A 71,424-nucleotide genomic window follows, 5' to 3' on the forward strand; every position below is an offset into this window, starting at 1 on the left:
TTAATCTAGTTATGTTCTACTTGCATATTTCATTACTTTGATAACATATTTAAAAATAACGACTATTGCTACGATGTTATATTTTTTATTCTATTCAATTAATTTTAATTTCATGAAAATTCCCTCTTTGAAGAAGATATTTTTGCAACTCATGAGACCCATATAAAATTTTCCTCAATTTTTCATAAATTACTTCTATCAAGCATAGATATTTTGATCAAATCTCTTCTAATGCACCTCTTCCCTCAAATTTGTCTTAAATCATGTTTAAGCAAAGTGAGTTATGATGATAATATATATATATTCAATCTTTTTATCTTCAATTATTATCAATTTATATAAATTTTAATTTTATATTAGTGCAAGGTAGAAATATTATTGATCTTTAATGGTTAAATAGTTATTGTACTTAATATTCAATTATTTATTTTTTATTTATCACTTTTTATATCCCATTGATTTTTTTCACAAAATTTAATATAAAATTATACAATAAACATGATCTAAAGTTAATACAGTATAAGATCACAAGAATATCAAAATAAGAGGAAAAAATTGAAGTACAAAAATTAAAAAAAAATGCATTTATCTAAATTTAAAAATAATCGAATGAATTTTGTTTAAGAAAGTCATTCGAACTGAATTAAAAGTTATATTGAATTTGGATTAGATATATATTTTATTGGCACAAAACTGATTTAATCCGAATGGCGAGTACTCCTGCTACAAACCTTCTCAATCAGGACAATTATTTTAAAATATGGAGAGAAAACATAATTGTTTTTGATGTTATGTCTTATAAAGGAAGATGCTTAAAGTTCATTTTCTAAATATTGTAGTAATAACAATGAATAATATACTAGTAATATTTATTTTCAAGTTCAATTTACAATTTTATATATATATATATATATATAAACAGTTTTCTTAAATCTTAACTACTAAAATAATTTGTGTTGTACATTGAAAAAAAATATTTATTATATATTTGTATAAAAATGGCACCAATCATATAATGACAAATTAATGTTTATTCTCATGTTCAATTTATATATATATATATATATATATATATATATATATATAGGAGGGATCTTTTTATTCCAGGAATAAGTCTACTTAGACTTACTCCGTTCAATAACTCATATTCTACATCAAATTTCAACGATCTAACCGTTTAATTTAAAGTTCTTAATGCATAGATCAAATTTGCAAAGTTTTGGAAAATTTAAAAATCATTTGATACTTCGTTTCATTAATTCGAATCAAAATGTATAAAATGATTTGAATTATCCGTCAATTTGAATTAATGAAATGAAGTATCAAATAATTTTCAAATTTTCTAAAAATTTGCAGATTTGATCTATGCATTAAGAACTTTAAATTAAACGGTTAGATCATTGAAATTTGATGTAGAATATGAATTATTGAATGAAGTAAATCTAGGTAGACTTACTCTTGGAGTAAAATAATCCATCCTTTTATATATATATATATATATATATATCAATTTTTATTTTTTAAATATACTTTTTAAACCAAGTTTTATAAAATCTCAATTATATAAACAAAATCGTATCATATTCCGCATGAAAAAATTATGTATTTGCATAATTAGTGTAATAATTACACTAATTCTAATTTACTTATACGAATAGAAAGATAACATGTATACTTATTAATTTTCATATATTATATATTTATTTTTTATAGTTCAATAATTAAATAACAAAAACTATTTACTCATATATGTATATAAATATTTGACTTAATTGTATTTTTGATCCTTCAAGTATTGCAATTGTGCAATTTTGATCCTAAGTTTTTAATTGGGTAATTTTAGTCCCTAAATGATTGCAATTGTGCAATTTTAGTCCTTCAATTTTTAATTGAACAATTTTAGTAATCAAATATCATAATTGTGAGATTTTAGTCTCTCCCATTAAAAATTTATTAATTTTAATATATATATATACTTATATATATATATATATACACAATATTTTAAAATATATTATTTGTCTATTCAAGTTAACGTATATTATAATTTTCATTAATGTATCAAATGATATATATTTATTATTACTAAATAAATAAAATTTATATATTATTATTTTTATAATATTATTGATAAATTGTGCGATTTTAGTCTCTCTCATTAAAATTTTAATAATTTTAATATATATATATATATATACTTATATATATATATACACAATATTTTAAAATATATTATTTGTCTATTCAAGTTAACGTATATTATAATTTTTATTAATGTATCAAATGATATATATTTATTATTACTAAATAAATAAAATTTATATATTATTATTTTTATAATATTAATAATATTATTACTATATTTATAGATAAATTAATAATTTGATAAATATAGCTTATTATATATTAATATACTTTTACAAAAATATAAGTATATTAAATATAAATACATATCTTATTTAGTATATTTATATTTTTGTAAAATTATATTAATATATACTAAGTTATATTTATTAAATTATCAGTTTATCTATAAATATACTAAAAAAAATTATTGATATTAATTTATTAGTAATATTAAATTATTAATAATATATAAATTTTATTTATTTAGTAATAATAAATATATATTATTTGCTATATTAATAAAAAAATATAATATACGTTAACTTAAATAAGAAAATAATTATTTAATTTTAAAATATTATATATATATATATTAAAATTTTAAAATTATTAAATTTTTAATAGGAGAGATTAAAATCGCACAATTATGATATTTGATGGAATAAAATTGTTAAATTAAAAATTAAAGGACTAAAATTGTACAATTGTAATTCTTTAGGAACTAAAATAATTCAATTAAAACCTTAGGATTAAAATTGCACAATTACAATACTTGAAGGATCAAAAATGTAATTAAGCCAAAATATTTTATTACAAACATTAAAAGTTATATTATTTTTCTTATCATGTCTAGTTTACTTTTATATATTCAAATAATATATATTTTCCATTTCAAAATATTATATTAGTAAATATTTCAATTTTGTTTATAAAATGTTCTATAAACTAATATTTATAAAATATTGTTTAGATAAAAAAGTTCTATCCCACTGTTTTAGAAAAATATCATTCATTTATATAAATATTACATCAATAGCGGATACCATGGGAGTAATCTTCCAAGTTCCAACGTGATTAGTTGCCTGTGTTTTTATTTTCTTATGTATAAAAAAAAAAATATTACATTAATAGCATTAAATATTAATTTAATATTTCTCATGAAGTGTAACTTTTATATATATATATATATATATATATTATAAACTATTTTTTTATTATAATTTAATTAACAAGATTAAGTTAAACTATATAAAAAAAAGTTTTATTTAAATATTTCTGTAAATCTAACATTACGAAAATGAATACAACATTAATATTTAAAATTTTAAGTATATTTTATAAATACATGTTTTACTTTCTATTTTTTAAAATATATTTTATGAACCAGAATTTATAAATATTAATTAAATAGAAAAATTGTTTCATATGATATAAGAAAAACTTTTTTATATATGTATTTCTATGATTACTGCATTAATTACATTAAATTATATATTGAGAGTATTTTTAAAGTTTATTCAAGTTAATTATTCAAATATTTGTATAGATATTACATTAATAACATTGAATTTAATATATATATATATATATATATATATATATATATAACACAAGAAAATCAAATTTAAAATTAATAATTTTTTTAATAAAATTTGTAACATTATAAGTTGTAGAGTATTGTAGATATTTTAAATTATTATATGTTGTTGCATTGATTAATTATTGTATTGAGAAGTTCTAATATTTGAGAATTTCTTGTGAATTTATATAGTGTTAAAGATTTTTTTAGGCAAAAGTTCAATTTAACCTCGGAAATAAGGTATTTAAGATTTTTTGTTTAAGATTGAGTTTCATAAATTCAAGTTTTTACTCTTTAGAAACCTATAGAAATGAACTGGATAGATAAGTTTATCAACCATAAGTTCTCTTCATCTTCAAACTCTCATCTTATGAGGGAACTCCTTTCCCATATTTTAATTTCTTGTTGTTTTGTTAAGGAATTTAAGTCAGTAAGGACTTGAATCCGAATTTATGATTTTGTGTGACATGACCTCAAATTGTTTGATGTTTTTCTTCCTCATTCCTCTTGTCTTTGTGGTTTGGAGATTTTGGAGGTAAGAAAACTTAGACTATATTTTTGTCTTTATGTAAAAATAGTTGTTGTGTTACTTGGGATGAGTTTGAATGCTTGGAGGTTGAGGTTTGAGTTTTTGAAGCATGTTGAAATTAAAAATGATGATTTGGTCTATAGTTGTTGCATGTTAATTTGTGTACAATTATGTGTATATGGTTGATTGGTATCGTTGCACGCTTAGAAGTTGCTAGATTTCAGGTGAAGGGAGGCGACTTTGTGTTTTGTCTTGGTGTAGACCTTTTTCCACCCCAAACACGCCTTCAAGGCATCGGGTGCCATTTCAAAGTAAGACTCTTTGTCTCATGCACGCACGAACGCAAGATGGGTGGTGTCGGGCATGAGGATAGAAAATCATCTTGAGTTGAAATGACTTCAAGCGTGAGTTGAATGATGTTGGTCATGAGGAAAAAAAATTGTCTTAGATTGAATTGGAGTCGAATGTGGAACTCACTCACGTTGGGCCTGAGGTTCTAGGAACCTCTACCTAATCCACGCCAAGTGTGAGTTGTGTAGCGTTGGTCGTGGGCAAGACAGAGAATCCCTTGCCTATATGACATTGAACACTGGTTGTGTGGTGTCGAACATTGATTGTTGAATTAAAACTTGTTGTTTGGCTAACTAGTTGTTGAAAATAAGTAGATTTGAGTAGTTTATTACTTGTTTTGAGTTGAAAAATGTTGATTATTCTATACAAGTTAATATAAGGATATGTAGAGGTGATTAATGGTTCAAAGTTATAAGTGAGTTAAGTTACATGATGTGTGTTGTATATTGTGTGTTGGTGGTGTAGTTGTATTGAAAACACTTTAAGCATGATGTTGTTGTGTTGTTGAGACGATAAATGTTGAGAATGCTTTAAGCATTTAGACATAGTGTTGAAAGTTGTGTTGATTAACCTATGATTAAAGAAGATGTTGCTTTAAAATTGCATGTCTCATTATGTGAATATTGTAATATGATGCCTCGAGAGCCTAATTTGTTGAAATTCCTTCTTGGGAAGTTGACCCTTGAATAAGATGGCCGAGTAAAGGACCTTAGTTGGCACAATATGTGGACAAGGTCGATGCATACAGGTATAAAGTGACCACAATATAAGGGTAAGGTTGAGTTATACGAATTAGAAGTGATCAATCGAGTAAAGTACAAAGTTGATAACTCAGTTCGTAACTAAATATTAGAAAGGTGTAGTATTTGAAGACTTAATTAAGCCAACTAAAGTTGTGGTAAGCTCATACCTAACTATTTTACCTTAATAGTAGTACTAAACTTTCTGGTTTAAGTGACGACATCCGAGTAACCAAGTTTTTGTATTGTGGATTGATATTCAATTTATTGTTGATTTAACAAGCCCAAAAATATCACTCTATGTTATTGGTTCAGTATAATCAAACCACTTAAACTACTGTTATATGATATGTCCTAATTGAAATGCGTGATGATGTATACAGTTGTAATGAAAAATCTGAGTTGTTGATGTAGTCCATATTGTGCTATGGTAGATTAAGTTGTTCATGTTGATATATATATATAAACACACTCACATTAATTGTATTATGATGTTATATGTTGATAGTGTAATGAAGATGTAATCATATATTAATGTTGTTGATACTTTGTGTCGTATATGTTATTTTTTTTTAATTTTAGTTTATCTTTATATGTTTTTATGTAAATGAACTACGATGATTATATTTAATTTGTGAGCAGAGCAAAAATATGTTTCTATGAGAGTTGTTTTAGAGGTCCCAATTGAGATTGTTAATACTGTTATTTTATGCTACCTTTGTGTAATTAGTTGATAATAGAAATTGTTTGACCACCAACTTATATTTTATAATTAATTTTTATTTAATTTATATTTATATCGTATATACTTGTATAATAGTTATACTTCCATATAAATGATATATAATAAATGTTTAGATATCAATAGATATATAACTTTAATTTATTAGCCGTTTCCCACTTTTAGTTGTTAAGTATGGAAATTATGACAACTTATTACAAAAATTATAAAAATGGAATTATTAATTTGTTTTACCTATTTGATTCTGAACAATTGGGTTAAATATTTGAAAGTAAAGCTTTATTACTCGTATAAGATTTCATACACTAAAAAATATATGTGATATATATATATATATATATATATATATATATTTATTTATTTATTGGGACTCGAATCATTAAAAAAGGAATCTTCAAATTTTCTTAAAATTTCAACTTATCAGGTAGTATTATTAATTAATTAAAATTTTTAATAACGATTTGTCGCGGTCGCGGGTTCAAGTTCAACACAAAAAGTCCAAACTTTTGGCTTACGAACCTAGTCCTATATTTCTCACTCCTCAGCTTCAAGCTCACTTCACTCCTCTTTCTATCGTGTCATGCAAATCCTAGTATGGCCTTGAACTTCAACATTCATGATCCATCACACCACAACCAGGACCAAAGTAAAAAACGAAAGTTCGAAGATGTTGATGATTATTCATGCCTGGAATCACCGTTTTCCACCATGAACCCCAGAAGGTTTATTTTTTTATTTATTATTATATTTTTCCTGTGTTTTTTTTATGGCAGACACTTATTGAATTTTGTATATTTTCAATTTTTAAAAATTTTCATTTTATTGTTTGCCCCTTCTTTTTGAGTTTTGGTGTGGGTGATGTTGCAATATGCATGCCCCCAATTATGCTTTCCGTTTTTTTTGGCAAAAGGGTTTGGGAAGAATGATCATAAAAATTGCGTTTTTTCGCTTCTTCTGCTGCTGCTGCTGGTGTTTTTTTTTTTTTTTTTTTTACTTTTATTCTTACTCTTAAAGCCTTTTCTTAAAGATTGCGTTTTATTTTGTTTTGTTTTGTTATTTACTTGAATTTTCTTTTCGAGTTTGATCATAAATATTACGTTTTTGTTATTTTCTTGATCGAGTTTGATGAGGGTAATTTTGGCTTTTAGTATTCATGCTTTTTGGGTTTTCCCTACAGGTATCAGATAGAGGTGTTTGAAGTTGCAAGACAGAGGAACACAATAGCAGTGTTGGATACAGGCTCCGGCAAGACCTTGATTGCTGTGATGCTATTGAAAGAGGTTGGTCAAGAAATCAAGACTAGTGGTGTAAAGAAGCTGATTGTTTTCATGGCTCCCACAGTTCATCTTGTCAATCAGGCATGTTAATTTTTTTTTTCTTTCACAAATGTGGTTGATGAGATGTCGTGCTCTTCCTGCATAACAAAATGCGTGGCTGATTCAGTCACAGATTAAACTTATTTGGTGTTTGTGGCTAATTTGCAGCAATTCAAGAATATAAAACATCTGACAGATTTTCAAGTTGAGGAATACTATGGAGCTAAAGGAGTTGATGCATGGAATTTGAAGACGTGGGAGAAAGAGATTAGTAACAATGATGTATGTTTATACATTAACCCACTAATTGGATTGTCACAAAGATACTTTAGTTTTTTTTAGTTGAATTTACTTTCATTGAATTGTGCTGTATTGTTCTGGGCCCGACGGAATCTAGATTAAGTTCTTTTTTTGAAATTAATTTTGTATAATTATATGGCCTAAATATTTTCGTTCATTAATAATGGGACATGAGATATTACATAATTAAGAACTTGAGGCATTTTTACCGCAGCAGGACATAACCATCCATCCTTGCTCAACATTGATTGATGGTAGGGTACTATTCTATGGTTATCAAGGGTTTATAATGCTTTTACTGGTTTTTGTTTCTCCATTTTTATTTGATGCGAGATATTAACTTGAAAAATGTATGATTCATTCAATAAGTGAATTTTTAATTGTTCTAAACTCTGAGCCTTGATAGTTAGTTAGTTATGTCAACATTGTGGTTGTGGTAAAAAATTATTCAAACTTTCGTTTGATTAGTTTGTAATAACACTGTGAATCATCAATGCTTCATTTTGAACTGGATAGTGCATTGTTAATTTATTTTTAAATTTTTTGGGTTTAGGGCATTACTAACAATTGATTCCATAAATTATATAGATAAATTCATGAATACTTTTGACTTGATCAATGGTTGCTAATAATATCTTTCTGTCTTATAGGTACTGGTTATGACACCCCAGGTTCTTTTGAATGCCTTAAGAAAAGCATTCTTGCGTATAGAAATGATAAGCCTGATAATTATTGATGAATGTCATAGAGCTATTGGCAACCATCCCTATACACAAATAATGAAGGTGAGTACTGGAAAACATTCCTTGTTTTTTTTCCTTGTATTTTACTAGTTTGTATATGATTTCTACTCTTTTTGTCTATTCATTTTTTTGGGTTAGAGAATATATTTACAAATAACTATTGTCTTATGCCAATGAAGGAATTTTATCACCAAGCTGACAAAAAGCCAAAAATTTTTGCGATGACAGCATCACCGGTAGGAAAAAAAGGTAATTATTTACGTGCAAACTTTGAGAAACAACCATGGGTTGTGATATCCAATTTACTCCCAATCATATTATTTATTTTGTAGTTAGTTTTGCTCCTTCATTTTTTTTAAAAATAAAGTATTTCCATTCATCGTTGTACTGTATAAATTTAAATATCTTTTTCTACCACAAAAAAATAAATAAATGAAAATCACACTTATAGAAGAAAAAATATAGTTTAGTGAAGACAGCTATGGATACTTACCATAAAAGAAACAATGCATTAAATTTGAAGTAGAACAATCTTCTAAAATTTGTAAAGAGCTAGTACTTATTTCACTCTGTTCAACTTGTGCCCCTGAAGTGGATTGTTTTCACATGTTTTATTAGTGCCCCTCATCTTTCAATTCGTGGCGCACTATGTATCATCAATTTTTTACCTTCCCTGTCGTTATTTTTTTATATTGTATGATGTATGTAGGTTGATAGAGTTAAGTTGCATGTTGGAAAAAAATTGTGTTGTGTGATCTCTCTGCTAAAAACTTTATAGTTTTTTTTTAATTAGAAAGAATGAAAAGGCCTTTTAGGGTAAAAAGTCAATTCAATCTGCCTTGTATTTGTAGTATTTCCACTTCACAAAAAAAATAGAGCCTTTTTCTTTTGTATCAGAACATCTGTGCTGGGACCTGGGAGGACATTTGCTTCGTTCATAAGCTTTCGTGCGACCAAGATCTCCCTATTATTCTATATGATAACTTGGGCCGATGTTTATATTCTAATTACTTACTTTGGGATGATATTTGTTTACAGTCATACACTACTTTTACCTTTTTTCTTTTATCATTTTGTTATCAAATCTTCTGTTATGATCATTTCACAATTCATAAACCCTTTGTTTCATTTAATGGAAATAGAGGACAAGGAAATGGGATTAAAGTCGTCATTAAACTACCAAATTTCTACTGTATGTTTGAGAGGATAGGTAGGCGGGAATTTTTTGTGGGTCCTACACAAAAACTCCTCCCCTCAAGAAAGTGGAGGGAAGACTGGGAAGTTAATTTTGTTTTAGTTTTTTTAAAAATTTAAATGTTTTTTGTTACCTAAAAAATAAATAAGCAAAAAATAATTTTATATTAGGAAAAATAATATAGTAAAAAGTTTGAATTTTTTAGAGTTAGATTTAATTTTTTAAATTAGTATTAAAATCTTTTTAATGCAATTTATGTATTTATTTTTATCTACTCTTTCACTCATCCAAACAAACGGAGAAGGAAATTTCCTCCACTGATTTATTTTTTATTTTTTATTTTTATTTTTATGCATCCAAACAACACACCTTTTATACTCTCTTTCCTACTTCTTTCTCTCTAATTCATTACCTTTTCATTTCACTTCTAATCCAAATAGAGCAAAAAACCTTCCAAGTGGCACACCTATTAATTCATGTTTTGTGTGAAATATGACAGTTATAGCCATTGCAACAATTTCAATTTACAAAATACGGATATGCAAACTATCTCTGCTTCAAATACAACCATAAAGTTAACTTTCTCTTCATATAGAAGCTTTCCAGCTGGTGTACTTATCAAATTATTTTAAATGAAAATTAGATATATTTATGCCATGATTTGCTGTGCCCTGGCTCCTGATGAAGCTCTTCTCTGCCTTGTTTTTTAATGATTGCCTGCTGTCTTACTTAAGGAATTACTATTTTATGATGTTCAAATTACAACAAATCACTTGGAGTCCATATTGTGAATTTGAAGACTTGCTATGTATATTATTTATGTATTGTATCCTGAATCAGGTGTTACCTCTACTATGGATTGTGAGGATCAGATATCTGAACTTGAAAGCATTTTGGATTCTCAGGTAATGTTTTCTTGACGTTGAATCAAAATAATTTTTCCATGAGTTCACATGTGATAGGATCTTTATACCAATAAAAGAAGGTAAATGTCTTATTATTTTTGTTTCTGCAGAGATATACTGTTGAAGATCGGACAGAGATTGATAGATGTATCCCTTCTGCTAAAGAGAGTTGTATATATTATGACCAAGCACGATTTTCTGCTTTGAGTTTGAAACCTAAGATTGAAGCCCTGTGGGTCAAGGTATCTGCGGGTCATCTTGCTTTGGACAAAATATACTTCTCTTCTGCCCCAATTGTACACACTATTTCTTACAGTGAAGGATACTGACTGAATTTATCTGTTTGGGCAGATGGATGCATTATTATCAGAAAATCATAGTAACTATAAGGATGTGGACAATAAATTTAAGACGATGAATCAGCGGATGTCCAATGAACTTGCGAAAATTATCCATTGCCTTGAAGATCTTGGGCTCCTTTGTGCTTATGAGGTATTTTTCAAACTCATTGTGGGGAAAAAAGTTGTATAAAGAAATAGAAAGGGTTTTTTTTAATGGAATTATGATATGGGGTTATTGCTGAAAGTAAATCATTAATGTTTTGTAATTAAGAAAGAGTCACTGAAGTCTTTCTTTTTTTGAATTGGAATTATATTTTGTTAACCAATGCATTGCTTCTTATAAATCAGATGAAAATATCAACTCCCACCCACTTAAAGTTTTGGCTTTGAGGTTGGTAGCAAGTTTTCCTGATATGTAGAAATATCACCATATAGTAGCATTAAATATACACATTTATACACGCACATCAACAAGGGGTTATTGCTGAAACTAAATTCTCAACGTTCTGTAATTAAGCAAGAGTTATTGAAGTCTTTCTGTGTTTGATTGGGGTTATATTTTGTTAACCAATCCATTGCTTCTTATAAATCGAATGAAAATATCTACCCTCAACTCTAACCCTTTTAAAGTTTTGGCTCAGAGGTTTCTTTCTTTTACCTTCATCACTGATTCTGTGTAGCAAGTCTTCCTGATATGTAAAAATACCACCATATATTTGAGTTATATGGACACATTTGTGATGTATACATCAGTATGTACACATGTAAATTGACAAGCCTCCAGACTTTTTCTTAATCATAATTATCTTTTGCTCCTCATATATATTATGAATTGTCTATCTTTTTGCAGGCTGTTAAAATCTGTCATGAGAATTTCTCCAAAATTGAAGGAGAGTGTGAAATTTACCGTAAAGGTTATCTCCAGTGTATAACTATTTTTGAAGAAGTAATCAAAATAATAGAAGAATCCCTCCATCTTGGTATGCTTTATGATAGTATCTTCCCCCCTATTTGGGCTATTGATCTTTCTATGTATATTTAAAATTTGAGATTGCAAGTATAGATTGCAAGTATCAATTTATAATTTAGGCAATATAGTATATTTTTATTAGTTTATCTTCTTCACATATATTGCAAGATTTTATGCTGATGGTTTTATATGTGGCATTGTTTTATATAAACAATAAATTTTTAGTCATGTTTCTTTGTTTTAGAATGGTTAGTTTTCTCTTTGAAGGTCCATTTTGCAAACTTTTTATTTGTGCATTCTGCTTTTGACATCACAAGCAATCTGTTGCTTAGTGAAAATGTTGTTGATAAATGATTTTTGTATTGGGTTCATTATTAGCCAAATAAATTATGATAAATTTGTTCATTTATTGCACTCTGGCTTAATCTCTGCATCTAATTTAACTTCTATTTCTGCAGCTGATAAAAAGATTTTGGGGGATGACTTTGACTATTCAAAGGCAGAAGATTTGGGATTCATATCACCAAAATTACTTGAACTCATTCAACTTTTCGAGTCATTTGGGTATGGATCTATGATGTACTATTCCAGCCATACAAAGTTGAATTATATGTATCATAGCAAATTGGTAATCTATTATTCTTTGTGTTTTCAGAGAATCTAGTCAGGTTTTGTGCCTTATTTTTGTTGATAGAATCATTACAGCTAAGGTGATTGAAAGATTCATAAAGAAAGTTCCCCAGATTTCTCATCTCACAGTTTCCTATTTAACTGGAAACACTACTTCGGTGGATGCTCTGGCTCCTAAGAGGCAGAAGGAGATATTGGACTGTTTCCACTCTGGAAAGGTATAATTTATTGCATCATGTGAATTGAGTGATGTGTACAATAAAATTATCTACTGTTGGTATTGAAAATCTAGTAATAAATTATTAATACTTTTTTCAGGTCAATTTATTATTTACTACTGATGTACTTGAGGAAGGAATTCATGTGCGAAACTGCTCTTGTGTGATACGTTTTGACCTCCCCAAAACAGTTCGTAGTTATGTCCAATCACGTGGAAGATCTAGGCAGGCTAACTCGCAGTATGTTTTGATGTTGGAGAGGCAAGTTTTCTGATTGTTGCATTCTTTTTAATGTTGGAGATTTCTTTACTCCCCTGAACTGTCTTTGTGTGTTTACACATAGATTTAACACTTGTATCTTCAGGGGGAACTTGAAGCAACGAAATCAACTCTTTGACATCATTAGGAGTGAGCGATTTATGAATGATGCTTCTATTAAAAAAGACCATGAATATAGTACAAGGGCATTAATTACGGAGAAAATAGATACATACTATGTGGAATCTACTGGAGCATCTGTCACTTTAGATTCCAGTGCTAGTCTTATCATCCAATACTGTGGAAAGCTCCCACGAGATAAGTAAGATTATATTTTTTTTGCTTGTCTTCATTTTAACCATTTGAAACATACTGTTCACAAACAACTTGTGCATGTAATTTGAATTAGGTACTCCTGTGCAAAGCCCAGTTTTGAGTTTATGCCTGTGGAAGGGGGTTACAAATGTACGTTGATATTACCACCTAATGCAGCTATTCAAGCAGTAACTGGTTCTCCAGGAAAAGATATTCGTTTGGCGAGGTGTCTTGCTTGTTTTGAAGCTTGTAAGAAGCTACATCAAATTGGTGCCTTAAATGACCATCTGGTTCCATTCACTGAAGATCCTTCAGATGATGACCATATTGTGCAAAACAAAGACTCGAGTTCTGGTGCAGGTACAATTTATCTGCTATTTTTTTTATATATATTTTTCATTTTTTTTTGTATGTTGTGGCAAAACATTTTTTAATTTAAAAATTGCATTATACTTCTCACATGTCAGACTTCCCTAACAATGGTTGTGCATATTTCAAATATCATATGCAATTTTGTATTTTTTATCCTTTTTGACTGCATGCATGGCTAAGAACTTCCAAATCTGGGTGGCAAAAGATGTATAATTGATATTTTAGAATTTGACAAAAACCTTTTGTCAACTATTGTAAATTATTATTAGTTGACTATATCTGTAGTTTATTTATTTTAAATTAATTATGATAAAATTAGTTTCATGTTAAGATATATTTACTGAAAAGTGATTTCAAGTTAATATGTTTATTTGGATTGTATGAAATGATTTAAAGTCTATAGTAGCCACCCCCAAAATGCTATGTATTATTTTGTTTATTATAATATATGTTATGCATTAAATAAAATAAGAGTTTAAGAGAAGTTAAACTGGACTTAAATTGAAGCCCAACAAACCAAAGCATAAAAAGGAGAAGGAAAAAAAACTATTATAAACGTTTGGCCTACATGCCCCAGTTCTGGTGAAGAATGTTTTGAATTATTTCTATTTATTTAGTGAACTTTATAATGGTTGCTAAACTCAAGTTTTAAAATTTGCATATTTTTTAATGTATGTTCTCAAGCACATAGCATTGCTGCAAAATTTGTTTGTTTTATTTTTGTCAACCTGGGTGTCCAAACTAAAAGGTAATTAAGTTGTTATTGTTATTATTAAAGTTTAATTCTTTGGTCTAGTTTTTTGCAACTTATATTGAATGAGATTTTTTGAATTTCATAACCTAGGTAATTGAGAATGGCTGTACTATCATACTTTTATGAAGTATTTTTTATTTTATTTTTTTTATTGGGATTATATTTGGTTTGGATACTAGAATTATATGTTTTTAGATCAACTTTAAGTTTGGCAACCATGGACTGAATGAGTATTCTTGCAGGTTTTAAATGTTTAAGGTTGTTCTTTCCTTTTATATGGAATGTACAGAATGTTTGTTTGTATTGACATGCCTTTTGATTTTGCTTTGCTTTTGACATTTGAAGGAACCACAAAAAGAAAAGAGTTACATGGAATGGCCAGCATTCGTGCATTAAGTGGTGCATGGGGAGACAAACTGGATGGAGCCAAATTTCATGCCTATAAATTTGAATTCTCATGTAATATTGTTAGTGAAATATACTCCGGGTTTGTTCTTTTGATTGAGTCAAAGCTTGATGATGATGTGGGAAATGTAGAATTAGATCTTTATTTAGTCTCAAAGATAGTTAGAGCTTCCGTGTCTTCATGTGGGCAAGTTGATTTAAATGCTGAACAGGTAAAAAAATAAGGTTTTTAAGGTTTTATCCAAAGTAGTATATATAGCATTAATCTCATTTTGATATGGAAGTTAACTTGATGCTTTGTTGTTTGTTCTATGCTAGATGATGAAAGCAAAATGCTTCCATGAGCTCTTTTTCAACGGCTTGTTTGGAAGATTGGTTTCTAGGTCCAAATCAGCTGGAGGGAAAAGTGAATTTTTACTTCAGAAAGACACAAAATCACTGTGGAATTCAAAACTCTTATATTTGCTTCTACCACTTGAGAAATTGAATGATACATGTGGGGAATCTTTGCAAATAAATTGGTTTGGAATCAATTCTTGTGCTGCTGCTATTGAATTTTTAAGGAGAAAATTTTCTTTGGTCACTAAAGATTGTGGTGATAATGGCACAATCACAACTCCTCCTGATACAAGGTCATCAGAGATGGAATGTGAAGGAACAAACAGTATTCACTTTGCTAATTGTGTGCTGGGCGTTAATAATATAAAAGACACGATAGTTTTGGCCATTCACACCGGGAAAATATATTGTATTCTTGAGATTGTTCGTAACCTATCCCCTGAAAGTCCCTTCGATGGAAACAAAGAAAAATCAAAGGAATTCATAACCTTCTCGGATTATTACAGTGAAAGGTGCATAATTTATTCCTTCACCTACTTATGCTTTGTTTGCCTTGACATTACTACATTATTAATATACTATGCTAAAGAACTTAAAATTTGATTAGGTATGGGATTACACTGAAACATCCAGGACAATCTTTGTTACGTTTGAAGCAAAGTCATAATCCACACAATCTTCTTTTTAACTTCTACGGAGGTTAGTTGTACCTAATTGAAGTTTTCATCTTGTGGCTCATAAATGCTGTTTGAAATTTCCGTATTATGATTTTAGTGAAACTTTTGTTTAAAATTAAAATTTACCCTCTTCCTTGAAGTTGTCAATGGAATTACATTTTGCACCCTGACAATTTGAAGAAACTGATAGCGAATATGAGCTTCTCTGGTTCTTACTGTCTTGATAGAATTCATGTGAATCCTGCTATGAACCATGTTAAATTTTGATTTTGATTTTTTGAGTTGAGCAGATGCACGAGACAAGTCATCACAAAAGGGCCCTGCAACCTCAAAAATGCCAGCACATGTTCACATTCCACCTGAGCTTCTATATGTTCTTAATGTTAAAAGAGATGTATTGAAGTCAATGTACTTGCTGCCATCTCTGATGTACCGCATTGAATCTTTTATGTTATCCAGTCAGCTTAGAGAAGAAATAGATGGTCAAACTAGCAAGTCCAACATACCTAGCTCACTGGTTTGTCCTATATATGATTTTTTGGATAAAATACTCATTTATTGTTAATTTCTGTGTTCATTATGATAATCTTATTTTCTTTTTCTTTTTGTAAATGTTAGATTCTAGAAGCACTCACCACTTTGAGATGTAATGAAAAATTTTCAATGGAACGTCTCGAGTTGCTAGGAGATTCTGTTTTGAAGTATGTGGTTAGCTGTCACCTATTTCTAAAATATCCTAAGAAACACGAAGGACAATTATCTGCCAGACGATCATGGACTATTTGTAATTCAACCCTACATAAACTGGGGACAGATCGCAAATTACAGGTATTCTTTACTATTTTTTTTTGTTACTGTCTAGGAACCTAAAATTCCACATGTTATTTAAAGGCTCATGAAATGTGGACAAAGCATAGACCCACCACTATCCAGTACTAATAATCAATTATGAGCAGTTTTTTATTTTTATTTTTATTTTTATTTTTGACTTAGAGACAATTAAAACTGTTGACAAATGATGTAAACTTTGATACCAATTAAAAATCTATTGAATGATTCATCAGGTGCAGGCAGCGAATAGTTTTTGTTTCTACAAATACAATTTTACACAATGCATTTATCTGTGCCATTAATGTTATCTGGCTCTATTATTATGGATGTATCTATTTTGGAAAGCATATTTACATTCGGTAAGTCAGGAAAATTATAATTTTCATTATTTTGAAATAATAAAAGTATGCACAGAGAAAAATTATAAATTTGAGAAAACTCCTTTCAGTGCCTAGACCACACTGCTTTTGTAATTCCTACCTTTATTTTTGTAAGAGTACATCATAAGTTGTGGGTTTTTTTTTATACTATCATTATGGGATTTTTCATAGTGAGCAAACATTGGAATGAATTAATGGTAGGTTATTTTGTCATTTTATCTATTAGGGATATATTCGAGACTCTGCATTTGAACCACGCCGTTGGGTTGCTCCTGGACAACATTCTATATACACTTTTCATTGTGGTTGTGGGTTAGAAACCTCAGAAGTGCCTTTAGATGGAAAATTCCATACTGAAGATCCAAAAGTTGTGGTTGGGAAGTTTTGTGACAGGGGTCACCGCTGGATGTGCTCGAAGACTATTTCTGACTGTGTTGAAGCTTTGATAGGAGCATACTATGTGGGTGGTGGACTCTTTGCGTCACTTAATGTGATGAAATGGCTTGGAATTGGTGCTGAACTTGAACTATCCTTGGTTGATGAAGCAATCACTGCTGCATCTCTGCATACAAGTGTGCCAAAAGAAAGTATTGCTAGCCTTGAAAAGAAAATAGGGTATGAATTTTCTGTCAAGGGACTCTTACTGGAGGCAATCACACATTTGTCTGAGAAAGAAGTTGGGACTGGTTGTTATGAGGTAACTATGAAATTTCATATATTCTTAAGTACTTTATTGATATTTAATTTTTACAATCCATATTATTAAATTTATGGCAGCGGCTTGAATTTCTCGGAGACTCGGTGTTGGACCTGCTTATCACATGGCATCTTTATGAAAGTCACACAGTTGTTGATCCAGGGGTGTTGACTGACTTACGCTCTGCTTCTGTCAATAATGACAATTTTGCTCAAGTTGCTGTTAGACATAATCTTCACCAGCACCTTCGACATAGCTCTGGATTGTTAATGAGTCAGATATCAGAATATGTGAAGGTCAATTCTGAATCAGATCCCAAATCACTCCCAAGCGTTAGAGCTCCCAAGGTTAGTATTGGTAATCATTATGGTTCTTTCTTGTATATTTGTAGTTACTTATTTGAGTTTCTCTTGCATTATGTTCTGAATTGAAATAGATTTGATTTAGAAACCAATTCTTATGCTTGAAACTCGTTAGGAAATATTACCATTGATTTACAAATTGTTTCCCATGTTTGGAACACCAAAGAAAGATGAATGAAATTCATTTTATTTCAAAGATTTTACTTGATCATGCATACATTGATTGGGTAAACTAATGAAGGCAAACTTGATAATTATTGATTTTATTAAGAAAGATTTTATTCTACAAAATAGGAGAGAAATATCTCCTCCAAGGGTTTCCCCTTCACAAAGGATTTCTCCTTTTCACAAAGAGCCCAAGCTCAATCTACAAATGAAAATATATGAATGTCTCCCATGAGTAACCTCGTATTTATAGATGTGATGGGTCTAGCCCATGATATACTTCTAACTAATAAGTACTCTATTTCCCTTTATTCTATATCCTAACAGCATGCAACATAAATCAAGAGGATTTGCAAAATCAAACGAAGTCCTATTTTATAACTTCCCAGAAAATGATTGTTATTGATGAAGTGTTTTAAAGTTGTAACATTGTTAGTTTGTTATAAATGTCAGGCACTTGGAGATCTAGTGGAAAGTATTGCTGGGGCTATACTAATTGATTCCAAGCTCAGTCTTGATGAAGTCTGGAAGGCTTTCTATCCTTTATTGTCTCCCATTGTTACTCCTGATAAACTTGAATTGCCTCCATTTCGTGAATTAAATGAATTATGTGATTCACTTGGGTATTTTGTAAAAGTAAAAGAAAATTCTGAAAAGAAGGGAAGCACAACACATGTTGAGGTTAGTGTACAGCTGCCAAACGCCTTATTGGCTAAAGTAGCATATGGGGCTAATAAAAAAACTGCAAAAGGAGAAGCTGCTTTTCATTTACTGAAGGAACTTGAGGTTTGCTGTTCTTTTATGATTGTCTTCCTGAATTTTCTTTTCCTTTGTTAGTTTTAAGGTCTTTCTATGCACAAGTTGTGTTAATCTGAGTTGGTGAATAGTTTAGTTTGGGAGAATGTTTCTTTTCAGGACTCCCAGAGCCTTCTTTCTTTTCTACGAATAAGAAGCTATTAGGGGTGTCTAAGGAAAAAAAATTATCAAAATTGGTAGTAAATATGTACATAGTAGATTTCAAACATGGGTGGTTTTATGGTAGATAAACAATAATGCTAGTTAATACTCGAGCAGACTAAAGAAATATACTCACCTGAACACATAATGGGGAGAAATAATCTTCCCAATTTAATCACCCGTCTATTTCCATAGTTAGTTTCTAATTTGTTCTTCTCCAAGTGCTTAACTTTTGTATAGTTTAGCATTTTTAATTGATAAAAGTGGCCACGGGTAGGATTCCATACATGATAAAAATAGTGCTGTCTGCTTTTGCACTAAATACAAAGTGAACCATCACTATTTCTTAGAAAGTAAGTTATTAGCCTAACTCAACATTATAAAACCAATTTGTAAAGTGGAGGTTGTCTCCACTTATAAACTCTTTATTTTGCCTTATCTCTAGTTGCTGTGAAACTTGAGTTTTTCCCAATACACCTTCTCACGTTAAGCACTATTGGATTTGGTACATGGATAAATTATAGGCGACTCTTTTTAATGATTGAAGATAGACAGCACTTGGGTTTTTCGCAATATACTCCCTCACCCAAATACTATTGGGCTTGATGTGTGTATCAATGGTGTAGGTGAACCTTTTAGATTGGATCTATGATAACTTTGATACCATCTTAAGAAAGTGGATTAGAGCCTAATTTAACCTCACAAAACCGTCTTGTAAGTTGAGAGTTATCCCCATTTATAAACTTTTTGTTTTGCCTTGTCTCTAATTCTCTATCAATATAGGACTTGGGTTTCTCCCAATACTAGTTTTTCTTACATATTATTTGCTGTCCAGTCCACCTTACAGCACAGCTTCCACCAAAATGGAAAGAAAAAAAATTGGAAGAGATCTTAATTTTATGAGAAACTTGATTTGTTAATTTTTTGTTATCTTTTGTTCTACTTCTATCTTTATTTGTTTTGTTGACCACTAGTCTTATACTTGTAGAAGAGGGGAATCTCACATGGTAGTTTTGTGTCCAAGGGAAAAAGAGATAATCCTGACCATATCAAAGATTCATCGACTAAAAGGCCCAGCTTGGATGAAACTAACTTAACTGCAAGTAAGTTGCCTCTCAAAGATTTCCAGTGACATCTCTGATTTCAGTGCTTACTTTCCAATTTTGCACCACCAATTTTTGTCTAACTATTTTTGCACCATTCCATTCCATTTTTGGTAGCAAGTTTTGTCTTCTCTATTGGGAAAATTTTTCCTTGTGCTTTCTATGGCTTGTAAGTGTTTAGAGTTGTTGAGAAGAAACAAGCATAATAGAGCAAATTGAAGTGATGTGTTTATTTCCATCCTTTATCATGCAATTGTCTTATTCTTATGCTCCATTTTACCCATACATATAATTTTGTGGTATATTTTAAGTTACTATGAAGAACGGAAAAATATTAATTATTCAGTTTTGTGAGACATCTGAATTGATCACTCTCCTGCTGCTGTAACATTCATAAAATCTAATCATAAATAATGCTGTGGATGTCGCTAGAAGATAGATAGATAGGGTTTAGTTCCTTTCTCAATTGTTTTTTTTTTAATTCAGCTTAATGTGTAAAGAAGGGAGAGAGAGTAGAATTGATATTTCTTTGCACCTTAAGTAGGTAGATATCCAAGTTGCATATCATATATTTGTGGAATATAATTCGGGGTTGCAAGTGCAGAGGCTGGTGCTTACAGAGTTAGAGTTCTCTCTGCCTTGTTTTTTATTTTTGCTTTTTAAATCCTTAACTGTATAAACGGTTTATTTAAATACTACCTATAGATCAACTTCATTGTGGATTTATGTTATACAGTTAATATATCAATTAATATGAAGAAGGGAGGACCACGGACCACACTATTTGAAGTGTGTAAGAAACTACAGTGGCCAGTGCCTTCATTTGATTCAACAGAATATAAAGACAGGTGAGTCCACCAACTAATTTATACTCTCTGCCTTTTTATATGGAATTGTTTACACCACCTTTACACACGTTTCAACAATTGGTTTGATATGGCTAAAAAGATTTAAAATGATATTATTGTCTATATATGATGTGTGGTGTAAAACAATGTAATGTGCAAAATACGAATATTCTGTTCTAGAATGGGTAATGCTGTGGCGTACGAATCTGACAAGTTTTATGGTAGCAGATCTTTATTTAAATCCTGCGAAGCCCTGGAAGGAAGCAAGGGACTTAACTGTTTTGTGTCGAAAATTACCTTGTGCATGCCTAATTATGGTAATATAGAATGCAAAGGAGAAGCCAGAGGTGACAAGAAGAGCTCCTGCGACTCCGCTGCAGTTGAAATGCTTCTTGAGCTACAAAGACTCGGAAAAGTTTCGATTGATTCTCCACTTTCTTCTTAGGGGAAGAGAAAGCAAAGGGAAGGGAGTGAAAGGAAAAGAAAAATAAAAGAGAATGGCTAGTGCCACAGTTTAGTACACCCCAAAAAGACATGAACTGTTGTTTTGTGCCATTGATCTTTGGTAAATTGTCTTAGATTAATGGTGGAGGACCATTAGTTTAGAGTATTTTGGGGATTCAAAATTGTGGTACTAGGATCCAAAGAAAAAAAAAAAGGCTGGATTGAAAAAAAGGGCAGTGTTTGAGAAGATTTAGGAGTAAACAAACAGAAGTCCCTTTCCTTTCCTTTCCTTTCCTGGATGGGCGAAAGAGAAGAAAACTGACACCAAAGCTACCAAATGTAATAATGTAGGGTGTGTTTGGATATCCAAAAGCATTGAAATGTGTGTTTTCACTTTTCAATGCATGAAATCTAAAAGCAATAATAAGGTTGTTGCTTTGAAGTTAAAATAAGTTGAATTGAATTCAACTTTTATCCAAACACATGTAGTAGTTATTCTTAGTATTTAGTTCATAAATTTCGTTGCATAATTGTATCATGTATGTTGTCTATTATTTGTCTTTAACGCCTGTTTCGATCCCGAAGGATTTGGACACTGAAATCATAATTGGTATATTTATAACGTGTAAAATGTGTTTGGGTTATTTTGTGCCACTTTTTCCCCTTTATTTTTATAATTTTACTTGCTTTCATCTCACAATTCGTGAATATAAGTCATTAAATGTAAAACGTGTAAAATGTGTTTTGGGCATCAATTTATATCTGATTTAGAACTATAAATAAGTTGAGTAGCTAATCACTTGAATTTTAAGCTTGATTTGTAAGTAGTTAGAATTGCTCGAGTTTGTTTCATTTATTTAAACTAGGGATGGCAATGGGGCTCCATGGGGGCGGGTAATAGTAAACTTGTCCCTGCCCTGCCGAATTAAAATTGGCCCCCATACTAACTCCATATCCGCGCGAGTATCCATTAAGCGGGTATCCATGAATTTCTTAAATACTCACGGATATTCATGAATATCTATGAATATTTATAAATCTTTTAAGAAATTAAAAAGATTATATTATAAATAATTTTAAGTTTATATTTAATGTTATTAAAATATTAAAAATAAAAATTTATTGTTAATTTTAAACTTGTATTTAATGTTAATTTTGTTAAAATAATAATAAAAATGCAAGATAATTAATAACTTAAAATACATCAATCTCACAAGTTAAAGTTTCATCATAAAGTTACAATAATTCAATTTCATAATTCTAAACGAAAGTAAATAACTTAAAATACATAAATCTTATTGGTCCAATCAAAACAAGAAAATTAATCAAATTACATCCAACATAATTCTATAACATGCTTAACACATGTTAGTAACTTCATCAACCTCACTTTTGTAAAAAAATAAGATGAGAGAATATAGTTTTAGGATTATGTGGTACAAGGATAATTAAGATATTTAAGAAATATTATTAAACGAGTATCCGCGGGTATGGATATCATCATACCCGTCCCCGCCCCGTTTATAAACGGGTAAAAAATTATCTGTCCCCATTATCTGTGGGTACCTAATTATCTTATCTATTTATTATCTGTAGCAGGTTTTACCCAGATACCTGCAAGTGCGGATATTTTTGTCATCCCTAATTTAAACGGATTTAATTAAAAACTCGAGTTTAACTTGTTAAAATAAATTAAGCTTCAAATTGTCTTTTATAACATTATAACCTGTTTTTATTTCCCTTAAATTATTTTTAACTTCACCATGTTAATATTTACAATAAAAGCTTCCAAAAAAAAATTCATTTGACAATTGTTTCCAGCAAAATAGATTGTTCCCATACATTCCCATTGCTTTTCAAAACTAATTCCCGCCAGCCATATACACATAAATCAGCATATTTAAGCAATTCTGCAACATCTTTTATGTTTATCAAAGACTAATATTTTAACATATAATTGAAACTCAATTTTTGGAAACTCTTAAGCTAAAAAATACATGAATTTCTTTAATTATGTCTTTTAGCATCCGAATTTTAATTCAAACGTCTAAAATGAGAAGCTTAAGCAAGCAACACGTAATATTTTTTTAACATGATAAATACACCTTTCCCTTTAAAACAATTCAGCAGCTCTAATCTTTTAATTCGACGTGTACATTTCATACGTATTATTACTTAAAAAAAATGTATGTTCACAGTAAAAAAAACAGACAGATTCTAGCCAAACATTATAATTTAACCTATCTTGAAAAGAGTAATAAAACCATATTCCTATTTCTCATCAATTTCAATGCCCAAAGCAGAAAAATCTTTACAAGAACAGAGTATAAAACTCGTACGGTTACCAAGAATCTCTACCTTAAGCCCTAAGTAATAGTTCATAAACGTTGGAGTTGTTGTCCCCAGTTACACGCTTTAACATTTCAAAACTTGTACGACTACCCAAGAATTCAACCCGTTTGAACATTACATAGCCACGTTCTGCTGTTTCCCTACTTGAGTACACTGATCTAAGCCTATCTGCGTGTCTTGAATCGCTATGAATTGCAACTTCTATTTCCTGCCTTGGCATGTTCTCCTATTATCATCATAACATAAAGTAGATAGGAATAGAAGCCAAAAATTGTTAGAGAGCTGATAACAATGCATGCAAATTTCCAAAAGAATAAATGTTGTACCTGATAAAAAGCATGAATATGATCCAACACCTGAAGACACGTAAAACCATTATGGCTGAAAAACGTTCTTGAAGAAGGACCCATCTCGGCAAATCGGTCAACTGGGAAGAGTATGGTAAGGAAATGATTTTTAAATATCAACTCAGATTTCTCACTGCAAAAGATGTTGAGAAAATATTAGAAGACTCCCGAGTCCCAATAATTTGTTACATCTACTACGTAAAGAAAATATGTAGCGCAGGCCACAGGAAGTTAATTACAACTAGTAACCTTTCTGTTAGAGGACGAGTGGAGTTTGAAAATGAAGCTTCTGAGTCCTTGCCATCCCCTTTTGCGTCGAAAAATATTGGAGTGGTATGATTTTCACTAGGATCTTCGACACTGAAAGAGTCTGTGTAAATGGAAGCAGTTGAAGTCGGTTCTGAAATGGACCAGCTGATAGAGTCTAGAAGGTTGTTTGGTGTTATAGGACGTATTGGAGTCTGACAAGTCTGTAAAATCATGTTCAAATCAAATAAGAATTCAATTCATACTTCCAAGTATAGCAAGCAGCAGAACAAAAATATAAAATGATGCTGTCTTTTCCACATCTGTTAACTGATAAATTGATGCTTTATAGAAGAAATCATGAAATGTCAGCAAATGGGTATTCTAATTATCACATTTTATTCTGTCATACTTTTAAACACTTTACAGATCAAAATTTTCGAAGTTCATCATTTTGACGGAAAGCAATGCAATATATTTCTTCTTATACATGTTTTAAAAGGATGAGAAACTAAAGAGGAGTGGATGATCCTGCTCAGAATTATCTTCCAATGTGGTGCCCAGGTTTCATATGATAGACTTGAAATCTCTCGTGTGAATTACTTTCTAAACTCTCTAACATGTGCAAAATTATGAACTTGGTGACATGGTTAGTAAGTGACTAAAAGTGAGAAATTTAGAAGTGAGGTTCCTGGCCTCAAACATTCAATTACATTAGGGACGTGAAAAATAATAGAACAGTTTTAGTATTTTTTATTTTTCAGAGAACACAACAGGTAGGTGTTGAGGACAAGCTCCACAGAAAAAACAGAAGTGAATGAAAGACTGACCTGCATTCGACGACCACGGCGATTTCTGACTCCATTTTTTGCAGAATTCACTATCTGTTGCCTTTCTTCATAACCAAATTCACTTTCATTGTCTGGAACATTGTCACTGACTTTTCGCTTCATTACTTCCTAATATTTCAATAAAATTAATATCATAATTTCATGATAAGGGAGAACACTTGGGACTTTAACACCTTATAGAAGTGTTTTCAAAACCAGATTTTTTTTTTTACTAAGCCAGAAAGAACAAAATAAAATAAGAAAAAAAATGAATTTCAAAATTGTAAAAGAATACATCGAGAAATTACCTTCCCTGAATTTCCACTACGAATATCTTCTAGCATTAGGCCAACTTGCTTTGCCAAATCAACAGACATGTGAACAAGCCTTTGCGCATATTTCTCCTTAGCTGTTTTGAGAATCCACAGAGGCTGAGACATATCATATACAAAGAACTTCATTGTGATATAAATAATATTGTAGAGGCCTACCTAGTGTATAACAATTAATAGCATATTAATGTTTTCCAGGTGTTGTATTGGTACAGTGAAAAAAGCAAAATAGTATGACAAGCAAACAGTCTGAGCTTGAGAAAGTTGCATCCGTTCAAAAGGTCTTTCTCAATAGATAAATATTAAAACACAATGTAGGAGTACTTACAGTAATGAGGTTACTAGAGTATCCAATATATCTTTGAATTGATGTCCCTTCAGTCACTACATGACTAACATTGCAGCCAACAAACCATTGTTCCACCAAACTAGCACCTTCTCTTGAAACCGTCTCAATAACCTAACAAACAATGCAAAGCATATAAGATATAAATGTGTTGGCCAAGAGCACTTGAATCATACACTAGCTTAACCAAAACAAAAAACTGACGTTGACTGTTGTTTAACAGACTCCATGTAATGTGAAAGATGTCACATGTAACTAGTATGATTACAAATGTCTGGGTATTTGTTCTCAGAAACATAACTTTACCTTGTTCTGCAATTCGGATGAAATGCCTGGATCAACATAGATGGAGCAGCCAGACAAAGTTGAGTCAGAATTTCTGATAGACTCTCTCCCAGAGAATCTTTGAAGTTCTTCAACACTATTTGCTTGCTTGGTTTGGTGGATTCTTGCAGGAAGACAATGATTTTCAGCATTTGTATACTCAGCGAGAAGTCTAAAATTGTCAAAGTGCATGTTGTTATCCCCGTAACTCTTCACTCTATAATGTGATTCAGTCAACCTCACTGCAGCAGATACAAGAAAATGTATTCAGGTTATAAAACTACAAATATCAATATGCATGATTTAAATTCATAAATCATTCTGGCTGCTAACAGTTCAACTATGCTATTTAATTATTAAAATCAATTTAGAGAGAGCTAAAGATGATGAAAAATAAAATTATTCAGTAAAAATGAAAATCTGCATGAACTTAGAGATCACAGATGAATGGGCCATATGGGATTACCATTGACAAGACAAATCCAATGGATTCTTTGATTTAAAAAATAAAATGAAATGAAAAGTATATGTATCAATTTAAGCTTAACCACTCATCCTCTGAATGAGCAGCAGTATTTTGACAGAAAATCACCAAAAACTGCAACATTAACTGTAATCACAACAGGAATCTGTAGGTTGTTAAATACAATTAGACAAATACAGTGAGCCGTTTAACATAAGGTGAAAAGATGCAAAATATGAAAGTTGTGTCAGGTTACTGTATTGCATGACTCTATAGCACGGAGGATGAATCATAATCACCAAGAAAGCTAACCAAAATATAAAACATGTCAATTGAAAACAGACTCAATTACCATTTTTCTTGACACTATCCACAAACCAACCCAGTGTGACAACAAAGAGGCCACTTTTTGCTCCATGCTTCAATGCATGCTCAAACTTACGTCCAGCAAAACTGTACTAGATGTTAAAGATTTCATGACAACACTGAACCAATCAACATAAAATGCTGGAGCCTGGAGGCGTGTCATTGCTAGGATAATGGACCTCAAGAAATTATGATGATCATGAAACATCCAATCTAAGTACAACACAATAAGATCTTTCTGAACTAGGTACAAATAAATTTAAATATGGTAATTTTACAGAATTTTTTCCCTAAGTGTAGTTGATGTATATGACAGACAGACAGTATACGAAAATCGCATCTTCTTACTACTGTCATGCTATTGCTATCACCATGTAGGAAAATACATATATTTATGAAAGGATATCTGAACCACCAAATGGGTACATTGAGGATGCAAATTGGGGCTATATTGGCCACCTAATCTCTCTGTAGCCTCCATGACCTGATTCCTTGCTTCTGCCAAAACACAAATCCAAAGAAAACAACATAACTGTATGAAAATCTCTTTTAACTTGTCTGAGAGAAAGGGAGAGAACGAAGAGAAACAGGGATGTCACAAAATATCTACTCTCAGTTCGATTGATAACTAAAACTACAACTTTTCAGCCGCCTACATAAACAATGTTATGCCAAGAAGAAAAGACAAAATGTAACAGATGAAGATAGATTCCATAGATAATATACACTTATTACCATCAATCAAACAGATAATTCAGAATAGATCCCTCTCATTCCTCAACCCTTTCTTCTATTTGCTCACTGTTAAAGATAAATCAGAAATGGCAGGTAACAGAAGTCTAAATTCAGAACTCCAGACATGTCTCATTTGACATCTTATATTGCCAAGAAGGACAATCACCATTCCACACATACCCACGAATCATCAAAAGAGGTGAGAATAAGGTTCACTCTTTCAAATATAAAAAGTTATGAAAAACACTATGTAGAACTAAGCCAATGGTTTGAAGTAATTGATTGATTCAAACAAAAAGGTTAGTGGAGCAAATAAAAGAAAAATTAGTAGAAAGTGCCAAGCCAGGAAAAAAAATGAAACTAAATCCAAGCAACAAAAGATGAAACATTGAATACATGAATGAATCCACACCTTTAGATAAACCAGTGACGCATATAACCAGACCAGCAAAAGGAGCAGTTGATGGCACTGCCACAGAGGACGAAACAGGAGACATTGGCTCCAACGGTTGCAAACCTCTGAATGAAGGAAGTGAAGATGAAAACAGCCTCGAACACCCCTTGCCACTCACAACTTCAACTCTGCCATCACCACCCATAACAGCCACAAGATTTTTATTTATGACACACCACTTTTAAAACAAAAGCATCTAATCATCACTCAGCAATTGAAAACCCACAATTCATGGGGCAAATTCAAGGGCAATAGAAACCATGAATGGATGAATTAAAAGGGGAAAAAAAGTGTTGGGTCTGGGAAGAGCTAAACTTTATATGGAACAAACCCAGATCACGTGAAGTGAAGAAACAATTCCAAAATGGAAATTTTCAACAAGTTGGAAAGGCTGGGAGGAAAAAAACGGAATCTTGAGTAAAGGGGTTGTTGTGGAGTCGGAGACAAAGAAGGGATTTTGAAGATGTGTTTTTTTGTTTTGCAGTGTGCAGAGGAGAGGACAATAAGAAAAGGGAATTTTTTTGAATGTGGTGCTCTGACGAGGAGTCACAGTCAGAGTTTTCAATCTTCTTTTTCTGCGTGAGTAAAGAGTGCCCCCATACCATTATGGTTTCTACTAGTTATAGTGCTTTTTTTACAAAAGAAAAAAAAAAACTGCTTTTGTGAATTGCAATTGCATGTGATGTCTGATGGAGTAGTGGGATGAGAGAGAGAGAGATGGAATAAAAAGTAGTAATGGGAATCACAGAGTCTCAACCCAACTCAACTTTGCACAAATTGAATTGAAAGTAGTGAGAGAGAGAGAGAGAGGAGAACAGGCTTTTGTTTTGAAAAAGTTTGGAGGATTCCCATTTCTTAAAGTGAGCGCAAATGTGAGTTAAGGAAGGCTTTGAGAGAGTGTAGACAAAGGTCACCTGGTATGTGTAATGTGTTGCGGTTTAAGTTCAGCAACACTTTAACTCAGGGCCGTGTCGCTCGGCTTCATCAGAGTGCTGTGTGGTCTCTGTTGTCACCAACACGCCCGGTGAAACCTTCGTTTCAAATTTAATCTCCTCCACCCTTAATAGTTGAATTATATTTGTTTTACCTTATGTAATCAAAAAAATATTATGTATATGATTTTTTATAGAAATTAACAAATCTATTATCTATGAAAATGTTTGATTGAATTAAATTTTTTATATTCAGTGAATAGATGAGATATTCTTTGTTTTTTGTGAGGCACCTTAAAGGGTGGGCCCTAATATTTAACATAACTATATACACAAAGCATGATTCGAATCTTGATCTTGCTTAAGCATGGATCAACCTCTACTGCTGAACCACACGTTGGGGTTAAGATATTCTTATATTTATATACTTATTTTTATTTTCAAACTTTTTTATCATATTATTCATGATATTATTAATATTGTGTAGTTAAACTTTTTTTCTTTCGATATATGATCTTAGGTTTAATATCGGATTCTGTATGAAAAAATACTTGTCAAAAAGAGTTATCATCCAAACATGAATTTTAATACCTTATAAAATTCGTCATTATTTTTCAAATGAAAATATATTGAACTTACACTAAAAAAATATATAATATTTTCTCTATAAAGATTTTAAATTTAAAGTATGCTCAATCTTTTTTTATAAGATTTAATTTATGTCTCAGACATTAATTATTTTTTCTTTTTACAAAAATGTCTTTAATTAAAATTATTTTTCTTAAAACAAAATTATACACAGTATTAGAAGTATTATTAGTATTATTTTTCAATCAGAATTGTAATTTTACTTTAACAATATGTATGATATATAATTTTATTACTCCTTCATTTTAAAATGAGTTCGATTTTAGTATTTGAAAAAATATTTAAAATAACTTCTTGTTTTTAATATAATGTTAATTAAATTTTTTAAAAAAAATTCTTTTCATAAATACTTTAATCACCACAATTAAAAAGGATATATTTATTAATAGATTAAAATTAATTTTTATATGTATAACAATCCTAAATGACAATCTTTTTGAGACCGGGAGAGTAAAAGTCAGTATATATAGTTGAAGTATCGATTTAACTAATTTAACTAACACTCTTCAATTTTATGAACCATTTCGAAATTTTAATAAGTTAAAAGATTGATTAGTTGAAATATCGTACAATTTTGTAGGCAAAAATAGTTATTTAGTCTAATTGGACTGCCATATGTGAGTCAATGGTGCTAACAAAATATTTAGTGAGTTAACGCGGCATAGTTGACGCCATCTTATTGTAATTTAAGGGCTAATTTGACCGACGATTTTCAATTTTAGAAACTACTTTAAAAATTTAACAATTGTTTGAATTAAAATGGAAATTCCTTAAAATAGTATTTTATTTGGAAAAAAAGTTGAAATAAAAAGTATTTTAGGAATAAATGTATTTTTAATTAATATAAAATACTTTCCTTACAGTATTTGTTTTCGCTTTCTTTTCCATTTATCTGAAAGATAACTTTTTTTATTGGTTTTTTTCTTTTTCTTTTTTTAATTCATAAGAAAAATTTATAGTAATAATAAAGTGGATTGTCTCATTTAGTGTCCACGATTTTTTTTACTTATTTTATCCTTAACGATTATTAATATCAAAAAGGAAGGTGAATTTTTTATTAATATATATCTAAATGACATATCATTCTTATTATACTTGTAACACTATATTTTGATAATATTTATTGTTTTATTCAATCATATATTATGACTTATTGTTTAATCATTGAGAATTTCTAAGAATTTAGAATTTTTTAAGAGTTTTCAATTGTTGGAAGTTGTTCTTAGCAAAGATCAAGTTTGACCTATTAGGAAAGGGTATATAAGATTTTTTTTAAGAAGTAGATTTCAAAAATTCATTTTCTTAAAAAAGTCAGAGAGAAGTTAAAGAGAGGGATGAAGTCAGGGATCTTTCCTTCGCTCTTTTAAGTTTTTGTAGATAACACAAAACTCTTCCTTGGAGATTGTTGAGTAGTTGTGTTGTGATTCAAACCCATAGAACTGAGAATCAAAGACCTCAAAGGAATAGAGCGGAGTTCTTGGAGGGTCTCATTCTTTTCTTTTCCTCCGCTCTTGGAGGGTCTCATTCTTTTCTTTTCTTCCTTTTTTCTAGATTGATTCAAGGGTAAGGAAAACTAGAACTTAACTCCTTGATTATTTATGATGTTGTATGTTGAGGTTGGGGTTTTGGTGACCCTTGCAGCATGTTGAAGTGAAATTGATGATTTTGGTTAATTATTGGCTACATGTGTTTTTGGTTGGAAATGAGATGGTTATGTTGTGTAGTTGTAGAATAGGGCATTGCTTGTTGGATTTTCCTTAGTTTTAGATGTGGAAAGTCAAATTTATAATTTTGTCAAGTGCAAAAATCACCATCACGCCAAACACAACTTTAAGGCATTGGGCATAATGCAGACTAGAGACTCTCTACCTGACTCTCGTTTGACCAATGATTGGTAATGTCGAGCATGAATTAGAGAAAAGCTTTTTGATTTGGTCATGTTGGATGTGGGTTGAATTACATTCCGCATGTATGTCCTTGGAGCTCTTTGACTATGTGACATCGATCCCTGGGTGAGTGGCGCTAGACGTGATTAAGATAGAAGCTTTCTACCTTGACAACATCAAGAACCAGTATTGTGACGCCAAATGTGAGTCAGATAGAGGATCTCTACCTAAAATGAGGTAGGCGTGAGTTTAGTCACATCAAGCGTGATTGACATATTGGCTCTCTATCTCATTCATGTGGAGATCAAGTAGTTTGACATCGAGCATGACAAGCCAAAGGCTCTCTACCTTAATGATGTCGGGCACGAGATGCTAAATGAAAAATGTGTTGTTATTTAACCAAGTGTTGAACATTGTGTGTATAAGTAGGAATGTTCACATGTTGTATGTTGTAGTATATACATTGATCAAGGATGATGTATATTGATAATTAAACTATAGAAAGGTGTAAGTTATTGAATTGTGGAGAAGTTGTATGTTGGTAGTGTTGAGAATAATTGTGTTGACCATGATTAAGAAATTGACTCTTGAAGTGAAGTGTTAAGTCTCCTTTATAATCTTAATTGATGCGATATGGTGATCAGGTCGAGCTATTCTATCTATAAGTAGCTAAATGTTGATCCATTTGGGAACCAGGTCAAGTCATACGTGTATAAAACAAACAATATAAATCTTTATGGGCAAGGTCGAGGCTAAAATCCCTAACTAAGTGTTGGAAGAGGTATAATATTTAGAGGGCAATTGGTAGGCTAATTTCATAAGAGACTTACTTATGCATGTTAAAGTCGTGTTAGGCTCACACCCAAGTTATTCTACTTTGAAAGAAATACTAGACTTTTAAGTGGAGAAATTTGATAAACTTGTTGTGTTATGGATTAATATTTAAATTTGTTGTTAATCTAGCAAATCCAAAAAAAAATCATGTTAAGTTGATTCAATTGAATCAAACCACTTAAATTGTTCACATGTATTGTAAGAGATTTATTAGTTGAATACGTGACGACATATGTAATTGTTGTGTTGTACATATGATGTGTTGATATGTTGTGTTTATTCATATGCCATGTTGAGATATCGATAAGTTGTATGATGAGAAATTGGGTAGTTGTGTTGCAAGTGGAGAATGTTGCTATGTTTGTTAAGTTGTTACTAGAAGTGGTTGAAAAGTTGAGTTGTTTTAGTTGTAGTATATTAGTCCATTTCCCTATATTGTTGATTATTTTTGAATACTAGCTTACCATTCTATATTTTCTTGTGGTTGAACTACGATGAGGAGTAGGATAGTAGGTTGGAGGAGGAATATATTTTAAGAGACACGCAGGAGAATGGTAGTGTTATCTTAAGTTACTCTAATGTAGTTATCTTGTATAGATGTTACTTGATTGTCAATTAGGATTTTATGCTTCTAGTTGGATTTTGTTGTGCTTAGGCATATATGTATAGGATCTATGTTATAGTTTCATTGAGGAACTTTTATGATTTCACTCAATTAGTTTCCTACACATACACATATATATAGTTATATGTATATTCATAAATTGTTTGCATATTAGTCTTAATAATTAGATGTATATTTTTCATTACTAGTAGCAGAACTAAAATATAAGAACCTGTCAAGTCGTTATAATATTTCTCATTTATTTATATTATATCTTTTTAGGATATAATACTATAATGTGTTTTAGGTTCCTTATTATTATTTTTTTGGGTGAAAAATAGTTTAAATTCTTACATTTAAAAAAAATTGTATTTTTAATCCTTTTTTTAACATGATAAATTTATTTCGTGATCAAGTCAAAATAGAGTATAGAATCTAGAATGAAAGTCTCCATATTTTAGAAAGAAAAAAATGATACTTGTATAATAAATTATATAATAATTTGTAATTTTTTAACCACATCAATCAAGAACAAAATTGATCTCATTTTAGGAAGATAAATAATACTTATATAATAAATTGCATAGCAATTTATATATTTAAAAGAAAAAGGAGATAAAAATTGAAATATAATAAATGACATAATGTATAATATATAGAAGGCATGTGGTTCACCTTCTTATGAGTTTTTTTTTTTTGTTTTTTTTTATAAATATCACTTGTCTTATTCTTATTGTTAGCGTGATTAGTTAATCAGCTAATCAAATCTTATTGATTAGTTAAATCATTAACAAAATTTTATCTTTTATTGTAATATCAATTTATATGTTAGTACTTTTTGATATAGTTATTAAAAATAACATTTCTCATTATTATATAAGATATGTATCACAAACATTGATAATTAATTCATAAAATTATTGTTCTGCGTATTTATACATTTATGACCATGTAATTTAATATATTGTATTTATTATGAAATAATTTAAGTTGGTTTATTTAAAAATATTATATATATATATATATATATATATATATATATATATAGTTATGCAAATTGTTTTTAAAAAATCTGAAAATTAAAATCACTAATTTAATTTTAAAATATACAGATTAAAATAAACTTTGACTAAAAAATCTTAAAATATATTTTATTCTTTTCTTTTTCTATATTTCACTGGTAATTCAAATATGAATATTTTAATTTCTTTTTTTTATCACGTCATCAGTTGTCATATTTCTTAATTTCTTATCCTCCTTTCGTTTTAATTTGTCCGCAACCATAATTCATAACCTTTTAAGTTTGGAAACATTATTACAGCTTGAATTTCTTGCAGTACTCTCAAGACATTGATTATTGAATTGACAGCGCACACAGAAAATTTTGTAATTTTTCAAGGATTCCATGATGTGAATTATAATTTATGATATTTTTCTTACATATAATATTTCTTGTATTAATACATAAACAATAGGAGTATTATCAAAGGAATTTCTTTTATTTATATTAATAAGGAAAAAAAGTATTTCGTATCTCTTAATTTTTAAAAATTAAAAATATTAAAAAAATAATTTAAGAGTGATTATGAATGATTATTCATAAAACAAAATAAAAATTTAGAAGTATGATAGCCTAAAAAATAAAGACAAAAAAATAGTTATGCCAATTCATATTCTCTTTGTAGTATGTATAAATAATTGCTGTAACCAGCCGCGAAAGATCTCATCAATTCACACAAATTGTTGGATTAACTTAGTTAGGCCGTGTTAGCTACTGAGGGAGTTAATGCTAGGTATACAATATGCTAATCAAGTTCTAATGTTTTTTTATTCATTCATTAAGTATTAAAGAAATTTATAATAGTTAGTTGACCAACTAAATTAAATCTTATTTATAAATTTTAATATCTAATGTCACCTACAAATAAGAAAAGGCTTCGCAATATATTCTTTACTTAATACAATCTATAATATATTATTAAAAATCATAAAATTATAAATTTAACATATAACAAATAAAGGTCAACAGGTGAGTTTTTTTTTTCTCTTAACAATAGTTATTTATTTCTACATGGTAATAATTGGAGAATATGACTAGTTGACTAATTCATCATTATTATATCACAATTAATCTATAACAATTAATAAAAAATATTAAGTTAATTTTGTGCTCACATTTTTTTACTCTTTTATCATCCAACTAATACACATATCACATATTATTATAAAGTAAATTGCACATTCTCACATTATATTACTTTAAAAAAAAAAAACACAGAGTACTTCATTTTCCCTAATAGTAAGTAAAAGAAAACAGACGACTTTTTTAACATTAATATTTAATTAACAGAGCAATACTACTTACACAAAATTTATATTAATTTGTACGAAATATTATTTCAGAAACAATTTTAAACCATATTTTAATTCCCATGCATCATGGTAACTCGAATATTAGTTCAACAGTTTTATACACCTCTCCATCTCTATAATTTTTTAAAGCCTATACATTTAATATTTAATACATTTTTCATTTTGATTATTCAGATGAAACTCGAGATTGGTAAGCCAGTTGATGGGATCTACAATATCCAACCTATCAATGCCACGAAACTAGATAGTTAACCCCTTTGCTTCAAATCAATGGCCAATTTCATACCAACTTAATTCGGTGAGCGATGAGGAACAATAGTTGCTTAATCAAGTAACTGAGATTTGAATTCTAACTCTTGTATGTATAAAACTTAAGTTGAAAACGAATATTCACCTATTCAGTGTCTTTTAAATTCAAAAAAAATAGTTTCAGTGTACACCGATATCTTTTTGGTAATGAACTTAAAATAAATAATAAAAATTGGGCAAGTTCATAATTAAACATAAAATAGGGGAATCAACGATGCCCTCTTGTGTTGTACAGTAAAAAATTGTTACCAGAAATGTGTGGGAAGGCAATTTTGTAATGTAGGGAAATGGTTGAGTAGTGAATAGTGATGACAATCGACATCGTTGTGCATGAAATAATCCTCTTTGCACACAGATGCGTCTTTGTCACGTAGTTGAGGGCAGTCTCCAAGAACTTGCATAGATAGAAACATTATACGTTACTGGACCACCCAAAGTGCTCACTCGTGACTTGACTTCACCGTTGTCTTCTTCTCACGGATATTACCCTTACCCTACATTCCTATCTAATTCTTTTATTACTTTAATTTACAAATAACTAGGTCAGAATAACATTGTCTAAACTAATCGTCGTGCAGCACACAAAAATTAAACAATCATATGGTTGACTTCAGAATATAATTAATCCATGATTGTTTGCTGGGTAACAGTGACATGAGTATTGTTCACAGTCTATGAAAATCCGTTGTTTCTGTTTTAATATCGTTTTTTATCTAAAATATAATTTGCATTGCAGAATATATGTTATAAAAGTAAGTACATATTTCAAAATGTTGTTGGTGAGTAAAATCAAATTTGGATTCTTCTTCAACGATAAGGTATCATATTCAAATCTTGTTGACCACTAGGGTTAGCCTAGTGGTTGGGTGAGGAGGGATTAGAGTAGTTAAAAACATGAAGACCTAAGTTTAATTCTCATTACAACCATTTTTATAATCTTTCTTATCTTTACAAAAAAAAATATTCAAATCTTGTTGAAAAAAAAAATCCTAAAATAGAAGGTTAAGTTTTCCAAAAAAAAGAGTCATAAAAAAATATCAATACTTCACCATCAATGGCATTATTTAAAAAATAATAATTATTGTCATTCAACTCATAGTTTTTTCTATTGGAAGTGGCATTGTATTTTCTGCTCTATTGGACACATTTTATTCTAAAGACTTTACTAATATCAATTATTTTTATTTTCTTTTTATTATATTATATCACTTATTATATATTTATATATTTTTTCTTCATTTTAGGTATCATATTATATCACTTATGACCTATCTTTTTCCAAAATAATATATTCGGTCACATTTTTTATTGGTAAAACTGATGAAAATCATAATATATATTAAAAAGAGAGAGTTGAAAATATGTTATTAGCTATTAGTACTCCTTTAAATCACAAAGTTTGCTATTGGCCTAAGAATGGATGGCGACATGGACGGATCAAAACCCTAGGCTAGGTTGCAACTTGCAAAAGGAGGGAATTAAGAGAACAGTAACCAATTGAAAAGGAAAGGTGAGAGGGTGGAGTCAACAAAGGTGTTATTAAGTGTTAACCTCCACCCAAGATAGAGTTCCACTTTGGAGAACAATGATGAGTACAAGGCTCAATTAAGTTTTGATTAAACCAAAATTCAGGTTCAATAAGTCATTGGCGGGTGGACGCATATTCTTGTTTTTTTTGTTAATTATTTATTACAGGACTTATACATAGTATCTATCATCAGAAATAATAATTAATTACTACCGTGAATGTTTACAAAAGATGTGTATTTTTACTTCAACATGATTTATTCCATATTTCAAAACTAGAATTTAAATTTTGATCGAGAGACGATCACTATTAGTTATTTCAATAAATGTTGTGATGCTTATCCTGTATGCAATTGTTACCTATTGTTCCCTCCTATGCCTATATTTTAGCCCTAGCTGGCTTCGATTGGACTCTTGCAATTTGTAGTTACCCATACAAGGTATTCATAACACAAGCAGGAAAAGATCTAAAGAAAAATCATCTAGTTCTTTACTTCTTTCAAGAGGCAATGGAACTTACGAAGCAATAATATATATTAGTCTAATTTGAAGAAAATAAAGGGTGATGAATTGCACTTCTCAATAGGCTAATCCATGGCTTCGGTTTGAACGATTCTTTAACCAGCCCATGTCACATGGACATGCCATGTGGGTAAGGCCACCTACTGTTATTGAATGAAACAGTAAGTACTTAATATAATAGGCAAGTTCAGTTGAAGTATCAGACTATCAGGTAGGCAACCTATTTCTTCCTAATATAGTTACATTTTATGTTCACGAATTAAATACAAATTATCAAAGAGGTATTTAATTTTAAAATTCTACAAACAAATTCATTTAATAAAATATAAATAAATTTATTTTAACATGTACTTTGTGTTAAAAAAATTCTTATAATATTATCGTTATTCATCATCACCAATGGCAACTATTTAATTTTCATGGCACGATTATAAGAATTTTTTTTTCTTATTAGAAGTGTAAAAGAGTCCGGTGGGGTTGGATTTAGCCGATTCAACCTAATAAAACATAATTGAATTGGGTTAGAATAAATTTATATATTTTTTGTTAAACAACTAAACCCGATTATAACTAGACTAATTTAGTTTAGATAATTAGGTCAATTTAATAAAAAAATATTAATATATTTAAAATTTTAAATAGAAAAAGAAATATAAATTAATATATATATATATATATATACACACACAAATAAACAACACATTCTCATAAATATGGCAATTTTATGTTATGAGCAAGAAATCTACGTTTTTATCCTTGAATTTTTTCCCTTTAAGGTAGAGATTAATTTCAGCTAACAACAAAAATTTTAGTTATTTTAAAAAGTGATCATATACTTCAAAAAAAATCGTTTCCATTAAATCATCAATAGTAATTTTAAAAAGTAACTCTTCTTAGTGACGATGTGACTTAAATAGTTAAATTCCTTCCAGATATATAATTACAAACTTGCTCAGAAATTCTTAACAAATATCTTGTCATGAAATTGACTTCAAAACTTTAGAACAAGTACAAAAAAAATGATAAACTTGTCTATAAGACTACTTTACTGAGGTTAATTCAATAAGCCCAAAATGAGTTAATAAAACAGCCTAGTGCAATCGCTTTAAAACCTTTGTGCATAAACCTACATTTAATAATAATGACAGCTAACTATATATATTTCATCAAGCATTTTGTTTGAGCAGGCAATGGGGAGTATGAGTGAACCCAAGGAGACAGCAAAATTGTCTCGCATTAAATTTGACAGTAAAAGGAATTCCCTCCACGTAAAAATTAAAAAAAAAAAAAAAGATAAATAATGAAAAACTACAAAACTGGGTTTTACAAAGATGAAATCGGCCCAACTAAACCTTGACAAGTGAATAAAATGTTCCAATTCCCTAGTCAGCTAATAAAACTCACTCTTGGCCATACTCAAGGTGAAGCACCTCTTGTTTTACATCAATCACTTCCTCCACTTCGATGTCCTTGGCCTCGTATTCCTCCTCCTCGTCACTAGCTTCTCCATCTCTAAGCTTTTGTCTCTGTAAACTCTCATCTTCGTGCAACCGCTTCCATTCATTAACCCACTTGTCCCACTCTTCTTTCAACATCCTACGCTTCTCGCGCTCCTGTTCACTCAGCAGCAATGACACATCTTGATCTTCTGCCTCATATTTCTTGCTATACTTCTTCAAGTTCTTGGCAATCTCTTCTTCTTTCTCTGGACTTAGGAAAGATGGTGGCCTTGGTCGCCATAAGAACTATATATTGAAAGAAAAACAAATAATGTGATATTGGTTAATATTCAGAGTACTAGCACAGAATTAAACAAAAAAGGCATTCAGTGCAAAACACGCAGATTAGCAACAATTTCAATGATGTTATTTCTGATATTAAAAATATTCATACTACCAAAACATGGATTCAATAATGGACCGTTACAATGTCCAAACCTATCAACATCTGAACATTGTACATTCACAAATCATTTCTTGTACAATTGTAATATATATAATGGCTAACAATGCATCAAATGCAAATGAGCAAGTACCTGAAAGAAGTGATCCTTCAGAATTCGATACAGATGCTTGCCATTGAAAGACCATATATTGAAACCATTTTCCATTTCATGCACTGAAGTTACAGAAGTTGCAACATATCTGCAGTACATAAAGAGAAAGCAATATAAGCTTGTGATAATTAACAAGCCAATAAGCACTTTTTTTTTACTGTAAAGTGACAAAAATAAACACTTGACCAAGGTAAATACAATTTCAAACTGATTTTCAACAAGATTAACCTATGAACTGTCTTTAATAGCATTATCATTACTTAATGAGATAGACCATATACCTTCCAGTTGGATCCCATTCAATATCTGTTGCCATAAAATGTTCAGCAGTAGCCATAGTTTCAAGTTCATCAACATTGTAAAATTCCAACTGTCCATTGAAACCTTTCAACCCAGCTAATACAATGTAGCGACCTGCAGGTGACCAAAACAGAGCATTTGCTTGCTTGCCTTTCAGGGTAGTGAGCTTTGAAACCCTGCCAGTGTTCTGTGCAGTTCGCATGGAGTAAATGCTAACATCAGGCTTAGGGTTATCACCATGAATAACCGCAAACCTGTGGCCTTTTGGCTCCCAAGCAAATGCAATAATCTTGTCATTCTTATTCTCAAGCTCCAATACTTCAATTGGTATGTCACGTTCTTTTATACGGAAAAGCTCAAAGCCTGTGTATGTGCTCTTTTTCGTCTTTGTGTAACGTTCAACATTTACAGCAAGATAGTCTCCATTGCTTTGCCAGTACATCTTGCAGTCACTGACACTGAAAAGGTTCTTCTGCCTGAGTTCCTCTTTGCTGGGGATTTGAATCAGACTCACCTATAAACATACCAAAGAACATAAATTTAAAATAATTGATACAGAATATATGACCATTACTTATGATAACCAAGTAAAAAAACACATTAATACATGTACATAGAAGAAAAGAAAAAACAGAATCTTACCCTAGCAGGTTGATTACCACCTCCCATTTCAGGAACAAAGAGAGAAATAATTGGATCATTTGGAGACCAGCTGAAATCCATTATATTTTCAACCTTTAAGGACTTTTTGTCAACAAGAGAAAAGGTCTCTGTCTCATATACAGAGAGTACATTTTTCCCCATCCTTGCAAAGTATTTATCATCCCTTCCACCACTCCATCTGCAATGATAGCGACAAAAATGCATTATTGCATTAGACTCGTGACAGATGCTAAAATACTTGATTATGGGGTAGATTAAAAAAATAATAGTACTTGAAAACAGGCCATGACACTCCTGTGACACCACCAGCACCTCCAACTGCAAAATCATCAGCACTTCCTTTGAAGTCCCTCATCACTTTACCAGTCCTCACATCAAATATATTAATCACAACCCTCTACAACATAAAAGGATAGTGTCAGAAACAGTGTCTACACACTCAAAAAAACCACAGAAGAAAGCACTCACATTAGCATCTCGAGGATTGCTTGGTTCATGGCTGCTGTAAGTTACCAGATACTTCTCACCAGGAGAAAAATCAATAAGTTTTACCTGTGTTTAATATTAATATAAATAATCATTAGTATAAAAATATAAAAATAAAAAAAGGTCAAAGTGCCATTCAACAATACAGGATGAATATCAAAGAAAACCTGAGGATGTGCATAACGCATAAGCCTATTGAAGCTTGTAGCACCTCCCCAGACTGCTGCCCCCTGTCTGTGAACAGTGGCCAAGTATGTCCCCAGCGGAGACCATTGCACAAAACTCTCGGTCCAAAACTGAAATTCAGATATACATGAACACGCAGGTCAGCAGCAATATACAATCATATAAAGTAAGGCACTAGTAAATATTAAATAGTACAAGATACTGAAACAAAATGTCCACTCACAGCACGCTTATAAACAGGATCAGGCTTTAAATGCCTTGCATCATTCCACAAAACCTCAGTATCTGAACCAGCACGAATCACAAACTGGTCCCTGGCCTTTGCATCAGTGAGCCAGTGTTGAAGATTTTCCTGCAAGAGATTCAAACACCAAAGAGCATCAGAAATATGTATAAGCAACAAGGTCCAAGTGCAAAAGCTATTAAATCATAAATCATATAAGCAAATACAAAAACATATATTGTTCAAACTTGTACAAGTAATGCACCTGTATTCATGAGAAAATCTGAAATTGCTTTATTCTAGATACTAATAAAATAATAAAGTATGAGTAGAACTAAATTAAAAGTGACACAATGCCTATATATTTCAAAACATATTTTGGATGTAAAACTAGCAAAAGCCTCATTCGGTCCTAATATCATAGTATCAAAAGGCCACAATTGTTGATTGAAACAAAACTATGCATATATTATGACCATGTCTGCAACAAACAGTAAAAAATACAAATAACACATTAATATCTAAGCTTAATTATCTATAACAAGAGGTAAAAAGTAGAAAATATGTTTGTGACAATGTACATAAATATTACCCCTGGTGTATATGGCTTCGTTTCAGGAGGAGCCCACTCATTCGGAACTTTCATGAACCTATCAAAGTCATCAAACATGCTCACGGCAAATATGTGCGCACGATCCAATTTGTAGCCATGAGTCTTCTCTTTAGCAAGCTCAGCTTCCTAAAAGACACCCCAATTTAACCACATCAATTCAAAGAACAAAATTCAATACAACATTATAGCAACATTAAAAAATACTAACAACAAACGAACAAATCCTTGAATTTCACCATGTGCATGTGAGGTTAAGAAAAAGCGAGTATACCTGCGGAGTATTGTACTCAATGAAGCAGTAACCTAGGGTTTTTTCAGTTTCAGGATCAACGGGCATCCAGAGGCCACCCTCCTTGATAACACCAATCTGACTATAAATTTTCCGAACCACTCCCTCGAGCTTCTCGAACTTCTCCCTCGGAACAACGGGAAGGTTATCGACGACAATGATGTTGCCAAATCCAGACTCAAACTCGAGATTATCCTCTTGGTAAATCTCCTCATCGTCACTACACCGTGAAAAACGAAACGCAGTCAGAAAATCAGAACCTAGGGTTTCGAGATAACGAGGAAAACTAACAGAGAGTGAAAAAATGTGATGGTGATACCTGACGATGCCGCAGTTTTCGCCAGGCGGGAGGTGAATGGAGTCAAGATCGAGAGTGGAAAGATCAACGCCAAGACGCAGCGCCGTGTCTTCGATCTCCTTCATGACCATAACGTCCGCCATGACTGTGGCCACCACAGCGTTATCGTTACGGAGGCAGAGTGGGTGTGAGAGAGAGTTTGATTTCTAGGGTTCTCTCCAGTTTCATACACAAAACACGGTGCGGCGCTGGGTAAGATATGTTTCCCTCTTCCTTTTGTGAAATTATAACTTTATATTCTAGTGACATGTTTATTGTATATAGTATAATTAAAATTTATAATAAAATATATATATATATATATATATATATATATATATAATATTATAATTAAATATATAAATTATATTTAAAATAAATATACATAAATATTTTTAAAATATGAATTAGTTTTAGATTTATGATTAAATAATTTATATCCTAAAAAAATATTTTTTATTTATGAAAAAATAAGAAAAATATGAAAAATATATATTATATGAATAATTTTTTTAAATAAGATGGATAACTAATTTTGTAGTCACATAATTTGACCCAACTTATCTTTAATATAAGTTGTCTTTAAACTTCTAAGTATGCATCATTTGAGTGTATATATGTGTGTGTAATTCATATAAAATGTGAGTTTCAAATATATTTTTTAAAATTGGATATTTTATCTATGCATTAAAAACTTTAAATTTAACGGTTAGATCGTTGAAATTTATTGTATAATGAGTTATTGAACGAAGTAAATTTAGATAAATTTACTCTAAAAGTAAATAAATCCTTTCTCTTTCTTTCTCTCTCTCTCTCTCTATATATATATATATGTGTGTGTATGTATATATATATATATTTATTTATTTATATACGTGTATGATAGAATACAAAATTGACTGAAAATCATAAATCCCCTTATGGAGTTACATAAATACCTTATATACATATATATTTTGCGTCGACTACATAATTGCGCACAAAATGACCCTATTCGTCAATCAAACATCTATACAACAATTTGTTATATCATGATAACGAAAACAAAATGGGTCACTTCTAGTATGACCATCCAACCACCATCCAAGACATCCTACTAAACTCTTCTACTTACATGCAAAGTATAATCGTTACAATTTCAATCACAAGAAAAAAAAAGGTAAGCTTATGAAAGAATTGACATAGAATAATAATAATAATTGCCAACATATACAACATAAATGATAGTAATTCATTTCACAACACAACTTCCACTTATCGTCAATGCAACATATACAACTTGCTACAAAATACAACTTAATAACTTCAAATCAGTCAACATACTCAACATAAACAACAATTAACAAACTAATGTATCATCACACGTATCAACTACGAATATCTCTTACAATAAAGATGAACAATCCAAGTGATTAGACCCTACCAAATCACAATGTCTGACCTATTACGATTAAACAAAGTATATACAACGTTAGATCTCTTAGAGTGCCAAATATACAATTTAATTTGATTTCTCAAGTTTCACCACTTAAATTTAGAAGTCTAATATTTCTGTCAGGGTAAAACAGTTGAGTATGAACCTACCACGACATTAACTTGCATCACTAAGCCTCCTATGAGATTAGTCTACTAATTACCCTTCAAATACCACGCCCTTCCAATAATTAGTTAGGGACTAAGCCCTTGATTTTATATCTTACTCGGTTGGTCACTTCAACTATAATATGGATCAACCACACCTCCATATTGCTCCACATAAATCCTAGAGGGAACAATTTAAATAACACATCTTTCTTCTAGTCTTTGTGTGTCTCAATTAAGACTGTATCTTTACCACATGTTTAATAGTTGAACAACTGAATCAATTATAACATCATACAACTTTGTAAACTTAACCAATTTTTAGCTTACAACTTCAGAACATAACATGACTATACATCATCTCAATTCAATGCATAATGAACCTTCCTCATACAACATTCATCACATAAACAAATAATCACTCTTCAATTATCAAATCAACTTGAACATCACATTCGAATCATATAACTCATGCCTAACACTATTCCTATAGCATTTTGTGTTATTGAGGGAGAAGGTTTTTTGTCTCGCCTATGCCCGATGTCGACCTTCCTATACTCAACACAAATTAGGTAGAGAGCCTCTAATTCTCTCATGCTTGGCGTGATAAAACTCCATGCCTGGCCTTAAGTAGGCGGAGGATCTTTGTTTGACTCACGTCTAATATTACTTCATTGACACCCATCGCTAACTCATGTAGAGATAATTTTTTTATTCACTTTTGACGTCATTCAAAGCCACATTCGACATGACAGAGTTAGAGGTTTTTCCCTCTCCTCATGTCCAATGCTATTAATTTTGTGCTTGACATAATGAGACAGAGACCCCTGATTTGATTCACACCCGGTGCATGAAGGCATACCTAACGTGATGAGGATTTTTGCACTTGGTAGACTTTCATTTTGACTCAATCCACTTGAAATCCAACAACTAACCAACATGTAACATAAAATTCAACATTCATATATTGTAAACAACTCAAAATTAATCCAACACACAACATGCAATCATCACATTTTAAAAATCATCAATTTCACCCACATGCAACTCCAAGCACCAAAACTTAACAACTCATCATCATCTCCCTTCTAAATTTAATCTAAAATAGCTAACAATGGAAGAATTTAACAACAAACATCAATTACAACTAAAGAATCAACAAGTCACAAACTTTTCTTACTTCTAGTCGATCAACCGAGAAGAGACGAGGAAGGAGAAAAGAGTTTCACACAACTTCAACTTAAAATTCTTGTTTCAAGAGCTCAAATCTCCAACTGCATAAAACATTAACTCATAAGATTCACGTCTTAAGAAAATATGATTTACCTTTCTTTCTTCTGAACCAACTTAACATCTAACCTAAGCTACTTTGACCAACTTAACTTTCAGGATCCCTAAACCCCAGAATCATAAAATAATAACACAATAATGTTTAATCATATATAACATATAATTAAATTAAAACACTTAAAACATACAGTGTTATAATATCCAAATTTTATTTATCAACTCAAATATATAATTGAGGTCAGAAAAAAATAGCGAGAGCAAAAAAAAAAGTCTAATATATTCACAAAAGAAAAATATTATAAGTTTTTACAAAATATATAATCTCATGAAAAAAATATAAAATACCAAAATTTTCATAAATTACGATTTCCATATATGCATTTTTACATTTTTTAAATAGTTTATGATTTTTAATTATCAACACTATAAAAAATATCTTTCTACTACATAACTAAACAATTATTCAACATTTATTTTATTTTTCACAAAACTCATTGCAAAAAAAAACATTTTTTTTACACCGGCAAAGAAACATTTTAAAACTATTGCAGTTATTAATCATATTACACCCTCAAGTGGTTGCGTTAGCTAACCTACTTTGGTGGCTTTGGAGGTTTCAGAATAATATAACATTTCTCGGTGGTAAATGATCCCTTTCTTACCTGTATCGTCGGATTGAAGGCCCAGATGTAGAATTAGATTTATCTTGCCAATCGTAAATTGTGGCAGGTAAACATCCAATGGAGTCTCCCGGAACCATTTTGGGTTAAGTTAAATGTGGATGACAGTTTAGTTCCCCAGCTTAATGCTATGGGGCCTGGTGGTGTTTTGCGAAATTTAGTAGGGGAGTGGAAACTTGGGTTTGCAGTTGGCTTCCAGGCGGCGACTCCTTCCGGGCGAAGCTTCTAGCAGTTGTTAAAGGCCTTGAGCTTTGTTGGAAGGAGGGGTGTAAGAAGGTTATCTGCGAATCCGATTGTCTGTGTGTTATCAAAACAGCTAAGAGTGTAGGGAGGGAGGCTCAACTTAGACATAAATACGACGATATTATTAGGAGGTTGGCAGATCAATGTTCATGGGCTTAGGAGATGGAGTTTGTTTGTATCCCTTGCGAGATCAACCATGTGTCCCATTCTCTAGCAGGGTCTAACATTTGAACTCATGTTTCATGTAAGAGTCCTCCAAATTTTATTTTATTCGCTTTAGGGGTTGATTCTATGTCATCCCGATTCTATTGTATTTTGCCTTTTATTTTTCCTAATGATAAAAAAAAAAATCTATCGCAGTTATCACATGCAAAATAAAAACTAATATCTACATGTATCATTAGATGTACTATGTATTTTATTATTTTAACCACCATTCAGAAAGATTAATAACCTTATTTCTCTTCGAAAATTAATCTTAAGACTCTACATCATTTATTAAAGTTTCAATTTAACTATCAAGCCTCATAAATTCCTCAGCGAATAGTTAAAATATAGTCTAACAAATAAACTTTTTCTAATCCTATAAACAACAACAATTTCCTTGTTTTTTCTTTCACTATTTGAGAGATTGGGACCGTGTCAAAGTACGTGTTTACGTTATCATGTATGTTTAGTATAAAAGGATAAAAAACGATAAAATTTAGAAAGATAAAATGATAAAAATACCTTTTTATAATTTTTCACCTTCACTTATAAAAGAATATCTCATGCGGGGCAACATCTACAATTTTATGGTGGCAAAATAATATATTTATGTAAAAAAAAAAATTTATTATGAAGACAGTTGTCTCCATTCGCTAGTACTTTCATTTGTTGTGATCATATTTTAACGATCAAATAGGTTAATATACATGAATTAAGAAATATTTATATAGATAAATTTATATCATTATCTAAAATTTATTATCATGTTTTTCAAGTAATAGGTATAAAATTGATGAAAAAATGCCTACTATTTTCACCCCTGTATAGTGCATATAATAAGATCATTTTTATCATATTGTTTTTCCCTTTCATAAAGCTATTTTTTATTTGTCTATTGTATTAATTATTTTTTCCTCCTAAAATATTCTTCTTAATTAATTATCATTTTTTATGAAAATTAATAAATGTTAGAAATTAATGAGATTTTTTCTTTCTTATTTAAACTAAAGAAGACAAGTAAACACAATATTTAAACATTAATTAAATTAGTTAAAAACAGATAAGGAGAAAGAAAGACGTGATTAATTTAAAAACTGTTAAGATAACTTTAGAAAAATAGTTTAATTTATTGACAAAATAATGTCACTAAATAAAATTTCCAACTTTCTTAAAGAATCTTATTGAAAAAGAATTTTATAAGGATAGAGAAATAATATTAAATAGGGTTACAATTGAGATAAGAAACAATTAGACTTTTTGAAATTCTAAAATGTCTAACATTCCGAGGGAAAAAAAATAAAAAAACTAATTCTAAAATATCTAACATTCCTAGGCAAAAAAAATAAAAAACTATATTCTAATAAAAAAAGAGTTAATCACCTATACACTGTCAACATAAAGTTTTTTTACACTGGCAATCAATTATATCTTTTAATTGTACCATGTCACTGTTAAAAGTAAATGTATTTATAGTAACATAACACGATTAAAAAATATAATTGATTTTCAGTGTAAAAAAACTTTACACCAACAGTGTATAGGTGATTAACTCATAAAAAATAGAAAAACTTAATATTTTAGACAAAAAATATTGATTTGGTTTTAATTTTTTTTGTTTATTTTTATAAAAAAATAAAAACTCTACTTTGACGCTTGATTGTCATCCATGTTAAAATATATTCATCCATCTTGAAAAAATTTAAACTCTACTTTTGTACCTTATGCGAAAGCAATATCAATTAACATCGAGATAATATTTTTTTTTGTTGAAGAAGCAAAGACACAAATTTTCACCACTAAAACCATTAGGAAAATGACAGTAAAAAAGAACTCAAAGATTGATCAGTTTCAACTTTATTTTTTTTTCAAGTCTTTCATGAGTTCTTATTTTGTATCAGATCTATATCATAGTAGTCAATCCCGGATAGCGGCGCGGAGCGGCCGACCCTAAAACTGGGATAGCGGGATGACGCGGAGCGGGATAACCGCTATTTAAATATTAATTTATATATATTAAATAATTAATAATATATATATAAAAGCTAAAAAACAAAAAAATAACTCTAAATTCATGCATTAAACATTTTTAATAATTAAAAGTTCATAGTACTCAAACAATACATAATATAAAATGTCTCCAAAACAAAGTGTTAAAGCTCTAAGTAAGTAAAAAATTAAACATTATAGTTTAATCTTCTTCCTCATCAAGATTAAAGTCTTCCTCTCCCTCAAATTCATCACTCCCACTAGCATTAGAATTATATTCTTCTTCTTCCTCTACATCATCATCCTCGTCTTCTAGTACTTCCATCACTTTTTTTCCTTTATCTTTCTTGGATGTAGATGCAATTGTTGATGTCTTGTTCACTTGTGTTTGTCTCCTAGTGTATTTCAAAGGTTCACCGGCACCACTTGCTTGGGCAACATCTCTCCAAGTCAAAACATCATCATCAAACACCAAGTCATCTTCAAATTCATCCTCATCATTCTCTTCTCCCAACATCCATTCATTGTTATCATCAACTTCATTCAAAGCAATTGGATCAATTGGATCTTGACACTCAAAGCGTTCTTGAAGAGCTTGATTATATTTAATAAAAACCAAGTCTTGAAGCTTTTGGTGCTCAAGCTTACTTCTCTTCTTTGAGTGAATCTATAATAATTTAACAACATGATGTTAGTTAATTTTCCATTTTCAATAGTAAACTCAAATTTAAATCCACTAATTCATTAACTTACATGCTCAAAGGTACTCCAATTACGCTCACAACCAGATGAGCTACACGTCAAGCTTAGTACCTTAATGGCAACAATTTGCAAATGTGGTGTATGTCCTCCATACATCTTCCACCACTTAGCTATAAATGCAAATATTATTATATAAATAAATTATCAAATAACTATAAAATTTGTAAGTGAAGTTGAAGCTTAAGAAAAGTCTCACTTACCAGGAGCCATTTTAACTCTTGCTCTAACTGCTGCAGGAATGCCAAATCTTCCTCCTGCCCTTTTATATATTGCCAATTGATTGTGAACATTGTCTACAATGTCATTATTTTCACAAAGCCTATCAATACATTTGAAAAGGCCATCCACCACTTCATCATCAGCATCCATTCTTGTTGAATTTTTGTAATAAAACTCAGGATTTAGATAATATCCTGCTGCATGCAACGGATGATGGAGTTGACAATCCCATATTCTATCAGCAATTGCAAATATATCCTTATATTTTTCTTCATTATGATTAAAAGAATTTTGAATTGCCTCCTTAGCCCTCTCCATTGCTTCATAAATGTAACCCATTGCCAGTTTTTTTTCATTATCTACCAACCTCAACACACGTACAATAGGCCCCATAGCCTTTAAAGCATAAACAACATCACTCCAAAATGTAGGCATAAGAACAATCTCCGTTGCTTTCTTCCCCTTAGCTTCTTTGGCTCCTTTTGATTGCAACCATTCGTCGGAAGTAAACATCCTTCTAAGATTTGCCTTTAACTTATGCAATCGTTGCAAAGTAAGGAAGGTGGTAGCAAATCTTGTAACTCCATGCCTCACCAATTCAACCTTATTTGTATACTTCCTCATGGTATTTAGGGTCAAGGTATGATTATAAATGTAACCCACGAGCTTGATGCCTCTTTGTATTACCCTTTTAACTTTAGGGATCTTTCCAATATCTTCTAGCATCAAATCAAGACAATGAGCAGCACATGGAGTCCAAAATAAATGTGGTCTCACAGTTTGTAAAATTTTGCCTAAAAACACAATAACAAAATAATTAAAATTAGAATTTATAACTTATAATCGTATGAGTATAAAATTAGAATATAATTGATTCTTACCCGCCATAACATAATTGCTTCCATTATCTGTTACTACTTGAACAAAATTTTTCTCTCCAATTTCCTCAACAAAACTATTTAAAAGTTCAAACACCTTCTCACCGGTCTTGGTATATTCAGAAGCATCCACACTCTTCACAAACATTGTTCCTATTGAACTATTAACCAAAAAGTTAATCAAAGTTCTACTTTTCCTATCTGTCCAACCATCAGACATAATTGAGCACCCATATTTTACTCTCTCTTCTTCATGGCCCTTCAATAAGCCCTTGGTGTATTCCAACTCTTTTTTAAGGAGTGACACTCTTAATTCATGGTAGCTTGGTGGCTTTAAATGGGGACCATAGGTGCCAATAGCTTCAACCATCAATTTGAAGCTCTTTGATCTAGCAACATTAAATGCAATTCCATTCCGATAAAAAAAGCGAGCAATGTATTGAATTACCCTTGCTCTTGCTTCCTTGTTACAACCATCATTTAAACTTGTTTGCCACAACCCCTTATTCAATTTGATACTTTCTTCTGCCTTTCTAGTAAAATGCAAATCAAGGGGACCTTTGACATTTATACCCCTCCTCTTGGAAACAGAAGTGGCTTCACTTGATGTAGATGAAGGTCTCTTAATTCTAGCAATGGCTTGGATGTCATCCTCCTCTTCATTTTCATCTACGCACTCCATATATACTTCTGAGGCAATTTTTTTACTCTCATAGGCAGCCTTCATTTCCAATTTTAGATCCTCAGGAATTTTTCTACAAGCACCTACATTGCCTTTTATTTCAAGTTGATGTCTTTTTGCTCTAGTAATTCCACCAGTAGATGTTTTCAGACAAAAATCACACGTGACACTCTTCCTATTATTTTTGTCTTTTAAGCTGTTCCACTTCCAAAAGACATCAATATTGTCACCAGTGGGCTTAAACATTTCTGTTCTGGGAGTGGGACCAGAATTGAGATTAGTTTCAATTCCAGCAGAGATTGGTTGGCTCATGATTAAACTGATTATCAAAGACAAAAACAACCTAATAAAAATATAATAGAATCAGAAACTAAAAAAAATATGCTGCTGAAATAGAAATAGAATTTTCTGAAATTAAAAATAAAATTTTCTGAATTAAATTTAATCAGAAATTAAAAATAAAATTTGCTGAATTAAATTTAATCAGAAATTAAAAATAAAATTTTCTGAATTAAATTTAATCAGAAATTAAAAATAAAATTTTCTGAATTAAATTTAATTAGAAATTAAAAATTAAATTTGCTGAATTAAATTTAATCAGAATTTAAAAATAAAATTTGTTGAATTAAATTTAATCAGAATTTAAAAATAAAATTTGTTCAATTAAATTAAATCAGAAATTAAAAAAAAATCAGTTGAAATAATTTAATAAATAATTAAAAAAAAAAATATGTTGCATGTTGCATAAAAGACATCCTCGAAGGAGAATAGAAGGAGAATAAAAGACAAACGCGCGTCGGAGCTTGCGGCCACGTCAGAGCTGCGTCAGACCTGGAGGCGCGTCGGAGTCTGAGGTGCATCGGAGCTGGAGGCACGTCGACGATGGAGGTGCGTCGGAGCCGGAGTTCGTCGGAGCTGCACGCTGCACGCACAATAGCCAGAGAAGAAGAAAGGGAGAGACGAAAGGAGGGGTTTGGTTTGGATGAATCTGAAATCGCGAAAGGGAAAGGGAGGATTAGGGCAAAAAAACCCCATTGAAAAGACCGACTTACCCTTAATGAAGGGTAAGTCTGAAATCGCGCCGCGATTCCGCGATTTGGGCCGCTCCGCTCCGCCTCCGACGCGGCCGCTACACAAATCCGCTCCGCTCCAGCAGCGAGATTGCGGGGTGAAGCCGCTCCGCTCCGGAGCGCCCCGATAGCGGCCGCTCCGGCCGCTATTGACTATATGATCTATATATTTCATGAAATATAAATGTCAGTGTTTGGATAAGAAAACAATTTTGCAAGTTGACTATATAAGGTGTAACTATCTAAGAAAAAAGCTAGTGCAACTTTCAGAATCAAATTACATTACAATTATTGTACAACCATACATGAAAATTCCAACGAATATGCAAGGTTCATCTATCTAAGAGAAAAAACTAGTGCTTCAAAAGCTATCAATCAATCTTTCTTTGAAGAAAGAAACTTCTTGGTGAAATCAGATTTCAATTTGCATCCAAAAGAATGTGTTTTTATAAATATGCCATCAATGTCCTCCTCCTTCTTTTCGTACACGTAGAAAGCTAAAAACGCCAAGGCAACTCCTGTCCACGACAAGAAACAAACTAGCATCAATCCTCACCCAAAAACAGAAAATAAAAAAATAAATTAGCATCATTGCAATCGGGGCACTGGATTCAAACAAAACACATATTAGGAGGCCGCGAAGAAGCTTGTCTTCTGGCAACAGCTGCAGAAAAAAGTGATCCAACGGGGCATGACATGAAGCATGTCACCCTCAGCCTCAGGAATGTCAAGTCAAATTATTCCATGAGGTATTCATAAAAGCACAGAGCTACAGATTTCTGAATGCTGATTACAAATGATTATTTTTTAAATAAAGCGTTATCAAACTTCAAACACGATTCAAAATTAATGTCACAAATCTATTCGAATTCAAGTAATAATATAATATTGAACTCTTGTCATAATTTTGTTATTTGCAGTAATAGAGTCAATTAAATAAAGGCAAGCAAAGCAGCATATTTTATGCGCAGAGAAATTCATGTTAGCACATGCATGTGAGCAAAAGTGTGTTGTGTGTAAGAGAGAGAGATAACCTATAGTATACAAGTTCCGAAGTGAAAAGGCTCCAAGGAAGCTAAGAATGAGCAGAGTGAAAACAGCCTATTGGATCAGCAAGGGAAAGATGTGTCAGCGCTTCTGATACTGCAACTTATACTCCGTGAATTGTGTGGATAAGTAAGCTTGCTTATAAACCAAATTTTACATATAAATTTTAAGATGCATGAATATTTTATAATTAAAATAATTTTACAAATAAAAATAAAAAAATCAAGATTTTTATTTAAATAATGAATATTTTACCATATTAAATAAGAATATATTAAAGAGATGATATTTTTTAATTTGTTCCAGATGTTAAATAATTTTTTTTTGAATCAAGCACATCATTTTTATTGATGCATCAAAATTTAAAATTTTAAAACTAAATTCAAATTAGGATCAATTTAAATTATAATAATGTAAAATTTCAATTTATCTAAAAAGGAAAGATACTTTAATTTGATATAATGTATCAAGATTTAAATTTTATATCAAGTTTAAATTGAAATAGAATTTAAATAATAGTATTTGAAAGGAATAACAAATTTATAAAAGCTCAATACAGGAAAATCAGCATGATTTGATGAAGAGAATAACTCTTAAAGATACTCCTATTTAAGAGTGATGACTCAAATTTATAATATACCAGTGGATAGGTAAAAGTCAACAAGTTAAATTAAATTTGGTCCATGTTCTTGAAACTTTTTGTTTTAGTTCCCTCATGAAAAAATCCTTACATTTTAGTCCTTATATGATAAATGTTCACAAACCAATCTCCACCCCCTTTTGCTGAAGTTACAACAGTGTTGGAAGTCGGAACTTTTTCATACAGGGAACAAAATGAGAAAAAAGTGTCAGGTATAGATAAGGAAACCAAAATGAAGTGTTTTATTTTTGTGCATGTGTAGAGACAAAAACTAGAAACGTTGTCAAGTATAGGGACCAATTGTAAACATTTTTTATGTAAAAACCAAAATGTAGAATCTTTTCATGTGAGGACTAAAACAGAACAGTATGAGGAGTAGGAACGAAAATTTTAATTTAACCAAATTGATGTATGCATCATATACTTCATAGACATCACAGCAGCAAGCAACGGCAAGGAAATATAGGCAATGCAATGCATATACCTTGAAGAACAGCACCCAATCATTCCCTTCTGCAAGGGATTTCAAAACATTCACAGCAATATTCCATGATGAGGCCACTGAGACAGCAATTTTATGTGACATATCTTCTGATAGTTGAAACCATGATTTGGGCATTTTCTCAACAGTATACCCCAATCTGCATAAGAGCACAAAGTAGAGCAATAGCATTTATTTTCACATTAAAAACTTCACTTCTAACAGCTGGATTATCTTTATATTTATCATAATAATAATACATTATCGGACAAGTTAATTGTACCATAAAATGTTAAATGACAACTGCCATATTCAACAGTACTTAGTATACTTACATTTTTGCAGGTAGAATGCCATGAATGAATAAAAAGATGGATGCGAACAATAGAACCTTTGTCAGAGCACTAATGATCGTATTTTCAGATGCAATGAAGTTGAAGTATATTGCAATCAACACTAACAATGCGGTGAAAGTTTTCTTTTTATCCTTCCAAAGCAATGTGTCAGCAACTGCAAATTAGTAGATCAATCAAAACTAACAGATAACTAAATGTAAACTGTAAAATTACTCCCAGCATGAACTGATCACTGTTATGTTGGTATATTAGGTAGAAGAGATCTGGTAGCATTGATCATGCAAATAGATAATAACCGATCAATTTATATAATCAACTTAGAAATATTAACTCCAAAATTTGAACTTACGAGTTCAATTCAATTGTTGTTTCAGCTTTTCAGGCTTCTAAAGCACATACATGCTTTATTTCAATTTTAAAAAGTAATTTAACAAGATTGAGATACGTGGATATTAGGTAGTATATGATAAGGACCTGCCATTGTGAGCATAAACAACAACTTCCTGCACTATCAGTTACTATTTTAATAGATTTATCTGATCTGGAAAATATATGGTATGTATTTTACATGTCTATCAATATGCTCCTGATCATAATCTAACCAGACTCGGGACAATCAAAGTCATGTGCTTATTCTTATATGACTATCAACATTGCAATTCTCCTTTACAATAAACGCAGACCAAAAGTAAAAACAGCAAGTCCAGATTGTCCAAACAAAGTTAGATATATATAGTTGATTATTCACACCTTTTCCACTTCCAAGATATTTGGAAGCTTTTGAGGGACCTTCTCTTTTAGTTTTAGGTTGATTTTCAGCCTTCAAGTGTGTGAATGATTCAATTGTCCTCCGCATACCCTCCTGCAAGAAAAATTACAATCTCATTATTATGGCTGAAGCACATGGGAAAGAAATAGGATTAACATATATACTAACTGCAATAGATGTAAGAGCATTGTTGCACTGAAATATCATCCATTTAAGTATAACATCTTATACTTGGTTTCATAATACATTAAGATAATCTTAACTCATTATAATCAGTGATTTTGGGGGTCTTGAGTTAACCATGTTCTCATCATGTTTTTTCTCTTTTAAAGTATGAACACAATGAATGTTCATGATAGGGCGTATAAAATATTATTACTTTTCTGAGCATAAGAGAACCTGTAGTGTTATGATGGGTGCATAGCCAAGGCGATCCTTTGCTTTTGAGCAATCAAAAGTTCTGCTGCAAGATGTCAGTCTTATTCTTGAGGGGGTTAACTGAGGCACCTTCATCCCATATGGGCCTAGCAGCTTATATATCCACTCCACCAAATGTGCAATGGGCATGATAACAAAGGTAGGGATCTTTATTCTTGGCCTGCAAACTACATCACTCAGATAACAAAGGAATGTGGCATTGATAATGCCATAATGATGTTCATGTTTGTTTATCTGAATGAAAAGACATTATATTCCTTATTTAATTTAAATATAAAAGCATGAAACAGAAAAACTTATGAATGATTGATTAATAATAAGAACTGTATATTCTAATTAACACAAACAAGTCATCATTAAGAATAAAATAGATAACAAATAATAGCCACTAGCCACAACAGCAAGACAAAAAATTCCATAATCCAACATCCCAAATTGACATTAACTTCAGCCTAATTCTGATGATAAAGCACAACTAAAATTCACATATTTCATACTAAGGAACAAAACAAAGAAAAAGGAAGTATGAATGTTTACTGAGTATACTCATATAGCACTTTTGATTATAATCTGACAATTCCAAACTGCCACCATGTTCCTTCTTTAAATAAATAGAGCACGTGTGATGCAGAGTAAATAGCAGTCTTTTTTAATTTTGCATTAGTGTTCTAAGGCTTCACCTTAGACTAATCTAATTTGGCTAATAGGTGAGTAAAGTTTGACTAAAGATTGTTTTCGTCAAAGATTGAACTCAAACACTATTTGATCAATTCGACTTTGGGTTCAACCCAGTCTAAGATAATTTGTTGTATTTAATTTTTTAAATTTTGGAAAAATTTCTGTATCTCTTGATAGCTTCGATGTTTGATCACAATTTGACTATTGGTCCATTCTAGGATTACAAATACTCCTTTTCTAAGCTTCAAATTGGTATTATTTTCGTAAATTATTAATTATTAACTATAAAAAAAAAGTTTTAAGTTTTTGCATGGAATTTATGGGTGCTTTGGATCCTTGGTTTTACATTAGGGGAGAATCAAGAATAAAAAATGAGAGGTTACATAATAAGAACAAGAATTATCTAATGGTTAACAGTATGCATGAAACTACCTTTCATATCCAAGACCTTCCACTATTGCTGCCACGAACTCCCAAAATTTAATAGGCTCCATATTTGTTATGAAATATGCCTACAAAACAAAAATATGTTAACAAGAAAATACCAAAATAATTTCTAAGTTTCCTAACTTGCAAATCAAACAGTTTTTTCCCTCCTTTAGTAGGAAAATGCAATAATTCGTTCTTAATCTAACAAACTAGGTCACTGAGAAGTCTTCCCTCAGGCATTTTTTCATGTTTTCTCATTTTCCCAAATGAAGAGACTCTACCCATATCATTATCATTTCATCAATAGTTTACTTTCCCAGGTATAAATACACCTGTGATTCTGTGAAGAACCAACAACCATTCAACAACAAAGATTCCCTATCCAAACCATTAAACATTTCATCATCTCTTCTCTGCATGTTTGCCTTTTAATTTTCATTTACTAACAGTTAACACAAACAAACAAAATATACTAAGTAATTGCAGAATCTTTCAGTTGTACCTCTCCGGAAGCTTTTTCTGAAACTGACCCTCCTGAAGCTAGAGCTCGTTCAGCACATATATGGCCATGAGCCACATTTTCAACATATGTGAAATCATAAAGGTTATTGCCATCTCCAATAATGAACTGGTCAAGAGAGAAATACAAATAAGAGGATCAAAGAAAGGTTGAAGAAAGTTTCTGCTACTAGTAAGTAGTTAAAGATGCATATTTCTTTGCAACCATTTTTGAACATATGCCTCCCAAAGTGATAAAGCAAAATGTTTTTGTTATCAGTCTCAGTCCAATTTCATTCAATTTGTGGAAAGTTTCTGATTCATCAAGATGGTCCTAAGGCTAATAAATAAATTGTTGTAGATTACATTGTCATTAGTATTCAATTAGTTATTTAAGAACTAAAAAGAACTAAATATTTACCAAGATCCCACATATGCACAACATATAACATTTAGCACAAACTGATCCAAGAGTCAACACCAGTTTACACAGCACAACACCAGTCAATGGGCTCAAAAACCCAGTCAAGATAATTGTTAACTTAAGTCATTACACTCAACCACAAGGCACAGGATGTAGAGCATAAAGCAGACCTAATAGAAGAAATGAAGCTTCCTTTAGTCATATCATATGCAATAGATGCAACAGATACATTTCATGCCTTTAGTTCCTAAATGACTCCCAAGTCCCAAGGTATAACAATGATGCCAAACAACGAAGTTACACACACACTTAGACACTAAAATCTACATCGATAGGAGGAAAAACTATATCTACCTTAGATTTCCCTTTCCTGGCAGCATCAACTAGTGAAGGCACCAACAGTTTATCACCAGGCCCAAAAATGCTGCTAGGGCGTATGCAGCATGTTCGGAGCCCATTAGTCCCATTGGCTTTAATAACCAATGCCTCACCCTGGGCTTTCGTCGCTGAATAATGATCATTAGGCTGAAAAAAACGATATCAGCATAGGACTACCCCAATCGGTCTAATAATAACAAGATTGATACATAAAGATATCAAAACATAAACATGACTGATAGAAAATATAATATCGAAAGCTGAAACTAATAAACACGCTTGAATTTGTCATTTAAGCAAAGGGAGAATTGCTGAAGTGTGTACCGAATGCGTATAAGGCATTGTTTCGTTTCCATTATAGATTCCATGCACGCCATCGAAGACCACGCTGGGAGAGCTGGTGTAAATGAGTCGCTTCACATTGAGCTCCAAACAAGCATCGATGACGTTCTTCGTCCCTGACGAAAGAAATGTCTCAGCTGGATTCAATTCAAAGAAGCAAATAACACGCGGAAGAGTGAGGTTTTACCTTGCACGTTGACGGAATGATGAAGCTGGTAGTTGTTGATGGAAGAGTTCGGAGCAGCCATGTGAAACACAACCTCAACTCCCTCCAATGCTGCACCAGTCATAAAACGACATTAGCGATAGCGAGCGATACGAAGAAGAAAGAGTAGAAGTTACCTTTTAATACTTGGGCCTTGTTGCGAAGATCGACGGAGACATATTGGGCCCGACCAGAGTGTAAGGCCTGGCCGAGAAGCCCCAACTGCTCGGCGGGCTCGAGAACAACGCTGGCTTCCAAATCAGCGATGCGAACGCCGTACTCGTTGTACCGGATTAGCATTTCCACCAAATGCCGAGCGGCGAAACCCCGACCTCCGGTCACCACGCACCACCGGTCTTCCGCTGCCATGGTCAAACGAAATGCTCACCTGATTCGAATCGCAGATTCACACTAACACACACCACAGTGTAGACGAGACAAAAGTGAAGCAGCAACTAACAACCCTTTATTTCTTTTAATATGAAAAAAAAAGGTGGCTTTATTGGGCCCGGGCCTAGTTATTGCAACGATGGGCTTGGCCCAGGCATAAAATAAATTCCATTCCCTCTAAAAAATTTGAAAAGCGCGTCATCTTGTTTGAAGTTTGCAGAGAAAGAACGCGAGAGATGATTTCCACAATGAGTTGGGAAGAGAGCGACGAATTTGAGATCCCTCTTACCCAAACGACAACGAATTTTCACGCCCTCGCTTCCATTGACAACAATCAACGTCCATCCAAGAAACCTAAACGCAAAACGACGACGCTTGATAGCATTGGGAAGGAGAATCTCCCTCCTTGCGAAATTGAGAATTGCAGCTTGGATTTCATTCCTTCCACCATAGATTGTGTTTCTCTTTGCAGCGCTCAACGTTCGGGACAAGAGGACACTGTTTCTTCTCCTTCCTCTTCCGAGTCTTTGTCGGAGCTGAAAACGAAAGGGAATTATCTCCGCAACTCGATAGAGTCGAAGCTGGTGGTTTCGAGAACCGGCGCGGTTAACTGTGCAGAAGCAGAGTCTGATTCGGAGCTTGGTCTGTTGCTGAATTTGTGCGAGGAGTTAGAGGAAGTAGATAGTTCCGTTCGGTGTCCTCTGTGTGAGGTTGATATTTCGAACTTGACTGAGGAACAGCGACATCTTCATACCAATAATTGTCTTGACGAAGGAGATGAGGTAAGATTTGCACCCTTCGTGAAACGGGGAACTTAATCGTCACAATCTAATGCTGTAAATTGTAACGTTATGCAGGTTGCACTTCTTAATGACGAGAAGGGTGCTCAACATTTGCCAAAAGTTGCTTCTGTTCTTGATTGGCTACGCGGGCTTGGTTTGGAGAAGTATGAAGACGTTTTCGTTAGGGAAGAAGTTGATTGGGACACCTTGCAGTGGCTCACGGAAGAGGTCAGCTTGTGTTTGTTACTTGAGTTCTTTTATTCCATTAGTTTTAGGTTCATAACTGTTGCCACATTTGTTGCTTGAATTTGGGGGTTTTGTTAGTTTTAGGTTCTTCATTGAAGGATTGGAAATTTTTTGTTCAGCTTTCAGCTTTAAATTAAAATGCAACTTATATTTGTTATTCTTCCCCGCTTAAAGACCAATCTTTTGGTGTCCAACTAATGGGATAAGTAATTATTTGGCAATTTGGGCTTAGAGTGTTCATGGATCTTGACTTAACAGTCTAAGCTTTTAGGAGACTTTTTAACTACTTAATGAGGTTGTTGTTGGAAATATAAGGATGTGTTTGCTTTTGGATTTTGGCATCCCAAATTAAAAAGGAGAGCTACTGGTGTAAAACACAAATGTACTACTGCTTGTATTAAGTAGTGTCCGTGTCTATTTACTTTGTTGTTAAAGATGTATGTAAGCTGATTTCCCCCCTCTTTTCCTTCTGTATCTGCAGGATCTCTTAAGCATGGGTATCACTGCACTTGGGCCGAGAAAAAAGATTGTGCATGTCCTGTGTGAACTTAGAAAAGGAAATGCCCCTACAAATGAGAAACAAGAGGATGTTTTGGCAGAGCCTAGAAGGATTAGAAACCAGAAAGTCAAATTAAAACATGACAAATCTGATAGCAAAGTTGATGGCACTAGTAAACCAGTGGCAAACAAATTAATTACTGAATATTTTCCGGGCTTTGCTTCCAAAGAAAAGAAAGTTTCTGCTTCTCCCAGAGAACAACAGGAGATGAAAAACAGTGGTTTGGATTCTGGTCGTAAGCACAAATCAAAAAATATGCCAACAAATAGAAAGCTCCGCGATGTTCCCAAATGGTGTGCCGTACAAGGAACGCCTTTCCGAGTGGTAAATAGAAGTTTAAAAGATACACGTGTATTTGATATGTGCTGATGTATATTCCCTTTATGCATTCCTGGAGGACTGTGGAATTGGAAATATCGTAGTCAGAAGGAAAGCTTTTTCTAAATGGTCTGAAAAAAACATGTTTTTTTACATTCGACTCGTGCTTTTGATGCATTCACGGAAAAAGGGTTTTTTCATGTGTGGTGCTTGGTAACTGATTTCCATATCCATTCAAGGAAATGCTTATTGGTCACTTGTAAGACAATTAAAACTGAGCATGCACATCAATCACGTTTCATGTTGACCTGCAGAACTAGGAAATAAAATTGAAGAAAAAGAACAGAAAATATGGATCTCATATTCATCCGCAACTAGCCAATACATTATGAACGTCAATATCTAAGAAACTTCTGTTATTCTATCATCATTATTGCCCTATCTTGTTTTGATGTAGGTCCGGGTGTTTGACAAATACATTTAATTTTTATGCAGGATGCTTTCAAATATCTCAGAGGAGATTGTTCCCACTGGTTTCTCTCACACTTCCACTTGGACCGTAAGTCTACTTCTATCGTAAAAAAAATTCAGTTGAGTCACCTGTTTTCATGCAACAAATGTGTTTGTGTATGCGTATTATATATATATATATATATATATATATATATATTAATTTAGATTGATTATTGTGTTATATTCTTGATTTGTTTAAATCTGGTTGACATTTAAGTAATTTAACACAGTTGTTTTCACTCAATTTTATTTATAGTTTGGATTTGGGATGTAAGTTCTGTTATTAAGATGTGATCTATTTAGTAGGCCCACAGATTGTTAGCTCTAAGTAGATTTAACACTGATCTCTCCATCAAGTGGTGAAAATATTAAGTTTGTATAATTTTGGTATGTTTTCTCTACATAATGCTAGACTTTGGTCATACAATTTGAATATACAATTACTATATCTTAGAATTATTGTCTTTAAGTCTCAATTCAATTCCACAAAACCGATTCATAATATGAAAATTGACCAAATTTTAAAAGTTCTACTGAGTCATTTCTAGTCGATGTGAAACTAAACTGCCTATGAGTTGCATTCTAGCAGCTGCACTCTATGAAGCCTAACTCATTCTTTTTAGTTAGCCCCTTTGTGGTAGCTCTTTCTGGCGAAGGGGTGACAGCAATTAATGCGACTCTCCGACACTATGCAAATCATATGTTCACATTGGGAGATCAAACGTGTGCATCGTGACAGACATTTTGGTGAAACACCTTTTGATGCTTCCTTGATATATGGATGTGCATTAAATTTGTCATGTAAAAATGTGTATTATGTTTTCTTTCAAACTACATTTGGGTGTTTTGGTGCTTTTCCCTGTCAGGAAAACATTAGAGTTTCATATCACGTTAAAATTCATTGGAGACATTAGTTTAAACTACCAAAAAAAAAATAATGGAGTTCCTTTTGTCCAGCTCCTTGTAAGTGGATTATTACAGCCATAATCAAATTTTTCCAAGTCACGCCTTGGCTGTTGGTTTTCATTTGTGAATGCAGATTATCAAGGTCTCACTAAGTCGTTCAATCATGGAAAGATCTATTGTTCCTCCATTACAGCTAGACTTGTAAATATGAACATTGGGATTTCATATGATAAATTACATGTTTTGCCTCTGAATCAAAAGGTAGAAATAGCTGGTATTGATGTGACTTGCTTGGATGCCAACCATTGTCCAGGTTCCATAATCATACTCTTTCAACCTCCGAATGGTAAGGTGTGGCTTGGATTGACTTACTGATGAGCTTAACTATAGTTTTCTAGTTATCCATTGTTGTGTTAGAATTGACTAATGAGTTGATGTTTTCCTTCCATTTAGGCGGTGCTTCACACTGGTGATTTCCGCTTTAGTGAAGAAATGGCAGTCAATCCATTACTGCAGATGTGTCCTATCAATACTCTAATCCTTGATACAACATACTGTCACCCACAGGTGAGTCCATACGTGAATAATGGAATCCCCTCTTTAAAAATGTACAAGTTTTTACTTCGGAACTGTGCCTCCATAAATTTATTTGTGTCCAATATCAGAATAAATTAAAAAAAAAAAGAGTAGGATGTTTGTACTCCATCTACTCGAGGTTGAGTTAAAGTGAACTGATTTTCAATCAAATTGGAATCTGTCTTTAGTTTGTTAGAGGCATTGGATTCTGACAGAGCCAATCTATGATGGTTGGCTTGTCAGGACTCAGTAGCATGTGGCAGTATCTTCGTAATTCACAAAAGTCTGCTAATTTGGTGCATATTTGATTCAATTATTTTGGAGAAACATTCACTTATATTTGTAAGCTTCTTGAAAATGCTTTTGAAACAAGCGGTTATTTCCTGGAAATTATTTTTTCCCAAACATGTTTGTTTTCTGAAAAATAGTAAAAAAAAATTGGTTTTTTTTTTTCAGTTAGAGAAAGTTGCTTTCAAGAAAAAAAAAATCCAAGTTGTTTTAAAATGTTATCCAAACACACTAATGAATGTTATAGTTTAGTATGAATCTATGAGGATAAAAATCTCCATAAATATTTTTAAGAGGAAAAAATGTGAAGGAAAAATAAAATAAGTTTCTGTGTAAATTAATGTTTGCTCATACATAAATTAATTTGTAAAAATTCTCTTATATTAGCTTTTCCAAAAACTTACTTTTAAGTTATGAGTAAACTAGTTATAGGTTATAAAAACTATAATTTTTTACTATTTTCTTTTCTAGAAAGTGCTTACAAATTTATATAAATAGACTCTATGCCTAATATTACTTGTCATTTTAATAAACTACCCGCGTACCCCGTATACCTATACGCATGCCTGATTTAGACGGTCTTGGTAATTCACTGCAGAGATAGCTTAGTGCTAATTTATTCTTATCAAAAGATCAATTATGCTAGCTTATGCTTTATATTATACGTAATAATAATTTCAGCACGACCGCTTTTTCTATACAAATGGTTGTGGTGTGAATGCCTTATAACCATTCATGGTTGGAGAGAGAAAAACTAAGGTTTTAAAAGTAAATGAATAAGTGGCTAAACGCAACAAACTTTTTCCTTTTCAGAAGTCTTTTCCCCAAAAACACATTAGCACTACCATTTTTTTCATAACCTTTGCATATTGTTTATACAATTACATTTAGTTTGTTAAAATCGGTTCATATACTAGCTCCCTTTGACTCTAATAATAATTGTTTTCAATATTTGTTCTCTTTATCATTGCAGTATGACTTTCCGAAACAAGAGGCTGTAATACAATTCGTTATTGATGCCATACAAGCAGAAGCTTTTAATCCCAAGACTCTTTTTCTGATTGGCAGCTATACAATTGGTAGAGTTCAATACAACTTTCTTCCTGCATATTTATTCTATATACTTTACGAAAGTTATCTTGCCATTTATTATTTGTTTGACACATGTTGCAGTTTGGTAGTTAGTTGCCAAACAGCTGCTAAATGTAGGTTTGGGTAGATTTGTGTTTCTGTGGTAGTACTTCCCGACTACTTGGAAACTAACGAGGAAAAACTGAAAAGATGTTCAATGTCTCTTTTCCTCCCTTTTTTCCTATGTTTTTATAGGTAAAGAAAGGCTATTCTTGGAGGTTGCCCGTTCCCTTCGTAAAAAGGTTCACGTGACTGCGGCTAAGTTGCGTCTTTTAAAATGTTTGGAATTTAATGAGGAGGATATGCAGTGGTTTACTTCTAATGAACATGAAAGCAACATTCATGTTGCCCCTATGTGGACGCTCGCAAGCTTTAAAAGATTGAAGCACATATCAAGTCAATATAACGTGAGTGCTTCGGCTTGTTTTTTCTTGTACACAACATGCTAGCTTTGTTGTATTTTTCAATGTAGCAAGGAGCATATCTTGATGTACGCACACAGATCTACATTTTTCTTTTAACTTTTTAGTTCTACATTTCTAACATCAGATGCCTTTTCTTCAATTAGGGTCGGTACAATCTTATAGTTGCTTTCTCCCCCACTGGGTGGACGTTTGGCAAAGGTAAAAAGAAGTCTCCTGGAAGAAGATGGCAGCAGGGTACAATTATTAGGTGATGCTTTAATTTCCTCAATTACTGTCTGTTTTATTTTATTACATCTGGTTGAAATCTTGAATCATATATACCTGGAATTGATCCCAAAATCACTCAAGGTCTCCTTTTTCTTTCTACTCCTGGCCAATAAAGCTTGATTTACCAAAGTCTTGGCCTCATAAGTACTTTGAGTTATATTCGCTGGACTATTTATTAGGCGTGCAATGATAGTTGGAAGATCAGACTCATTTCCCATAAACTGTATAACCATTACCTAATCCAACTTTTCCTTGTTTATCAGATATGAAGTGCCCTACAGTGAGCATAGCAGCTTTACAGAACTCAAAGAGTTGGTAAAACTTGTATCTCCTGATAACATTATACCAAGTGTGAATAATGATGGACCACAATCTTCTGACGCAATGATTTCTCTATTGTTATCTTAATTTGTTCACTAAATGGGGTTTAGTCTACCATTGTGATTTGTGACGTGTACTGTATGATGAATCTTGAATAAAAGTCTAATGAATTTTGCCATACCTTTTTGAAAGGGAGATTTCCCTTTGTTTCTGTTGATATATTTATGAACAAGGAATTTGATAGATAAAATTTCTTACTACAGTGATCTTTAGTCAGATGCTTGTGTTATACTAACAGAAGTAACTTAACGTGCCAGATCACTTTTTTAGAGGTAGACTTGAGTTTGCCACGTTGCCAAAGGATCATGTGAAAAGATTGCAAATTAACAATACTCAAGTAGAAATGCCGTTCATACTTATATCCGGTAGTGTCGAGGTTTATGACTTTATGTCAACTGTGATCTAAATCTGAAGTGATTACTATTTGCTAGCTAAAACTATGCAACATGGTTTCGGACATGAAACTGGAACATAATACGGACACGATGATCCAGAAAGAAAAAAAAAAAAAGACATGAAGAAACAAAAAAATAAAATAAAAAAAATATATATATATATATAAGATAATATAATATAAATAATATGACAAAAAATTATATATTAATGTGACAATAACTTATTAATTCTAAAAAATAAATTACCAAGAGACATAGTACATAACAAAAATTTTCTTTGTTTTTTTTTAAAATCTTGAATCCTCCCTTCCTTGTTTATATTTTAATTAAAACTTTTTTTTATTATATAAAGGTTAAATAATGAGAAATAAGAATGATTATCTTCTTTGTTTATGTTTTTATCAAGAATTTTTTTTTTCAGAAAAAAAATCTCAAATCCTTCCTTCTTGGTTTCTATTTTTATCGAGATTTATTTATTTAAAAAACTCAAATTCTTCATTCTTTATTTATTTTTATCAATATTTATTTATTTGTTTTTAAAAAGTGTCGAATCTATGTATTAAACAACTGGGTCATGCATGTTTAGAAGAAGACATGTTTATTTGTAGGTGCTTGCAATAAAGACATGTTAATTTTGTAGGTGTTCACGACGGAGATGTATATGATTTCTCTAAAAAAGCGTTTGAGACGTATCTATAGTGTGTCCACTTTAAAAGAGTGTCAAATTTATGGATACAACAGTCATGTGCAAGTAGGTTAAGACAAACTAAGTAGTAAATTTTATGCAATTAACTATCTTTTTTTTCCCTAAAATAAAACGAGTGCATACATGTTATTAGTCATGAGTATTATTATACACCTTCCATCCTCACTTATATTTAAGGAGTTTTTCAAACAAAAAAAATTATATATTAAAAGTTTTTTACATAACTAATTAGAAATTATGTATCTTAAATTTGTTGTATTCTATAGTAAACATTTAATGATAATGTAAAACTGGTTTGCATGGTTACTAAATCATAATATGCATGACTTTTAATAGATTTTTTTTAAATCAATAAATTTATTATTACACGGACATTTTTTTTTTAATTGTATGACAGTATAAAATTTATTTATACCATTAAAGCATGAACTTATTTTTTTAATAATTACTTAAAAAAATCATACTTAATATGTTTCTAAACCATATAAGTTTATTTAAGTTTAGATGCATTTTTGTCTATAAATATAACTAATATGTAACTTTTTTTATTAAAAAAATTAGCTTGGTAGAACAATATGGGTAGATTGTTGTAGTTTTTTTACACCAAATTTGATTTTAATGGATAAAAAATATATACAATTTTGTTCAATACTTTTTTTATCCTAATCATTTTACTTTAATTTTTAAACTAAACATATTAAGTTGTTTCACCAATCTCTTTTTGATGAGTGCATCTTTTATCGGTGGTTTTAACCGAAAAGATAGACTCATTCCTTTTATTTAATAACTGGTGACATGAAATCAACGACTTTCATGCATAACAAGATACTTTATTAAATAAAGAATTTTGATAGATGCACTCATGAATTTCAAACATATTAACCGGGTATTAAAAGAGTTTACATAACTCACGTATCCTACTCAACTAAATGATTAACTAAACCTCTTGATAATCTATTTTTTCTTAATAGTCAGATATAAGAAAGAAAGAAAATATCCTACCGCTTAATTTAAATTAAAAAGAAGAGTTTAGACATATTATTTTTGTGACACTCTTCTACTCCAAATAAATGGATAATTATAAAAACATTTATTATGCCAAACAAAGAAAATTATGATAAGACTCTTTTCATCAATATTTTGTAAAAGAATTCAGAAAAATATATTAAATGAAGTAAACATTAAAATATTGTTTGAATAAAAGTAAGGCACATCAACCTAATTTTAATAAAGTTTCTAATGATAAAATATAGAAAAAAGAACATGATAATTGTAATATCTACTTACGTCCCAATGTTACACTATTGGAGCAAAATCCTTCTTTATGTCTCTCCTTCATCATACATATTTTCTTGTACTTATTCTAATTTACAAGTGACGTTTAGCTCAAACACAAATATGCAATTATGGGAGTTAGAATACAACTCATTTATAAACAATATATATAAGACATAAAGGTAGACACACACATTAATAACATTATTGATGTCTCACACATATAAACATCATTCCATACATCTACAAATACCATCTTCATTATTTGTAACCAACAAGCCACACACACAATATATATATATATATATATCAATTATAAACAATACTTGTGCAATGAATGCTCCTAACTTTGTATGCTTGTGGTACCAATCTTCTCATCATCATCAAGAATACACATAACTTAGAAGTAATGGAATGAGATCACCCCATCGAATAGTGTAGGGATCACCTATTAATAGTGATCCTCCCAAACTATCTCAACCAAGGGATGTCTATCAGGGTGTTGTTGAAGTGTTATAGTTGGCCATGGTAGCCTCCCATTCTCGATAGAGGTTTCCCCACCATAACACTCCCAGAGCACAGGTAGATGACCTATGATATCACACCTGCATAGACTCACACTATCCCATGAAATAAAGTATGAATGCATGAGCTCAATACACTTAATACAACAACATAATATGCATACCCAACTCCTCGAGTGTCAGTTTGTAACATTTAACTCATTCATCATATCTCATCATCAATGTTCTTACAATATACAATAATTCAATTCCTTATTTGCCAGTCCACAACATTGGACTTAACTATCATTTCTCATCACATTACTTATAGTAACTCAACACATCACGCATCAATATAATTCTCATACATCAATTCCATCTCATTTGCAAATCACCATTCCTATACATTTTTAATCATTCATTCGATACATATTATAACATCCATCATTATCATAACATCTCAATTGTAACATCATCGTCATCAAATCTCAAACAACATCATCATCAAACATCATAATATTATACATTATCTTTACTGATATAACATATATGAACTTAAAGAATAAAATAACTCAAAAATTATCTATTTTATCTTAAGCTTCTATGAAGTTGTGTGGTCTAAACGTGTTATCCAGAGAAGGGCATAAGGTATCAAGTTAATCTTAATTTTAATAGAAATCTAATATAATTATCTAAAATTTCTATATTTACATCAAGAATTGATTTTACCATCTATGATTTTTAAAAATTATAAAACTACATTATTTTAGCTTAATTTTGATAGTTTGACCTTTACTCACCAATTTGATCATAACTTGAGTTCTAGACCTCATTTTTGGATAATTCTTATGACATTCAAAAGCTAACATATAAGAATATAACTCTTATGAATATCACGAAATCTAATTTGGTCATATAAGGGTCCTTGCAATGCTTAAAAGCTTTAGACATTATATTTCGCACACAAAACATGAGATTTATCTTGAGACTCACATAACTCAGTCATTTCTTAACATTTTTATGTGATTCTTGAGTCTAAGCTATAGTTCCAAATGTCTAGTTTCTAATCCAATAAATAAATCTCTATTTGGTTAATAATGTGGAGAGAAATCACCTAAATAATGAGATATGCTCATACCATAATTTTCATAATTAAACAAAGTACACAAAAATTCTAAAATCATACATAAACCCTAACCCCCAATATATACATACACATCCTTTTACTTCAATTCATCATCCAATTGGTCAATTAATTAATGCACACTTAAAATAATAACAATATAATATCAAATCATACAACTCATTTAATCATATCAAAATCCTCGAGTTCATACACAATATGCCTTATTATACAAATACACCAATGTATACCAACAATTCAATCCAACATTAATTAGCACTCGAATTCATATAATATAAAGGAATTCAATGACTAATTTGTTCATAAGAAATCACATATATTAATTTCAACAACTTACGGGGCTTAGGGATAACCTCTCTACTCTTATCTTCATATATGCCAAAGGAATCGACAATCTCACTCTCCCTTATCTAGAGTGACGATCCTGTGAAACAACCCACTTCCTGTAGTTTCAACGGCTAATTTGTGCCTCTTCCAGTGGTCTCCTTTAGGTTTTTCTCCTATGAGTGCTTTAGGTTTTTGAAATGCGTAATGACCTAACCCCTTCCCTGTTTCTTTATTTTAATTAGCCTTCAGATTGGACCTAGAGTTTAGTCTATAGTCTTCTAATTTATCTTTCCTCTTTTATTTTAAAAAAAAATATTTCTCTTATCTTATTAGAACTATTCTAAATTATTTATTATTTATCTCTTGCAAACGCTTTAGATTTTATAAATGTGTAATGACCTAACCCCTTCCTTCTTTCTTCTTTTTAATTAGTCTCCGAGTTGAACCCAAAGTCTAGCCTAAAATCTTATAATTTGTCTCTCCCCTTTCATTTTAAATTATATATTTTCTTATATTATTCTAAATTATTTATTATTATATAAAAAACAGGATGTTACAATTTCAATTTAACATGTAATATTGAATTATATATATATATATATATATATGTGTGTGTAAAACTACATAAAATATTTTTAAAAAAAAATTGTCATTTACCGTTAACTTTTGGGTTGGAAAAAAATTACTTTCTATAATTATTGTTATCCTTGTATTGGACAAACAAATGAGAAAAATGAAGGATAACATGAGACAAACCGTGGGTCACACGAGAGAATGTTTTGTGAGGCCTACATGGAAATTTCTCTCCTTGCTTTCTGGTCTAAGATTACATA

The 71,424-nt window shown here is 31.2% G+C and overlaps 6 protein-coding genes across 11 annotated transcripts; 2 read left to right on the forward strand and 4 right to left on the reverse strand.

The window, feature by feature from the left end:
* Positions 1-6,564: 6,564 nt before the first annotated feature.
* DCL3 (dicer-like 3) lies at positions 6,565-22,237 on the forward strand. 2 transcript variants are annotated; one of them, XM_020380965.3, is made up of 25 exons: positions 6,565-6,790; positions 7,246-7,426; positions 7,553-7,666; positions 8,335-8,469; positions 8,607-8,676; positions 10,463-10,527; positions 10,638-10,769; positions 10,879-11,019; positions 11,719-11,848; positions 12,297-12,402; positions 12,494-12,686; positions 12,787-12,947; positions 13,051-13,266; positions 13,354-13,619; positions 14,731-15,002; positions 15,109-15,641; positions 15,737-15,828; positions 16,097-16,323; positions 16,425-16,634; positions 17,244-17,714; positions 17,795-18,061; positions 18,695-19,027; positions 20,187-20,301; positions 21,038-21,149; positions 21,378-22,237. In XM_020380965.3, exons 1-25 carry the CDS (start codon positions 6,663-6,665, stop codon positions 21,592-21,594), a joined length of 4,887 nt encoding a protein of 1,628 aa, XP_020236554.1. In that variant the 5' UTR covers positions 6,565-6,662; the 3' UTR covers positions 21,595-22,237. The 2 variants fall into 2 exon arrangements, with proteins under 2 accessions (XP_020236554.1, XP_020236555.1); XM_020380966.3 differs by having other exon boundaries at positions 20,223-20,301.
* A 1,601-nt stretch (positions 22,238-23,838) lies between these two features.
* On the reverse strand, positions 23,839-29,447 carry LOC109816131 (uncharacterized). Of its 2 annotated transcripts, XM_083077476.1 has the most exons (11): positions 29,303-29,447; positions 28,347-28,516; positions 27,605-27,697; positions 27,186-27,287; positions 26,353-26,612; positions 26,029-26,160; positions 25,677-25,799; positions 25,369-25,497; positions 24,542-24,762; positions 24,272-24,425; positions 23,839-24,171 (listed from the first exon to the last, which is right to left on the reverse strand). In XM_083077476.1, the coding sequence occupies exons 2-11, from the start codon at positions 28,429-28,431 to the stop codon at positions 23,953-23,955; spliced, it is 1,518 nt and encodes a 505-aa protein (XP_082933602.1). In that variant the 5' UTR covers positions 28,432-28,516; positions 29,303-29,447; the 3' UTR covers positions 23,839-23,952. The 2 variants fall into 2 exon arrangements, with proteins under 2 accessions (XP_082933602.1, XP_082933601.1); XM_083077475.1 differs by lacking the exon at positions 29,303-29,447 and having other exon boundaries at positions 28,347-29,296.
* A 9,792-nt stretch (positions 29,448-39,239) lies between these two features.
* LOC109791369 (eukaryotic translation initiation factor 3 subunit B) lies at positions 39,240-43,412 on the reverse strand. The gene is made up of 11 exons (XM_020350663.3): positions 43,159-43,412; positions 42,822-43,059; positions 42,530-42,676; positions 41,938-42,066; positions 41,696-41,824; positions 41,511-41,594; positions 41,315-41,439; positions 41,022-41,220; positions 40,361-40,893; positions 40,059-40,167; positions 39,240-39,768 (listed from the first exon to the last, which is right to left on the reverse strand). Exons 1-11 carry the CDS (start codon positions 43,278-43,280, stop codon positions 39,424-39,426), a joined length of 2,160 nt encoding a protein of 719 aa, XP_020206252.1. The 5' UTR covers positions 43,281-43,412; the 3' UTR covers positions 39,240-39,423.
* A 5,837-nt stretch (positions 43,413-49,249) lies between these two features.
* Positions 49,250-52,835, reverse strand: LOC109791366 (uncharacterized). The gene is made up of 4 exons (XM_083077477.1): positions 51,026-52,835; positions 50,126-50,938; positions 49,917-50,035; positions 49,250-49,830 (listed from the first exon to the last, which is right to left on the reverse strand). Exons 1-4 carry the CDS (start codon positions 52,014-52,016, stop codon positions 49,366-49,368), a joined length of 2,388 nt encoding a protein of 795 aa, XP_082933603.1. The 5' UTR covers positions 52,017-52,835; the 3' UTR covers positions 49,250-49,365.
* A 138-nt stretch (positions 52,836-52,973) lies between these two features.
* Positions 52,974-59,914, reverse strand: LOC109791368 (3beta-hydroxysteroid-dehydrogenase/decarboxylase). Of its 3 annotated transcripts, XM_020350662.3 has the most exons (12): positions 59,597-59,913; positions 59,442-59,531; positions 59,237-59,370; positions 58,889-59,059; positions 58,115-58,240; positions 57,616-57,695; positions 56,467-56,665; positions 56,049-56,160; positions 55,278-55,452; positions 54,946-55,102; positions 53,809-53,875; positions 52,974-53,292 (listed from the first exon to the last, which is right to left on the reverse strand). In XM_020350662.3, exons 1-12 carry the CDS (start codon positions 59,826-59,828, stop codon positions 53,150-53,152), a joined length of 1,686 nt encoding a protein of 561 aa, XP_020206251.2. In that variant the 5' UTR covers positions 59,829-59,913; the 3' UTR covers positions 52,974-53,149. The 3 variants fall into 3 exon arrangements, with proteins under 3 accessions (XP_020206251.2, XP_029125684.2, XP_029125683.2); XM_029269851.2 differs by lacking the exon at positions 53,809-53,875 and having other exon boundaries at positions 59,597-59,914; XM_029269850.2 differs by lacking the exons at positions 52,974-53,292; positions 53,809-53,875 and adding an exon at positions 54,367-54,634 and having other exon boundaries at positions 59,597-59,914.
* Positions 59,915-59,999: 85 nt separating this feature from the next.
* LOC109791367 (sterile alpha motif (SAM) domain-containing protein) lies at positions 60,000-66,457 on the forward strand. Of its 2 annotated transcripts, none has more exons than XR_014434869.1 (10): positions 60,000-60,631; positions 60,707-60,859; positions 61,359-61,760; positions 62,250-62,313; positions 63,307-63,524; positions 63,627-63,740; positions 65,011-65,116; positions 65,364-65,658; positions 65,737-65,840; positions 66,124-66,141. XR_014434869.1 is itself a non-coding variant. In XM_020350661.3 (10 exons), the coding sequence occupies exons 1-10, from the start codon at positions 60,086-60,088 to the stop codon at positions 66,266-66,268; spliced, it is 2,064 nt and encodes a 687-aa protein (XP_020206250.1). In that variant the 5' UTR covers positions 60,016-60,085; the 3' UTR covers positions 66,269-66,457. The 2 variants fall into 2 exon arrangements, 1 of the variants encoding a protein (XP_020206250.1); XM_020350661.3 differs by having other exon boundaries at positions 60,016-60,631; positions 65,364-65,575; positions 66,124-66,457.
* The last annotated feature ends 4,967 nt before the right edge of the window (positions 66,458-71,424 follow it).

This window comes from Cajanus cajan, chromosome 6 (genome assembly GCF_000230855.2).
Source record: "Cajanus cajan strain Asha chromosome 6, NIPB_CcT2T_4, whole genome shotgun sequence".
Classification (NCBI taxonomy): Eukaryota; Viridiplantae; Streptophyta; class Magnoliopsida; order Fabales; family Fabaceae; genus Cajanus; species Cajanus cajan.

Excerpts from the sequence above, each read along its gene's own strand:
- DCL3 (XM_020380965.3), top strand. The coding sequence starts at position 6,663 with ATGGCCTTGAACTTCAACATTCATGATCCATCACACCACAACCAGGAC. Across the intron at positions 7,667-8,334 it reads AAGAGATTAGTAACAATGAT|GTACTGGTTATGACACCCCA; the intron begins GTATGTTTATAC and ends TCTGTCTTATAG. Across the intron at positions 12,948-13,050 it reads TATGTTTTGATGTTGGAGAG|GGGGAACTTGAAGCAACGAA; the intron begins GCAAGTTTTCTG and ends TTGTATCTTCAG.
- LOC109816131 (XM_083077475.1), bottom strand. The coding sequence starts at position 28,533 with ATGGGTGGTGATGGCAGAGTTGAAGTTGTGAGTGGCAAGGGGTGTTCG. Across the intron at positions 27,698-28,346 it reads CGTCACTGGTTTATCTAAAG|AAGCAAGGAATCAGGTCATG; the intron begins GTGTGGATTCAT and ends GTGTTTTGGCAG. Across the intron at positions 26,161-26,352 it reads CATCCGAATTGCAGAACAAG|GTTATTGAGACGGTTTCAAG; the intron begins GTAAAGTTATGT and ends ATTGTTTGTTAG.
- LOC109791369 (XM_020350663.3), bottom strand. The coding sequence starts at position 43,280 with ATGGCGGACGTTATGGTCATGAAGGAGATCGAAGACACGGCGCTGCGT. Across the intron at positions 41,440-41,510 it reads GCAATCCTCGAGATGCTAAT|AGGGTTGTGATTAATATATT; the intron begins GTGAGTGCTTTC and ends TTTATGTTGTAG. Across the intron at positions 39,769-40,058 it reads TGAAGGATCACTTCTTTCAG|TTCTTATGGCGACCAAGGCC; the intron begins GTACTTGCTCAT and ends TTCAATATATAG.
- LOC109791366 (XM_083077477.1), bottom strand. The coding sequence starts at position 52,016 with ATGAGCCAACCAATCTCTGCTGGAATTGAAACTAATCTCAATTCTGGT. Across the intron at positions 50,036-50,125 it reads AAGAGTTAAAATGGCTCCTG|CTAAGTGGTGGAAGATGTAT; the intron begins GTAAGTGAGACT and ends TTGCATTTATAG. Across the intron at positions 49,831-49,916 it reads ATTGGAGTACCTTTGAGCAT|ATTCACTCAAAGAAGAGAAG; the intron begins GTAAGTTAATGA and ends AAATTATTATAG.
- LOC109791368 (XM_020350662.3), bottom strand. The coding sequence starts at position 59,828 with ATGGCAGCGGAAGACCGGTGGTGCGTGGTGACCGGAGGTCGGGGTTTC. Across the intron at positions 58,241-58,888 it reads CCAGGAAAGGGAAATCTAAG|TTCATTATTGGAGATGGCAA; the intron begins GTAGATATAGTT and ends TCTCTTGACCAG. Across the intron at positions 56,666-57,615 it reads GAAGGTCTTGGATATGAAAG|GCCAAGAATAAAGATCCCTA; the intron begins GTAGTTTCATGC and ends TGTAGTTTGCAG.
- LOC109791367 (XM_020350661.3), top strand. The coding sequence starts at position 60,086 with ATGATTTCCACAATGAGTTGGGAAGAGAGCGACGAATTTGAGATCCCT. Across the intron at positions 60,860-61,358 it reads TGCAGTGGCTCACGGAAGAG|GATCTCTTAAGCATGGGTAT; the intron begins GTCAGCTTGTGT and ends CTGTATCTGCAG. Across the intron at positions 61,761-62,249 it reads AAGGAACGCCTTTCCGAGTG|GATGCTTTCAAATATCTCAG; the intron begins GTAAATAGAAGT and ends ATTTTTATGCAG.